Source organism: Gavia stellata, chromosome 8 (assembly GCF_030936135.1).
Source record: "Gavia stellata isolate bGavSte3 chromosome 8, bGavSte3.hap2, whole genome shotgun sequence".
In the NCBI taxonomy this organism is placed as follows: domain Eukaryota; kingdom Metazoa; phylum Chordata; class Aves; order Gaviiformes; family Gaviidae; genus Gavia; species Gavia stellata.
In genome coordinates this window covers 23,522,225-23,594,313 of record NC_082601.1, presented here as the reverse complement: position 1 = coordinate 23,594,313, position 72,089 = coordinate 23,522,225, and the positions used below count along the sequence as shown (strand labels likewise).

The following is a 72,089-nucleotide window of genomic DNA, read 5'->3' as shown; positions in this document are numbered from 1 at the left end:
CCAGGTTTGTCCTGGCAGCTAACTTCACTGACTTGTGGAAGCTTTAGAAATATCCCCTCAGAAGTTATCTTACCAGGAGTAATACTGACAAATGAGTTTAAGTAATTAGTGTTTGAATGGCACAAACAAACCAGAATGATCCTTTTACTCTTTTTGGCACCGAGTTCCATGTCTAAGCAGCAGAACCATTTGACCTTTGCTATTGAGGGCATCACTAATTTTTCTTTGCAAAAATTGCGACTATTGAATGGGACCCTTCCTAGAAATAATCTTTACTTACTTTCCACCCTGGAGAGAGCTTTCACTGATATAGGATAAGGCACATAATGCAGCTTTTGTCCAAAATTCTATACTGGTTATAGGCCAGTCATTATTACCTGTGCAATGAAACTCTTTATTGTGCTTCAATCCATAGACATTTTGCATCTGTGAGTTGTAAAATATTTTTCTAATAATTTAAAGTCTTCTGTAAAAAGTTTTGAAAATTGTGGAACCATGGGGCAGTAGTTGGAACTGCCAAAGGGAGGTTATAAAATTTTACTGCTTGCACTTTTTATTTGGCTCACACTTTCTCATTTTCTTCCCCACTGCTCAGCAGCCTTGTTGGTGAATATATGCTCAATGACAAGAGAAAGACAGGATGTGTGTTCTTTTTATGCTCAAAGCAAATCTTACCAAGAGAAGCCAGTCCTTCCTATCATTTCAGTCCCTTGGCACTGACTGGGAGATTTCTCCTACATTTCTCAAATACAAATAAAATTAGGGGTAGCACTTCTGGGATCCCATTTTTGCTTCTCTGTCCAGATAGCTGATCATTGAGACGTCGTGGTGAAGTGGAAAAAAAAAAGTGATTTTGTTGACGTAGATATGCTGGAAGTATGCTGCTTTGGTCCACAAAACAAACGTTTATAAGACAGTTATAAAATCAAGCCAGCTTCCAGGCAATAGAAAGAAGAGGTAGTGGCATTATAAAGAGCTAAAATAGGAAGAGTGTGGTGTCAACAGTCAGGAGTTTCCTAGATCTCTGCCCCAGAGCATGGAAATGTGCTGCAACCATGCTGCAAGTTGCAAGTAACACACGTACATACCCAAAGTTGAGGCTAATCACGGCTCCAGAAGATAATCAGGAAAACTGCCAGTGTATGAGTCTGAATGTGGAGCATCCAAGTAAACATGTTAACAGAATAATTTTCCCATCTGGCTTCTGGCAAGCAGCTGTTACTGGGGACTGACTGGTGAGCCTGCAATCCTATGGATTACTTGGAGAGCATTGCTTCTCCTGCAGCATCTCAGGTAAGCCAGAGCTCTTGAGCGACTCTGCAGAGTAATTCCAGTGAATTTTAGCTTCCGCTTCCATGCTTCCTTTGTCTCTTCCCAAGAAGAATGTGCACTTACTCTTCCCTCAAAATATTATATTCCTAAGAACACCACATTCCTTCCCCACTCAGGAAGGAATAAGGCATTTGCATTTCCAGTTTACTGAATGAGTTGTTAAGCTATACCAACCAAAGCAGTTCTTAACAATTGTATCATTGTAACTCTTCACTCTGCTAGGATACCTAGTTCCTTTTATTTTTTAAAAAAACCTATTTTTGCAGTTCATGTTAATCTTTTACTACGCAAAGCAAGCCGTTTGACTACTTTAAATTTATTTAATCTACAAACATTAGAATGCATTGACAGAAAATTCTTTTGGAGCTCCTAAAGGTTATTTGGGTCATCATTTTGTAATTTCAGTAAAGCAGAAATAAATACTAAAGCTATAGTTGTGTAAATGCCAAGTCTAGCAACCAGAAAGCTTCGAGTGGTCCTTTCTGAAAATCTAAGATTGTGAAATAGCTGCAAAACAAAGATATTCCCTTACATATCTCTAACACTGATTTTAAATAGTGGAATACTTGTTTCCTTCTTTTAGTACTCATAACCTATTCAGTCAGCCTGTCAGAAGAGACACCTGGAATTCAGGTTGATGCACAGAAACTTTCTTCAAGTATGAATAGGGCTAGTTGACAATTACTGTACTATTCATCCATTCTTCAAAAGTAACATTTTTGCAGGAAGTGTTTGAATTCTTTGTTTTAGCAGGGACTAATTAAATTTCTGCAGTTCATGGAGATAAAGAAAAGGTTCAGATACACTATGCAATTTTTATAAGTGAGGCATTGCTATATACATATCAGATCAATCCACACACCTTCCAGAAAAAAAGTTCTTTGAAGGTTTTGTACTGGTGACTGTAGCAGTACTTGGCAGTTATGAAAGAACTCAGTCGCTGTTCTATAAATTCTTTTGTGGTTCAGCCTTAGAAAACCACATTTTGACTACTTCCCGTTTTTAGCTCATATCATTTAGGTTTTGTACATTCTGGCAACAGCAGAAAGTGCTTATCAAACAACCTTAGGTGGAACCCAACATGGATTAGGTGAAACCCAACAGGAATTCACTAGTCCATGACCTTTTTACTTACTAGACCAACGTTTTCCCTTTTGCAGGCAGAGTGCCTAGAGACTTTGCTTGAAGCAGCTAACAGCAGTTCCTCACAACTGTTCTTTAAGAAAACACACAGTATACATGCCACCCTATACAGATGTCCTTTTTTAGCAGGTATTCCTAATAGCAATCTTTATCATAACTGAGAAGCAAATTAATTTGTTTATTAGCTCTTCCATCGTGTGGGATAGCTGTCACAGTTCCATAAGGAAAAAAAGTTTCTTGCTGGTGAGTTTTTGGCAGTCTTCAGTTACTGTTAAGTAATATAAATGGTATTTTTCTCAATAACAAGAGGAAAATAAAAGACAAAATGAGAATAAAATGAGCAAGAAACTGAGCTGTTAAAGTAATGGGACATATCCAGAAAAAAAGAAACATTTCTCCACACTGAAAATGCAGAAATTTTGGGTGAAATTACCTGATTGGGAATGTTGGCAAAAGTGGCTAAGATCCCTTCAATTCTATGTTTGAAATACACATTTGAGAATCTTTATTCATGTTAAGAGTTCATATATATATATTTACATTTATATACATATATTCTTTTTTCCTTGGGCATCTAGTGCTAGTGAAAATAATGGAAGCATGAGCTTTTCAGCTTCAATCTTCTAAAGAATGCAACTTGATCCAATTACTTGAGACTGCATTTGATCTAATTACTTGAGGCTTTATCTGCAGACTCTGGAAGCCATGGTGTGAGTGGTAAGCACCCCCGGAAATACACAGCAAGTAAGGGAACTCAGAATTCGACATTACTAGTTCCTTAGTCTGATTTTTGTAAAACAGAAAGCTATCAGTAAATGGGTTTCCTGATCATAAAGCAGTTAGCTAATACCTATGAAAAGTGAGGAATATTTTTGCTTGTGTATTTTATTCATCTTCATTTCTGAATTTATAAATGGGAAATAAACTACATTTGAAGAAGTTACTTCTGTTTTTTCAAAGCAATTTTGTTTCTCTTTTCTTGTACTAATGTCACACTTCGGTGCTTGCAGAGGTAATTATGCTGGGCATATGCACAAGAATATTTTTTCCTCTGTAATGGAAACCACATGAGTGTCCTCAGAATTTCTCCACTTTACAAATACTGTTATTCTTTAGTATACTGAATTATTCAGATTGTGTAAGAGATTTCCAGGTACCTAATTTACATTATGAAAGATAAGTGCTCTAGATTCATCATAAATGGACATCAAACTGTAGGTCTACAGGTCAACTCTAATGCATTTATTTAAATTTCCTATCAATTTGATACTGGACAATAGTACAGCCCTGCCAGCAACAGTTACCAAAAAATGCTTGCATGTAAAATCTCCTGGCAAAGTAAAGTACTACCTTTTTCTGGTGGATGGGTTTTGTTTCAAAATTTAACTTGAAATAAAAGCTGTTGATTCAGGTGGGCTGCCACCAAGCATGTGGGTATTTGTGTTTGGTTCAGATACAGGGTTATTTCTAACAATGTAAAAAACTACTGGTTTGTGGCCAGGGTTTTCCTCCCATTCAAATGGAAGTTTATTTTTAGAATTTTCTGGGACTCTGCATAGGTACAGAGGGCAACACTGCTGTTCACAGCTGGAAAAGCACAACCCATAAGCATTTAGTGATTTCTGCTTCTCTGGTGTGTCCCAGCCCGTTCATAAGCAGTGTTGTGAATATACTCATAGAAGCGTTCAGGGCTAGTCATTCTGGATTCTCTATTCTTAAATAGCTTTCAAGGTGTTTTAAATTAAACAGAAACATCTCACCTGTTTCTGAACGAAAATGTCTATGTGTGACCTTCCAGGATGGAACATTTGCCATTATCTGTAGTGCAGCAACACACTGTGTATTTAGTGATAGAATTTCTTACATGAAGCCCAGAATCTTCTTCATCAAAGTCTGGGCTGCCTTTTGGTCATTACAAATTGCTGCATTTTTCAAAAGATTGATACTGATGTACAATTGTTGATTTAGCAGAATGTAACTACAAAAGTCTGCAGTAACTTACAAATAACAGTCACTAGAAAGTATAGTAAACTCTTGATGAGCAGTACTCGCACTATTTAATAAACAACGAAGTTTAAATGTCTTGGTCTGGGAGCAACTGCTTTAATAATTCAATCAGAAATGAGCATAAAATATCAATACCTGCTTAAGAGTTGGATCTTCTGCCTAAAAGCATAGATTCATACTAGTTTTTACCCTCATATCTTACTTATATAGTAGCAGATAATGGACAGGGCGCTCTTTCCTGGATACTAAGTGAAAACTTACTGAAGATAGGGTGGAAGTAGAGTATTGCTGCTGTTCTTTATTTCTACTGTTGTTTCATTACCTTCTTAGATCTCCTTTTTATGTTGTTTTTTCTTTCCACAATTGTACTTCACTTTTTCTTTTGCATTACACACTCACAATAGATAATTTTTGTAATTCTTCTAGAGCTCTTCACTGTTGCATCAGCTAGAAGGATCCACACTTCATTAGCAAAGCTTGCAGTGAAAAGAAGTAGTTGGATTTAGAATTACCACAGTCATAATGATGATGGTAGTGAGAAATTAGATGTTGGTCATCCCTCCAAGAGCTACTCTCCTGAGCCCATCTTTGGCTTGCATTTGGAAACACTCTTTACCACCGTGAAGCCTATAGCCTGTGTTTTGTTGTTGTGGGTGTTTTTTAATTTAAAATGAAAGCTCGCATTCTACAGAATCCAGATGTACCACACGGAACTCCATGCATCAGGCAGGCTGCACACAGTGATCTGGCTGAGCATTTGGTAGCTTTGGCTCAGACTGAACAACTCCTGACCCTTGACACAGGGAGAACCAGAGAATTGCTTGGTTTTTTAATATATATACACTTACTAAAGATATATTAAATATATATATATAAAAGGCAGTAAATATACATAATTTATTAATACTTCTCTTCAAACCAAAACAAACACAACCAGAAAACCTGAGTGATTTTATTTCTCACACAAAACCAACAGAAGGATTTTGTCTAACTGGTTTAATGGTAACTCTGCCATTTTCATATTACATATAAAATTTATCCTATACGATTTTACATACTTTGTTTAATTAGCAGTCTGTATTATAAAGTTGCATAGGTTAAACTACATAAGACAGACCACAGCAGATGGCATATGATCAGTAAGTCCACATCTTTCTTCTTGATGTCCAGTATTTCAATCCAGCTGCTGAAGAGAGGCAATAAATGCTGCATCTAGCATTAATGATTAACTGGTGAATACATGAAAAGCCATTATGGACTACAGACAAGTGCACAATGTTTCAGAGAAAAAAGAAATAAACCCCTCATGTAGTAGTACAAAATGTTAAGATTAAATCCTGCCTGAAAAACAGTAGTTGACTAATTCATATGTGTGAAGTCCTTAAATAACATCCAAGTTGAAGTCTCTGTAGTTGTTGCTTATGTCTTAAATATATTCAAAAATTCTCCCTCCTTTTTTATGAAACACTCTTTCTGTTTTTTCATGGCTTGAACATTCATCATCTTTTGCAGTATCGCAGACCATTTGGTAAACATAACAACTGAACCTCCTGTTAGGCTTCTGTTCTATATGTAATACAAGGTCTTTGTCAAAGTAAACTTCATGACTGTAAGTCTGAAATGAGAAGAAAAAATTCTCATTGCAGTCTCCATTTCCACGATTTCCTAACACTTGTACCATTTTCCCTGGGGAACAAAAAATATTTAACATTGGTGACCTCCATGATCAGACAGGAATTTTGTGTGGATACACACAGACTGCTCTTCTAGATAAAGGACAGAATTTTAAAACTTTGAGAGGTTTCACACGTGCCTATTTTTGGAATCTAAGTGCAACTCAGAGCATCTGATTTAAGATCCTAAGTTGCCTATACAGTCAGTGATAAAAGAGGTGCCAAAGGTGCTGAATATTTCAGATCATCTAAGTTGGACATCCACCTAAACTTGGACTATGAACAGCCCATTCCGTCTCTCCAAATACACACACAGTGAGGTCCATGCTTAATTCTATGCATGTGTAGTCTCACTAGCTTAACTTGAACTATTTACAAGTTGTAAAGTTAAGCTGATGTAACTAGCCAGAGGGCGACTATTCAAGCTGATAAATACTTCAGAAATACCTAAGGACCACCCCACCCCCAGCCAAAAAACCCAAATGAATCAACCAACAAAAAAAAATCTTAATTTCAAATCATGGAGACTTTCAGATGGAGACTGATGGAGTACTTAAAATTTTTGAGTTACGATTATTATTTTGTACAAATCTCATCCATAGCACTTGGCAACACTATTTTTATCTCTGCTTCAAATCTGACCAAAAACGGTAGGTAAATAAGTATGGGGAAGTGTTAGTGTTAACAAAAGTCAGGAATTCTCCTCACCACATCCCAGGACTCCAGTAATGGAATACTCTTAAGTAGAATCCCACGTTCGTTACAATGAAAGTCAAGGTGAGCTCTTCCATCAGCTCCTATTTGAGTGACTGCCACAGTGGATAACAAATCCAATTCATCTTCATAGTCCACAATTTTGAATGTCTTAGGAAAAAACAAAACCTCAAGTTTACAAATCAAACATAAATTTACATTCCCCTCTACCTAAATTGCATAGCTCTTTTTCTTGCAGGTGAAAGCAGAATTGGAAAAATTGCAGTTCTTAAGTCTTCTGGTCTGATAAAGAAAACTTTGCCAGTCTGATACCCAACAGGCATCTTTCCCAACACAAGTTGTCCAATGTATTTCAACAAAATTCCTTAAGACAGGAGAGAAGAAAGTGACGTTCTGAACAATCCTAATGTGCAAGTAGATGTGTTTTATATGTATCATACAGGAAATAGAAAAAAGTACTTTGAAAGTGGCAGAAGAAACATACTTAAACTCCATGCCCTCTCTTGAAGCAGCCATGTTAGAGACAGTATAGCTTAAAACCATAACTGGCTTTGAAGGGATGGGTAGATTAGGGTAATTCCATTCACATGAACACCTGTATGTTCTGTTCAGAGCTCTCTCTTGCTCCACAGAGTATGTGACAGTGAAGAACTGAGACCAAAAGGCAAAGATTGTGAACTGCCTTAATTGCCTCTATCTCACTGTCATGAACATGGTAACATACTCTTTAAATTCAAGCCAGTCTTTTTCTTCCATAATGGAAAAGTATCTACTGGAATCACAAATAAAGTATAACAGCAGGAAAAAAAGAGCGTGCAGACTCTAATTTTTATTATGTTTTATAAAAAAAAGTGGATAGAAATGAACTGCAGACCTTAAGGGTTATACTAGACTGTCCTGTATTTTTAACATAGTAAAATTTATTTCCTCAGAAAAAAGAATAGAAATGACTGCCAGAAACTGATGAATACTAACTGTTGTGCTTACGTCAATTATAGCTCCAGCTCTAGATAGAGAGCTAAAAAATATTCTTCATAACCTCTTGAAGACTCAGTACCAAGGCACATGGTGTTTTCACTCTCAAGAAGCAGTTACTCAAAGGAAGAGTGTTAAATACCTTATCGTGCAATCTAATCAAAGTAATTGGGAGAGAAAAATATAGTTTAGACATACTGTATCAAAGACTAGAGGAACCTAAAGCAGAGAAAAAAAGAAATGTTTCTTTCATTTCATAAAATGCTTTAGAAGTAATGTTTAAAGGAGATGTTTGAATGGAGAGAAGACTAATGGTTCGTCACATTAACATCTCATTTCTGTGCCACTGAAGTCGCATAGTTATGACAGTATCATGGGGCATAAGATCAGTTTTTAAAAGAAAGAGACTATCCATCCAAAGCACAAACGTCAACCAAGGAGAAAAGATGACAGACAGAGAGGGGAAATGAAGTAATTAGAAGTTAAGACGACAAAAGACAGCCGCAGAAGAGGAATAAAGAACTCAAAGATTAACACAGCTAATGGTTACAGCCACTGCACCTGAAACAAGAATGACTGCTGGCTAGCTGCACATCTTAAATAATCCATGAACTGCTCTTACTCACTACATCAGTTACCTCTTGTTCTGGGTCATCATCCAGCAAGTTAAAACGCTTTTTCACCACTCGACCAGAAGCTGTTACAGTAACAGTGTTGTTCACCTTTGGAGAAAAAGAAAAAAGTGTCTCTAGACTTCGGAGCATTTTAGTTTCTTCGCATCTATTTGACAATGTCTCTATTTCATGTCTTTTGCCTTCTGACCTTGTTTTCATCTCTTGGATCTTTTTTATTCATTAGCTATGCACGGCCCTAGTGCTTCTATCTCCTCTTTATAAGGGCTCATGAACTCAGTGGGTTTAGTTGGTATATTACTGATGTTTACTCATATTCAGAGGTTCTCAGTCCTGTAGAGGTGGCAAAGGTTCTCAGCTACCATAATTTTTAGAACAGAAGTGACTGGAGCAAAGATGCTGGACTGAGAATTAAGACAGCTAAGTCACCACCAATTTGTTTCTTAAACTCTTACTTCCAGAAAATGGGGAAAGTAGCATCTTAAACCACCACAGCTGCTTCCACTGAGCATCATTAACAGCAGAAACATTCAAAACTGGGGTATCAGTGTCTTAATGGAAGTTAAAAGGAAAAGGTACAGCACAGACAGGATTAGAACTCATTTCTTTGCTCGTAGTACAACAGAAGTTATCTAAACAAACCCTAAAAAAAAATGTATGGCAGGTCATTAGATGACAAAGCTTATCCTTTCTGAATTCAATGGAAGTTTTACTCCTGAGTTAGTGTAGATTTTTAATACACAAACTTTTCTTCTGCAGAAGCTTCAAAATTAATATCACTGATTTCCACAGACTTTACAGTACTCATAAACTATAAAAACTTGCTTTTATGTAAGACATAACTTTATATGCTGAAGCAAAATGACAGTTCCAGGCACTACCGAAAAATTTTCTTCACAAGTGTGCTCTTTAACCTTTTTGACATTTAGATTGTCTTTGTGATTTTCTGTCACAAAAGACTTCATGAAACAACCAAGGTGATTTAACAGCTCATTTCTACCAGGAGGTTCAGATCATTCCCTTACCACTTGTTTCTAACCTTTCTGCACTCTTCTCACCCACTGATGATTCAGTTCTGTTCTATTCCAGCTCCCGTTCAGCTCACCAAGCAAGCAGAAAAGTATTCATCTTTTCTGCTGGGTTATTATTCTATTATTTTAGTGCACGGATTTGGCTCACCAAGGGTTAGATGAATGCCAAACCTGTCACAAGGGAGTGATAGATGTTCATGGCCAGGAAAAGAAACAGACTTTTGGAAGCAATGTATTGTCTTTGTTGTCTTACGAAGACTTGCCACTAAGTTACGAGAGGCTTGAAACATTTCTAGCATTTGTATGATCAACTTACCTGAGCACCAGAGATGCACACAATTATCACTTGGTGGCACCTTCTTTTGAAGGAAATCTGTCACCATATTTTACATGTGTTTTATACCAGTGATACATGGTTATACTGCACACCATAAAGAATGCTGAAAACTAGAGAAAAGACTGGAGGTTTCAGAAAGCCATCCTGAAAGTGCTACTGTTTTCAAAATTTTTTTCATACAGCTTAAAGTTCAATGAAGACACGGAATAAACTTTCAATAAACTTTGAATTAAGCCCATAAAACACAGTGATTACTCACATACGCAAAACCCCTGTGTATTGCTCAAAATCATACATCTCTGACACTAAACTCACACAGTTTTCTCTGTTGGCCACAATCGTGAAATCTTCTGCAATCTCCATTTGATCTGTATTACTTTTAACTTCCTTAAGCTTCAAGACTCTACAGAAGAAACCAAAATGACAAAATAAGTCATGTATTCTAATCCACCTACTACAACACTTCTATATTTATAATTTAAAAAAAATCAGGTGTACTAAAACATCAGAAATAACTGAAATTGAAATAAATTATTTTTGTAATTTATGTTCATCAGTGAAATTTTAACACAGTGGTCCTTGAACATTTTTCATATAAAAATCTAGTGCTGCCTGACAGTGCCTACATTCGTCACATAGAAATCTGCAGATGTTTCTACCAGAACTTCTGATTCTGACAAATTAATAAATTTTACAGTTTCTAGGGCTTGATGAGTGTTTTGGCCTGCAAATTGTCAAACTACCGAATTTATGCAGTTATGCAGCTTTTCCTCTAATGTAAGTAAGATTTGAGATAAAAAGGCTCATACTTTATCAAATTCGGTCCCACGTGGATTATTCTACCTGACATATCTGGATGGAAATATATCCAATCAGGTTCCAGTGAACAGCATTTCATATCCTGTATGCCATTTTTTGCCTGAAGAAGGAAGGGAAAGCTTAGAATATTGGTATTTTGAAAGTCTCACAGATATAATTAAAGAGGAAACACTGAGCTCCTCTCCATATACCTCTAAAGGTTTTTAAGCATTGCTCCTAATCATGACCATAAGGGATGGCAGTGGAACAAGAAGTTCCAATTCTCAAGATATTCCATGGATCAGTTTCAACTTTTTTAATACGCAGTAAGCCATGACCTTGTACCACAGCTGTACATGGTCCTACCTCTCCTGAAACTAAGCAAAATTATCATCTAGCCTACACTCTGCAAACACTTCAACAATTCCAGCAATTTGAGTGTCAAAGACATGAGAAAAGCATTACCACAAACTTTGACTTGGACTTCAAACCTCAGGCTCAGCCTCTTTCGTGCAAATATTTGTGGAGCGTGTAAGCCTGGGATAGCTTGTGATTTCAGCTGCAAGCTGGTCAAAATCTTGGGATTTTGGCAGTGGCTTTTTGTTGTTAAATTTAGCTGACCCTGATCATTAAAATTTTCAAATGTATGAACCCACATAGAAAAAACTAGGTGAGAAAGGATTGTACAAGTCCTTTTGAATCAAAATTGATCTTCAGCTATGGTTGTGAAAGATCTGTTTTGAAAATAAGAGGTAGGAGGGGGATCATTGATTTGATCAGGCTAGTAAAAGAGATGAAGACATTTATAGATGAGAAGTTTTTTAGTGAAGAACCCTCAACTAATAGGCCTAGAAGCTGTTTGTATTACAGAATTATCTGCAGGTCAAATCCAGATCCAAAATAAAAGCTGACATAGAGAGCTCACATGAAAGAATATATGATGAATAAATAGTACATAAACAAAAATAATTAGGAATGCTGGATTAATCTGAGTAATAGAATCTTTCTAGGGAGAGAGAGAGAGAGAAGGTACAAATCAGGAATAAACTACAAACATTAAGGAAACTTATTCTACAATTTCTTAAAACTTAGTGTTTCTTTAGTCATGTCATTTGGTAGGCTGACTAGTTAGAAGTGCATTAAGATGTTACCATGCGAGGCATCAGGTAATGAGATTCTGCTCGAGCCTTAACTTTCAAGCCAAGAATACAGTGCTCTGTAGCACTGACAGTGCTACAATTATATTGGAATGAAGGAAATATCAGAAGCGGTACTAATTCAGAAGAAAACATTTTACGCATGACTCCACTGGATAGCAGATGTAACACTGTGGGGTGATCCCTGTGAGAGCACCACACTGGAAAACAAGGGTATTGTTACCTCGAGCGCTACTCAGAAGAGATAAAAGACAAACGTGATACACATTCATTTCAGAGAAGCTGCTATCTAAATATATTACCAAAGCATTGTCTTTCAGAGAGCAAATATGGAAGACTCCTTTATGTTTTTTCTTGTTAGGTGTGATGATATAATGCCAAGGGTAACCTCCAATTTGAAATGCATTCTCCAGAGAAGATGCTTCAAATAGCAAAGGTGGGGTATCTGCAAATATTCGGTAATGTTAACACCATTAATAGCAGAACAATCATAAATCCATTGATCCTTAAAATTCTAAATTCCAATAAAGCTATTAATTCTTCAGAACTTTTGAAGACTGGTGGAAATAACACTGACTGTGATCTTTTTTCTAGCACCAGTTATGCTACCTCTCCTGGCAGACAGGCACACATCTGCAGTTCCCTGTGGAACGTTACTGCCTTCTTGGATCTTCATGCTGAACTGCTCTTCTGATACCTTTGACTTCATTCCAAATGAGCTGGATAAGCAAAGACATAGCAAACAATTAAAATTAATCCAGCTCATCTGAATGAGAGAGACCTACACCTGAACAGATCAAAAAGCATATCAAAAGGGTCACTATTCTCTCGGGAAAAATAGTGATAAATAGCTGGAAACTGGCTAACAGCAGCAATCTCAAATAACAAAATTACATGCAGAAAGATACCTGAATGTGAATATTCCTTCTCCTTTTGGTAATACAACAAAATAATGTGGACCACAATGACTGCAATCTGTAGCTGAGTTCATAAAAATCAGTAAAAATCTAGGAATTTTTGTAATTAATGGCAAAAGGTATCTAGTTTTCCCCTCAGTTCAGTTGGGATAAATTACACAGATGTAATATGCCATTCTTACAAGTCTTCTGTGTACTAAATGGGAGAAGCATCTTTGAATGAAAAGGACCAACTAGCTAAATAAAAGCAATTTCTGCAGCTGCTATAACTGAATCAGTCTTAGACTGAAGATCAGCTCTTTCTAACAGTACAGAGAAGTGCTGGAGAAAAAATAATTGACAAAATGGGGAGAAAATCTGCAATTACAAGGGGCATTTAAACAGGCAGAATATAAAAACCCAAGCTGAATTACTGTGAGGAGAACAAGGTTCTTACCTGCACTTCTGTGTCCCAAAGGTCTCATCCAAATTTTGACTTGTTCTTGTCCTGCTTAGTTTAGATAATTATCCAGATCCTAGCCAATGGTGCTAAGATGTCACATGACATCAGAACTTATCTTTACATAGTGCTTCTCTGTTTTTCCTTCATTCATGTTTGCAAGAACTTAGCCATTTAGATTGAAAGGAATTAGTTCACTGCCCATGGAAATGAAGGCTTTCCTAAGCTGGAAAGTGGCTGTCTTCTAGTTGTCTTTTGGACTAACACATAGGAAATGATATAATAAAGTATCAGTTATAAAAACTGAGGCACCTGCTGAAAATGTAGAGAATGTTGAAGATAGAGGCATAAGCAAGGGACCTACTGATATTAAAATCTGTCAGAAAATGAAAAACGAGTCAAGAAAATTTGTTAACATTTTACCCTATTGACTTTTTCTTTTTAAATAAAGTATATATAGCAAGGCCCCTCAAAAATTCTGGTAGATGGACTAAATGATAGATTTAAAATCATTTCAATAATATATCAATCCTAAGCAGTACAGGCTGCTGATAAAATATGCCTTTCTTTTTATGCTCATTTGGCAAAGATTTGCAAGATCATAGCCACCTAAACCACAGTGTGACTGCTGCCTCAACTCTTTCCTGCTATGTGTCACTTGCTCTTGTTGCTCAACACCTCCTGTTCTCATTGTTTGTAAGTCCTTTCCCTAGCATTGACAGTTTTCAATCTCCAGTTGAGCTTCTTTGTTCACTTCCTTAAAACTCTCCAGTCTCATCTAAACATAAAGCCATAAAGTTGTTCCTGGCAGCACTAACAAGTATTTGTTCTAAATGTAAAAAAATCTGAGCAAAATATCTTCCTCTCTGTTGTTTGGTGTTTTTTTTTTGTTTTGTTTTGGTTTTTTTTAATGAAATTACTGTATCCTCTAATAATAAATCAAACTACAGTTTTAAGTTCTGGACCTTTCAGAAAGTGACATGATGAAGATTTATAGGTACCTTTTCCATTCCTTCCACCACAACCAAAATCAAATTCCTTACCAGTCAACAGCTGTAAATGATGTGGTAGGTACATCGTAGCCTGTAAGTTTTGATCTCTATACACTTTCTCTTGCGTACCTAACACACTATAAAAACAGCACTGCCATCCCTTCAGGCAATTTCTGTAGGGATGCTAGGACTAAATAAGCAGGAAAATAACACATAGTTAAATGATAGTAAATACAAGCTTAAACTCTGAAACTGTTAAAAACTCGCTCACTGAAGCATTACATCACATTGAATAGTCAGTCGGCCATCTCATTCTTCAAAGAAAACAGCTCAAAAACCACAGGAATGCAACTATCTGCAAAGAGCAGCCATGGCAAATGTCTGCCATGAGTTCAAAACTTCCTAACCACAAATTCTTGAATACGATTCAAGATCAAAAATGTTTTCTCCGGTACATTGGTTTTAAATCTCAAAACTAAAAACTACAATGATCTATAAGACATGAGAACAAATCTGGTACAGGCTTCCTATTAAAGCTCCCACAGCATGTTTTTCACAAGGCCTCTAACATTAAATTGTGGTTTTGCAGACTGAGACAGAGAGGAAAATGAGGAGAAATTTCCCTTAGCAGAACCCGAGACATGAATTATAGCAGCCTATCACTTTGCTTTGATAAAACATTGTGTTATAACTGAAAGCCTTCACTATGTAAGTCTGTATTTTATTTTTGTCTGTTTCCTTAGGTTTATGTAAATCTGGTTTGGTTTGCCTATTATTATCTGATACTGTTTGTGAACATAAAGATCAAAAGCATTTTTTAGGTGGACAGTCACCTGTAAAAACCATTTAATACAGAAACATTAAATATTAGAGAAATAAAAGCATGCATTATTTGTTATTGGTGAAACCTACTATTTTTTTTTTTTAAGTGCCTCAAGTGTGAACTTGTAAGAATGTATTTTTAAACTAAAAAAAAAAGTTTCAAAGAAAGTCTCAGGCTTTGGTCATTCATTAAGGTTCTTAGCACCAAATTCTAATCTCAAATGCACCAACAAAAATGATTGTTTGGTTTCAGAGAAATTTAAGTCATTACATAAAGCAGAACATTCGTAAGTTAATGATTTGAGGCATAAGAATTGTTTTTGATAGATAATTTGTTCTCTCCTCAGGAATTAATTTTATTGAAACTGGCACATTTCTGACAACTTAAGAATTATAAAAATGTGACTTGGACAAATTTTATCCTGTCTCCTTGAATTCCCGCTGCAAGTTAGATTAAACATTCTCACATCTTTTGCTTACATACCATATACTGTTTCTGGGTGTTACTAACAGCTGTCCTAGCCCTTCCTCTTTCCCAAGAGCAGTTGTGTCTCAGAAATAAGGAAGGGGGTTCCACTTCATGCATTGCTTATGAAGTTTTCAAATAGCTTAGTTGCTGTACTAGTTTTCTAGCCAAGTCCTATGTAATTAATTCTTGTAATTAGAAGTAAAGCAAAGCACATTTTTACTGTAACATAAACCAAGAAATATAGTTACAGCACAATATGAGTACAGTAATCTTAGTCTTTTCTTGGTGTGAAATAAGTCATAATCCATAAAAGCCACCAGCCAAGATAATACAAAGATCATAAATACCTGTTATTTTAATGTTACATGGAAGACCAAATGGATACTTTCCTACAACTCCCACTTGACCATTCCAGTTGAATTCATGTCCCAAATCAAATGGCTGTTCCATGAACTAAAATAACACAGCACAATTTAGCTTTATTGATGCGTATTTACTTGCTGTTTAGTTTTACTGCTCTGTTACTCCTGCATTCTTTATCTTGTTAGGTACTGCTTGAAATTTTATTTTCAAATTAATATTTGATTTTTGATTGGAAAAATATAAACTCAAAAGTCTCACTGCAGTTCTGTTTCAGATCAAACAATCTTCCATGCCCATCAGTTTCTAGCCTTAACGCTCATCTGTAACTACAGACTACGTGTGTAAAGAGGAGCATGTCCTGGTCTAGCATTAACATAGCTCCTCTCTATATGCACTTAAGTGCCTGTCTGACCCTGTATCTCTTATGTTTTGCCAGCTGTAACTGGTGGGTAGAATTTTCTGATAATGTACCCATTTGCATCTTCCAACTGTAAATAGATTTAGGCAAGAACTCTATCTTTTGACACATTCCCCATGTACCTGTGTGGCATTACATGAATATTTATGATTTGTTGCCCCAAAATAGCATGGACTCTATGAAAAATTTTGTATTTCATTACCTGTTCAGAGATGGTCTGGAAGTTATAGAGCCTGACCAGACCCATGCTATACATTACAATCAGGATTCCATTAGAAACAGCAACATCTGTCACACTATTACCAAATACCTGGAAAAAAAAAGGAGAAGAAAAATGTTCTATTAGGGAATAAATAATTGAGAGACAACGCAAAATACTGACATTATGTCCTTAATTTTGCAATCGCTTTGATTTTTTTATTCTGACCAAACCCTATGATCAGTGTTTTAGTTCATGAAGTTTTCTGTAACTCATCTGTTCTGCTGAGTTTCTGTAATACTTTGCACTGCAGTAATACCTGAGGTTAGATTAGTCATATTCTGCAAGCAGATTCATTCTCCAATCAATTCTCAGTTATCTTCATACCATGTTACCCAGTTGTTATAACGCATGAATAGATTATATTACCCTGCATCCCACAGGAACGTTAGCAAAGCTAACAACTCGATCTAAAAGTACTGATTTCAGATCTTCTATTCTTTCTTCATCACCAGGGTAAAATACTAGTCTAATCATGGCTCTACAACTGCGTACAGCTGTACTAAAACGACATTATCCAGCTGTCACAGAGTACAGGATCCTCTCTGAATCCAAATTAGACACATACATGAGAAGCTGACTTACCCCTTTTAACAATTATGCAGTACTCATTTGTGCCATCGCTTAACAGATCTCCACTGAGAAAAACCCAACAAACTAATTCTTAGTATTTAATGAATAACAACACGTGAAGTTCGTAAATTTTTTTTAATAGAGATGCTTGGAAATGTAGTTTTCGTTTCTTTAATCTGAATCACTATGTGAAAAAGCAATTAAAACAGGGTTAAAACAGGCTTAAAAACAATTAAAAAAAATAAAAAAGAAACCCAAAAGCTGTAATACTCCTAAATCTTAACACTATCAATGATCTTGTGATCAGTGTGGTCCTGAAAGATAGATTCACTCCTGAGACCTTGCCTTTTATTTAGTCTTATGGCTCTTTCTCAATACATTTGTTAGTTTAGGTCCCAGTGTCTTCCAGACTAATAGTCTTCCAACCCTAAACTCTCCTTTCTATCCTTGAGACCTTAGGTAGTCTGAACTCAGACTTCATTGTGGTGTACCATCTCAGTAAAATGGATGCATTAGGTGCATTCTGCAGTCTTGAACAGTAACCCTAGTCCTAACTCTTAACAGTTACATTCCACTGATCTGTATCAGGTTTGGCATTGCATTTGCTGGTTGCTTCCTCTGCTAGGTGTATTCTGAAATCCCAAATTCTGCCCTGATGTTATTCCTAGCTGTAACAATTACTCTGACAAGTACTCAGTACAAGCCCAACTGAAGAAGTACTCTTTTAGACCTTTTGCCTACTATGACTGTGATGAATCTGGCATGCCATTCTTAACCAGATTGAGAATACCTTTGATACCAGTAACAACTGTTTTTTCCAGTCCTAAATACGAATTTTGAACAGAACAACACACAGGGCCTGTAAACTTTCATGGGCCCAAATGAAAAATGTTTAACCCCACTCCTTCACTTGCCAGCCCAATCTCAATTACAGCCTCAACCCAGCACCAGCTAAAACCCACTAATAGCTCCAGACCCCAAATGAGACTGTAGCTCACAAAGCTCGGAAGACAGAGTTCCATGTTTATATTGTTCCATTTACAGGTTGTATCCAGAGCTCTCTTGACTGAAAATAGACTTTTTTTTTTTTACCAGAACAGTGAAACTTGCCATCTGGCTTGAGGTTTCCCAATATATACATTCTTACTTACAGGTCACAAACCAACCTCAGAAAGGTTGTTTGCTCTTGACTGATAAAGCAAGACACATATTTACGTTCTGCCATTCAATATCAATGATAATACAAGTTTGAAACATTTCTAACTGCACATAGAATTCATAGACTATTACTAGGAGTGGGTCAGAAGCACATCTATCTTTCTTTAAAGAGGCGAAAAGAAGTCTACAAACACTTCAGGATTCCCTAATTCTTATGATTGCTATAAGTAAAGACTAACGTCCTGCGTGCCAGAGAGTAATTCAATAACAGAATGCATTTGTATTTTCTCTTCTGGTCATTCGAATTAAGAATCTTCCCCCCCAATGCCCCTATCAGACACAAGAACAACAGCGCTAATTAACGTTTCAGGGCACTATGCTTTTATAAGCTGTAAGTATGACTTCTGAAATTCTGGGGCAATTGCCTAAACAATGCCTCTCATGCAACTACAGTACAGATCACGATTAATAGAGGAATTAACTTACCTTTTTGTTTATTTCTAGCATTCCGATGAATGAAAGAGGCAAAACTTGGAATACAGCAAGATAGAATAATACAGACTGTTGGATACCTGCCTGGGAAGGAATAACAATACTGAATATAGTTGTTACACTTGAGGCATTTATTAACGGTAGGACATCTTCAGCTTCTACTATAATAAAAAAGTGTCATGCCTCCATCTGTGTCCTTGTAAATTTGTTTTGATCGATTTTGTGAAAATTTAAGAATAACAGATTTTTCAACAAACTCACCTGTCGTGCTGCTGCAGGGAGCTTATTCTGAGCTGACTTTACAACCATTACCTCTTGAGGAGTATCCCAGCTCAGATACCTATTTGTGACAAGAAAGGCCTTAGTCATTTAAAAATCTTTTAATAATAAACATATTATTTCACATAAAATATAATCTACTATAACTAGGCAGATCCCTGTGTCCAGGCAAACTATTCAGTATTTGATTTGGGCGAGGCACCTGAGACGTTTGCTGTTTGCAATAATGGCTTATTCCATACAGGACTGTAAGAAAAATTCTGAAAGTATGAACATTCACTGTCTTAATTTTTCTCCTTCCCTTCATGAATCACTGCTTTCTTATCCTTCAGCCTAAGGGATATCATTTCTTCTGAGAACTGAAAAAAAAAGATGCAGTTTACCAGAAGCAGTAACTGCTCTGCTTTTAAAGAGCAAAATGGCTACCCCATGGAGAAGAATGCTTGCAAGTTAAAAATGCTTAAACTTTAAACGTATTTTTCTTATGTTGTATAAAGTTTGTTTTACAGCTCTTAAAGGTCCTCTCCTGATATGTTGCCATTGCAATATTAAAGGCTGTAAAATTGTCAGAGAAAAGCCAATCGTAGCCTAGTTTTTGTGGCTTTTGTGGAACTTGATACCAAATTTGAGACCGTAATGCTTAAGCTGCTGAAATTCTTCTATACAAACAGCATGCAGGAACAGTATTCCAGTAATATGCTAGACTAACAAACCTGAAGTCAGCCACAGGACAGTACTAAAATAAACACGATTCCCTTGTTCCAGTATAGTACTAATGATTGTTAATTACATAAAGCCCAGTCAATGTTTAATACCTGAATTTGCAATAGGAACCAGCAAGGTATATTTTTTCCAGTATTTCTCCGCTATCAGCAGCGAGACGTAGAAGCCAGTTCTGCACTGTCAAGACTATCAGGGAAGATTTATAGTCTGACGGACTTGGTAGCATTTCCCCCTACATAACAAAAAGTTATTAGAAAAAAGTTTGTACCAGGAGGGTACATAACATTCTGACACAGTAACCAGAAAACAAAAGTTAATACACATTCCTCAAAAACTAAAGGTGGAAAGCTGCCTGCTAATCACATCAGGATCTCTAACCTCATGCCTGTGCCAAATAGTCAGCTGACTATACCATAAATAATCTGTTGTCACACTTTTTGCAAGGCAGTTACCTTTTCTAGAAAAGACACCTTTTAAAACTTCTTTGCCTTGCACAAACGAAGTATAACTGTTTACTGATCTAATCAATACCAGTCTTGAAGTGACAATTGTTTAAATATTGCAGAGTAAGACATTCAGTGGTGACTCAACAGTAACTGCTAAGAATGGTATTCACACTGCTTTATTTTTAGGCACCTCAAGGATGGGGCTAATATTCCTAAGCTTTGTGGACAGAGGATGAGAGAAAAACTCAAGGAGGAGGGAAATTATATAATCTATTAGCTAGAAACAGTAGAACAGCTTTTGGGTGAGTTACTTTAATGGGTCTTCAGTTTATCGGCCTTTTTTTATGTCAACAGATCAGGTATAAACTGAAACTCCCACCTACTACACTTGCTAATTAAAAAATAAAGAAAAAAATAAACAATTTATTTTGTAAGGAATTACAATTAGTTGCATAAACATAAAGGCACTGTTTTTAAAATCTTCCACGAATGCTCACAAAAAAGCATTTGAATGCGCTATTGAGAAATTCAGAGAAGTATACCTCAAAACATTCAGTCAAAATAAATAAGCACATGTTGCAAACCCTAGATGACCTAACTCCATAAAAACACTGAGAAAATAGTTCACAGGGAAAGAATACTCTATTCTAAATATGTTTCACTGAAAGATATTAATTTGTTTTTCTGCACAACAACACTCTATTAAAAAGTAATCTTACCAGTGGGCATTCCAATAATAAAGCATCTTCTATTTTTTCTGACTTAGAACACTTTGGCTTTTGATAAAGTATTCTTGGCTCTTGTGCAATGCTGGAGGAAAATGATTGCTAATCATTAGTCTACTTTATAAACTACTTTCTATCAACATGTCATTTAATGCAGTTTTATAAATCCTGTCTTCTCTTTAGGCAGGTCAGAAATCTAAACATCTTATTTTTACTTTGTAAATATAACCTGAAATTGCTCACAAAATAAGGCCTAATAAACAATAGTTAGTATAACGTAATATTGAAAAGCTAACCTTCTCTATATTTGGGGTTTGGTGTTCTGGTTTTTTGTTTTGTTTTTAAATAACAAACTTAATAGTAACATTCTTACTTTAGTGATATACATTAAAAAGAAAGCATATTCCAGAAACTAACGATCATCCTGGAACCCTTTCCTCAAGCTCTTCCAATGTTGCCTTTCATAATATAAAGGTGCAGCATCATGTACAGATCCTTTAAAAAACCCCACTACTAGAATAAAAACTTTGCAGTGTGCACAGTTTTCCCATCAGGGAGAGAATAAGATAAAGATAAACCTGAAAGATGCTAGGCAGGTTAACCCAGTACTGGAAAGCATTCAGACAATGTAGGCATAAAACACGGCTAAGTAGATTTAGATCTCTGCTGTAAGCGATAGATTAATTTAATTAACTCTCAGTGGTTTACACTGACAGAGTAATTTGTCTTTTATGTATCATATGACACTTTCTCAAAACTGTTCTGACCACAACTTACTCAGCAACACAGTTCTCCAAGTCCCTGCTACCTCCCTCACAAGAAGGATGGGCAAGGACAAGGACTGGTGTACACAGGACTTGCAGTCCTCTACCTGGCTCTGTGCTGCCTCCTAAGCTGTGCCTCTCTCTGCAGCTTATCATGGAACAAGAGAGTACATCAGATCAGAGAACTGATCCACAAAATACATTAACAAAACCAGCAAGTACTCTGCACGCTGTAGTTTTACGTGAACAATAATTTACCTCTTCAATGCAGAATTTATAGTACCAAGCTTGTTACACGGGCTGATTTTGTGACGCATTCTTTAGCACACTGCCAGTTACGAGATCACAAAGAACTACCATTCGTTTGGTTTTTTAGTGCAAAATTATAAAATGCTGATAATCTTCCACTCCGGTCAAAGTGCTCTGAAAACTGAAGTTATACAGCACCAGTAAGATCAGACTTTCCTTCACCAAAGCAGGTGTCACATTAAGACACAATGGCATCTGAGTATAAATTAACAAAGATTCACGCACCTGGTTATTTTTTGTTCATAAGTAAATTCCACTCAATTCACAGGGGCTATTTGGATGAGTAAAGTTAGCAACACGTCTAAAACAGAATCATAGTGTTGAAACTGTAAGCCAGGGTAACTTTTAATTGTAAATTTATTACCTGCTAATACAGCACTGATAATTGTCTAAGTAAATTCTTCCTCTCTCATATGCAATAGGAGATGCAGAATGAGTTGTCCAAACGTTCTTGAACTTAGTACTTTCCTGAAACAGACAGTGGTTGTAACAGTGATGGCTTTTGTAACAAACCTTGCTTTTGGAAAATATTTTATTTGGCTCCTGTGCTGCTTAATAACTTACTTTGATTGAACCGTTGCTGTTGAACACATAAAGAAAAATCTTACTTTTTTTTTGAACCAAGTTAAAAGACCTTTCTTAGGGAAACTTTGTCTTTTTTTAAATCAAATTAAAAGATCTTTTTATTAGCTATTATGAACAGAACAGGTAATGAATATTTTGTCATTAACTTGCCTGCATTAGAACTGGCAACTAAACTTTAATGGCAACTTTTAAAATCAAGGACAAAAATCCCCAGTGTTAATTGGACATAACTGGTTTAGATGTAATTAATTGAATTTACTGAACATCTGACTCCATTCTGCTGTTGGTGTTTCATGTGAAAGATAAAAGAATGTGTTTACAGTTATTTGCAAAAAGTGCCTGAAATGTTAACAGGATAAACTGCTCACATCAAGTTTCTTGCGTGCATTAGAGACATCAGGAGCTCTATACCATTAACAAAGGTTCCAAAGGTTCCAGTCTTAAAAAAAAAAAAAAAAAAAGTGTTTGTGTAAGTCAGATGTACTCATTTTTATCTCCAAAAACCTTGTGTGCCCATTGATCTAGTTGCATAAGTGGACAATTTAGCTGACTTCCAATAAATGTATTTTCACTAAAACACAATTGCCAATTCACTTCCATGTATTCACTTTCAATGCATTTCTATCAACTACTGCATGGGAACAGTGATTGTTTTGATAAAAAAATCAAGTTCACTTTAGTCTGTAATTGGCTTAATTCCTATTTTTTCTGCAATGTAAATTTCACTTACACACTAGGGGTATGTTTACCTGAAGACCTCTGCTGATTGTCTTACTTTGTTCTGAGAACTTAATTCAAATTTAACATTGATGCTCCCTAAACCACTATGAATTTAGTGTTGGTATTAAAACTTAAGCCATCTTAGGGGAGAAAATAAGTGATATAAAATCTCAGAAAAGGCTATTTCTAACACGATTATTAGATTTACAAGTGCTTCTGCAGTTTTTCCACAGCATAGTCCTCTGTACATGCCTAGGTCTGAGCCTCATGAAATAAACGTAACCATTTGTAACTCTCTTCGGCAAAATTGCAGCTTTTTTCTCCCCAAACTTGTTAGTCAGCGTGACCCAGGGACTTCCCGAACATCTGGGTTGAGGACTGACGCTCAGACCACCCCGGCTGAAAGCCAGTAGACGCAAGGGGTTCAGCCAGCGCTGGACAGCATCGCTATTACCTGACATATTATGTTTCTGAGGAATCCCAGGTTTTTTCTGTGGGCGACACCAGCATCTCTGGCATAAAAGCCGTGGGCCCTGCGGGTGAGGAGGCGGCAGACGTTGTGAGCCCCGGGCGCCCGGGAGGCGGCCCTCCTCCCGCCGGCGGCTGAGGCGGCTGCCTGGGGGCACATCCCTGGGCCTCGCGGCAGGCTCGGCTTTCTCCCCCGTTTCCGGCTCGCTCTTGGCGGGGCGAGCAGCCTTGCAGGGCCCGGACCCGCGCCGGGTTTCTCTCACCCCCCCGCCCTGCCCGGCGAGCGGTGAAGCGAAGCGGGAAGAGGCCCAAGCAACCCCGTGCTCTTTCTGACTCCGAGAGACGCAAACCGAGGCCTTCCGACGGGGCTCCGCCGCGGCCGCGCCGTTCCGGGGCGGGGCCAGGTCAAGCTGCCGCTGCGCGCAGGCACCCACCCGGCCAGGTGCGCACCGCGTGTCCCCCGCCACCACAGAGACGAGTTACCCCACACGCGAGGCGACAATAACCGCCACCGCCGTCCCCCCGCGTCCCGCCGGGTACTGTAGTTTTCGCGGGCGGAATTCGGCGGCGCGCGCGGACTACATCTCCCGCCATGCCCCGCGGCAGGCCGCCTGCTCCCTCAGGCGCTGCAAGCTGTCGCCCGTGCCGGCTCCCGGTACGGGAGGCGCTGCGGCGTTGCCGCTGGTGAAACGCTGAACGGAGGACCGCGGGGCAGGAGGAGGAGGAGGAGGGTCGCTGCGCAGAGGTCGGTGGGAGCCGCCGGCAGTGGTGGCCCGCCGGTACCCGCGGAGCCGCCCCCGCACCGGGACCTCTGCCCCAGGCCGGGCTCCGCTGCGGCTGCCTTACCCTGCGCTGCGGGGACTGAAGTAAATGCAGTGCGCGTCGGCACGCGCGGCGTGTAAATGGAGACTTTTTTACCCGTTGTTGTTTTTAAATGAAGGCAGGAAAGTTTTGTTAGCGGTAGTTCAGTTAAGATAAAGCGGGAACTTACCTCCTTCCTTTTAATGTCCTGCCGCTGGAGAGTAAAGCCCCCGGAGCCGGGCGGCGGGACGGGGCGCGGCAGGGCCGGCGCCCCCTGCCGGAGAGCGGGGGTCTCCCCGCGGGGCACGCCCGGGTGTGAGCCCCGGCTGACATCTGCAAGCGGCGGTTAGCGGTGCAGCGTGCTTATGGCATCGACCACGAGGGATTTTGGATACTGCTGTGTTGGATGGAGCGTACACGGACTTGTGGGGGGGATTTTAAAGGATTTGTTTAAAACTCCAGGGCCAACAGCAACTTCTTGAGATGTATGACACTTCATCTCTATATTTTTAGAGCGATGTCCCAAAAGTTGTCACCATCATCGACAGCTACTTGCCAGAAGAGCAACTGAAGTCTGTGGAAGAACTCGTTTCCCATCCTTGCCAGAGGCCAGGCACCCAAATGGGGTAATGTGGAAGTTGCTCATCTTTTATGTGTTTCCGGGTCTGTTCTTCAAGATCTCTGAATGGAACCTTTAATCTCTGCTGATACTGTAACAAAAGACAGATTCCTGTGATTTTCTGGTGCTTTGCAGTTATTTGGATGACATGAGCTAAACACACAAACACAGTAGTTGCTGTTGCTCCTCTGAAGAGCGGGTTAGCACAGTATGCTCCACATACTGTCTGGTAGATCTGCAACATTGCCAGTGACTTCAGAGCTGACAGGGCAGGTTGCACCCAAGCGAAGTCCATGTGGACATCCAGAGTCTTGCAGGGATGTAAATGAACGAGGTTCTTCAAAGTAAATTATAGATAGCAGTAAAATTCACGTTGCTCTATCTCTGTTCTCAGCATCTTTAGTAATAGAAAAAGGTGGTTTGTGTTGAGACAAATAATCTTTTGATTCTTAGGCAATGCAGTTACATGTTCAGTATTTTGTAGAAAATAGGGCTGAAAAACAATTTAAGTGATGGAAAGATACATTTGGGGACTTAGACGTATGTTCACTGTGCATGTATATGTATACATAAAGTCAACACAGCTTTTTGTTTTTCTTTTTCTTCTTCCTGTGTAAGCACCAGCCAGCAGAGGGGGCACAGGTTAACTAGGAGGCCTTATTTCTGAGCTATATTTACCATTGATGGTTTCCTCTGGATGTCAAACTTGTGAATAGATTCATTTAGTAAATCAGTTTCATGTTGTATTCTGCTGTATAAATAACAGGAAAGGAAGTGAATTACCTCATGGAAAAAGGGGGAAAATAGGGGAAAAAAGAAAAGGATTGCAGAGAGTACTTAGATATTTAAACCCCATATCCTACAAACACTCAGTGATATGTGGGAAGGTATTTACAGGATTGTAGTATAAAGAATTATTTGTGAATTTGCCTCTTTACATTATGTAATATTTAAGAAATTTGTACTAAGAGTGACTGGTATCTTCTCAGTTTCTATTATTCAAATTATTTTAGTCAATAATATTTATAATTACACTGTTTCTGAGTGTGCCTGTAACAGGTGTTACAAACAGGAACAGTAGAACAATTAACACTGAAAATGTTGTTATAAATAGATTCAGTACAAACACAGAAATTCCATTCCAAGAATGATTCTAGGATATCAAAATATAGTTTTGGCTTCAGTTGGAATGAAAGTATTCTTCAGAAGTTGAAGTATTTTGAATTCCGTTAAAAGACTTTATTGAAGCTTCATTTTAAAGGCAAAATAGTGTTTGATAGTGAAGTCAGAATTTCCTACACTTCACTTTGATAGTGAAGTCAGAACTATTATAAACTGAAATGATGCAGTTTCAACAAAACACTTGTCCTGATCAAAACAAAATCTTTCAACATTCCAAAAAATAATAAAAATGTTTGAATATATTAAAGTGTCAGCAGAATTGCTGCATTTCTTTAAAATACTGTGATTTTCTTGAGTTGGCATTTTTTGACGAGCTTCTGTCAGAATGTTTTATCACCTGTCTACCTGTGAAAAAAGAAATAGTAGCTCAGGTTTAGTTTAGGATAGCACAAATTACATTAGTCACCTGTAGCAACTGAACTCCATGTTTTACCCATAAAATTAAATCAGATAAAATGCTTTTTTTAGTTATTTCTTGTTCACATTAATTCAGTAAATAAAATACATCTGTATTTCTAAGGTAACTGTTTCTTTCTTCCTTGTTGGCCATTCATGTCTCTTTGATCTTGCAGTTGCACTATTTTATCTTTAGTTGCATTTTTTCAAACTGTCTTCATTAGCCTAAAGACATATTAACTAGGGTAGTTGATTCCCTCAGTACTGAGGAGAAAGCTTTCTTTGCTTCCACTGTCTTCCGAGATCAATAGATGCATATGTCAACAAGAATTAATGTTGCAGTTCGTAGTCTCCATTGAAGAACATCTTCCCTTTTTTATAGGAATGGTATGATTGGTTATTAAAAATAAAAGAATAAAAATACAATTCTAAAACCTGTAGTTTTATAAGATATTGCAAAAATGGTGTATATAGCAGAATAATTTCAACAGGAGTATCAAAGTGGAGAATAGTGGCTGAGAAACAATGCTCAATGAATACAAAATTGGGAAATTAAGTAATAATATTTTTTTAACTCTCAAGAACTTTTATCTCTCTGCTTGTCCCTAATAGCTGTTTGTCTGCTTTCTTACTTTTAGAAGTGATTATATAGTACCTACATACATTATTTTATCCCAAATAACATACCTTCAGGTTCTGTTGCTGATCTCCTGGATGTATGGTGGTTCAAGTAATTGTTTTCCGTAAATGAGCAGATTTATCTCCCTCCCTCCCTCTCCTCCTCCCTCTACCATCGCATAAACTATTTCCTCTTTGCTCAACTGTTCTTAACAGGCTACCTGGCAGGTGGTGTAAGAACATTTCTGTACATGTGGTTAAAATAATATCTGGTGGGGCTTGTTTGTTTTTATCTGCTGTTTCTTTTTAACCAATGTTAACTGTGTTGTCTTTACAGGAGTCAGAATAAATCAAAATAATTTTTTGTTTTGTTTTTCTTTTCCCCTTGGTAGTCAGTACTCTTCTGTAGTTTTACTGAAGTTTCTGTGTGCCCACAGGGAGGTCTGCATCATTCCTGGAGATGGTGCATGAGAAGGAAAAACAGTTGAGTGTTTTAGATCTGCTGAGTTTGAAAAGTTGTGAAATATCCTATTGTTTCAAATTTGCACATTTTTTTGAAGTATATCATTGAAAGACTAATCATGAAGCCCCAAGAGGGCATGTTTAGTCACTTGGTAGAATAGAATAGCATTAGGCATTCACTTAATGAATGAGTCTGGTTGACAGTAAAGTCCCCTCCTCCCCCACCCCCCTGCTCCGGTTTGAAATATTAAGAAATATTAATATGTATGTATTTTAAAAATAACCACTGGTAATTCATAGTTATACCTTCTGTGTTACCATTATCTTGAAGAATTTTTCACTTTGTGTCCATGACTACCACTTGGATCTGTTTTGTGTATGGTGTTCTGAGTTTCGGTAGTGTTTAACAGTGATAAAACAGATCAGCTATGTTTTACAGGACAGCATTGGGGATCAATTGTCAAATGTTGTGTAGATAAGCTTCTAGGTGCCAAGCAGAAGTAATTGTATGAAGTTAATTTTTTGTTTATAGCAGAGACTCTACAAGTAGGCTTAGTGGTTGGAGATGGAAGAAGTTGTTAGCTTCCTAGTTGGAGATCAGTCACATGTCAATGTTTTCATCCAGTAAGTTCATTGAACTAGGTTCTTGGACAAAAATGACAGGTTATTTCTGTTCTGGGGTTTTGTTTTGTTTTGGTTTGGTTTCTTTTTCCCCCGACATCTCTTTCAGAACTGATACTTCTCAAGGATTTTACTCATCAGTGAAGTGATTGACGTATGTTTTGGTGTGTAACTCACAGGAGAAAAGAACCATTCTAATCTTGCTTTTTAAACAGTATCTTTAATTTTTCCTGTGTGGATGTGACTGCTCAGAGGTTTTAATGCCAACATCAATTAGAAATTTATTATTTCAGGTCTAGCTGGCAGTTGATGTGTATACCTTCTTCTGCATGTCCACCTTCAAAAAGCTGTACTAAAGGTGCAGTGTTAGATTGTTTGGGGAAGGGAGGAGTTTTAAGACTGTTTTCCTAAAGTTTCTCAACTAAACTGAGGATCTGATCTGTATTTGTAACAATGACAAAATTCTAAAGACTAAAAGGCAGTACTCCACAGGGAAAAAAGTCTTCCATGTTGCTTTTCAGTGTGATTAACAAGTGCGTTGTTTCTTTAAGTTTTTTTTCTGAAAAATAGTTATGTTGCCACAAAATATAGGCATTTTTAATGTAATTCAGTTTCATGATAATATCCTTAAAGATGAAGGTCGAATTGCTTTGATTAGTAATCAAACTTAAAGCCTTCCTGTCTGTGGCTCTGAACAAGGAAATAACTCCTAATTCTTTCAGACAACATTTCTTGCTGTCATGGCTTCAGGGTATGATCGTCTTATCTGACAAAGAGAAAGGGTGTTTGCCTGTTTCATTAACAAAATCAATTAGAGAAACAATCGAGGAATGACTTGCTTCTGAAAATGTAATTTATGCTTCCAAGTCATTTAGATGCTTTTTGAACGTTTAGTAGCCAGATTGCCCATTAATCTCATGATCTATGGATCACTCTAACTCTCAGGGATATACATGCATGTCTCCAAGGAGTTCCTTCACATTTAACACTAGATGTAACAGTAAATTTAACTCCCCCACCTACCCCACTCTCCTTGCATTTTCTTGATGTTTCAGAATTTATCAGCTAAAATTGTGCAATTATCACTCAAAGGATCACATTCTCATAAATAGAGTTGCATCTCTGGATGCAAGATCATCTTAGTCATCTGACTATAATTCCCATCTGTGCATCTTTTCATGTTCTCACTGAGATATTTAGAAAGCTGAGAAAAATTATATGACTAGCCTAGCAGCTGAATCATTGTATTTTAGGTTGAATATCAATGCTGGCACAGGAAATGCAAGATACTAACTCAGGGCTTTTTTAATGATTGAAGGAAGAAGAGGATTTGTAAACAGTTTGCAATGTAATCATGGAATCTTTATCTAGGCGTTTCTATAATTTAATAATAATAATTTTAGATCAGATTGTGGTTTGGAGTTTGGGGGGGATTTTCTATTTGTTTTTGCTTTCAAGAACATTGCCTTTATGTAAATTAAACATCTTGCAGAAATTGTCGTGGTGTCTTAATTTTCATGTCTTATAATTATTATTTCTTAATATCCCCTATATGCTAATAATTATGCATTATGTTCTGAAAAATGCATACATGTTTTCAAAACCAAAGCATGAACAGTTTGTCGTAATTAAAGTATAAACTGGAATTGTTTTGGTTGCTGAGCCACATTAAAAAAAAAAGAGCCATGATAAACTTGTTAACATTAGAAGAGGTTTTAATTTTTTAATAAGACTAAATGTTACATTTTCACTGTGTGGTGATGCCCCATATCCTGGTAACATTGCAGTCCCAGCAGCCCAAATTTATCAGTGTTTTTATTTGGCATTGACAGCCAAAAGGCAAACCCCATTTTATTTAATCTTTGACAGCTAAAAAGAAATTTTAATCTTTTTTCCTCTTTTTTTTTTTCCTGTAGGTTTAAAATGAATAAACAATGCCCTTTTCAAAGCATGACTCATTCAAAAGTACACCTTAAAAGATGAATTGTTCATTTAATTGAAGTGATTCCTTTGCCAGGCTTTGTATTGATGTGTACAAATTAATCTTCTTTCATTCACAGTACAAGACTTATGATCAAATGTACTACTTTTCTCAAAATAAAAATCTTCATTTTGTAGCCAATTGGCACAGAATGTTTTCTAATAATGTCTTGTGCCTGTTGTTTTGTAACTACATTTTGTATTTCCAGTGCATTAAATTTGTATGTGTGGTTTATGCAGAAGAAGCACTCAAAAAAAAAAAAAAAAAGAAAAAAAGAAAAAGGCAGGAAAAAAATAGGACTAAGAATAATTTTTAAAGTCATATGCAGAGTACTTAAAGGAAAAAAGAACAAAGGCACATCAGGGTAAAAGTAGTAGGAGGGGTATTTCGTTGTACTCATCTCCTAGAAAGCCTACATTAACAAGAATATGGCGGGGGAGAAAGCAACCCACCAAAAAAAACCCAACAAAGCAAATGCTGGTAGTAGCTACACACACTTGTTACCTTTCATTATTAATACTGTATGAAGAGATTGCAAGTGAAGTAAAATACATCAATATAAGACAGAATTATACATGGAATAGAAAAATCTCAAGCACTTTATAATTTGCATGAATAGAAATTTAACATTTAAAACTATTCATTTCAAAGTGGGCATTAAACAGAGATCAGGAGAATACAAGGCAGGAATTTTGGAAGGCTTTCCGGTGCATAATGTTTACACTTTAATAAAAAATAAAATCTTTCATTTCCTATCTAAAAGCGTAAAACCACAGTCACAGTTCTAGAATGAAATCTTTTAAAGACCATTACCTAGTAAGCGGGGTGAAAAATGTCAATCGCAGTGACAGTATGTACCCACTAGAACAAGTAGTTTCTTTACTGATCACTTCTTCCTTGTCTTCTTAGAGGTGCAATGTCAAACTTGGTTTATTGTTTTACTGTGTAATTCTTTTTTTTTCCCCCTGCCTGATAGGGCTTTGAAATGATACCAAATAATTTATCTTTCAACTGGTTTCATTCCTGTAGCCTACTTTGGGATTATTTGGGCTTTCAGCACACTGAAGGGATGTTGCTATTTTCTCAAAAGCATTTAAATTGATATTATACTAAAAGATTATTACTAAAGCTGATATTGGTGCTTGATTATTTGGCCAGTTTCTTATGTAAGTGACATAAACAATTAAGTTATAGCAAAACTGTAATTTGAGTTAATTGTGTTTTCAGGTCTATGAACAAAATGAATTTCATTAAAAGGCTTTCTGCTTTATGTCTGAGGAAAAGCAAGATGCAACAGAGGCACCAAAGTAGTAGACGACCAGCTGTTCCACTTGGATCACGGATTTTAACTGATCCTTCTAAGGTTTTTGAGCATAACATGTGGTGAGAAGTTTCTTCAAGGCTGATTTTCATATATTTTTGTATATTGTTTACTTTGATTAATAATGGTACATGTGTAATATCTATAACAATGGACTGCCAGAATAGACATGTAAAGGTAGTGCTAGAGAAAACTTGAGATTGTCGCAAGTAACCCGACAGTTATGAGTTCTCAGTGACTTGCATAAAAAGCTGCTGAGCAAGTAGTTAGTCATGGAATGAAAGGCAAAATATTGTTATAGGTCAGTAATGAATTAGGAGACAGAAAGCGTAGAGATAAGATAGTGTTATTTATAATGGCAGAAAGTTACTATTAGGTACAATAATGTTGCATACTGCATTAGCGCTGTATTCTAAAATTGACACCATTTTGAAAGGAACATGTAAATTACTTGTATTCTTCTAAAGGTGTACTGAAGATGTTACAGATAGTTCAGCAGAGATTTCCATACAGTCCACAATTGTAAAAAAAATTGAATCTTAACATAAATAAGCGATATAATAGCAGAGGAAACATTAACGTGTAAATGGTAACAAGAATAAGAATTGCCCTGATTTGCAGCAGTACATCTACATCTCTAAAAGGTATTTTTTATGATTAATGTGGGCTCAGAAAAGAGTGAGAACACTAGTCAATACAGTGGGAAAACTGAGATTAAAAAGGCTAGGATTTTTGACCATGGAATGGAGATGAATACAAAACAGTAAGTGATACAGGAAGTATTAGAAGGATAGAAGAATATCTAAATTTATCTGGAAAGTAGAAGAATATCTACCTAAGATATTTGGAAGACCAGGAATTGTTATTCCTATAGTATAAGTTAAGAACAAGGAATATTTGATGAAAAGAGAAGTGGGGAATTTGGAAGCTATACAAGAAATAATTTCTACATAAATTTAAAATATATTTTTGAATTGTGCCACGCACCTTTTTTGAGAGCAAGAATTTAGCAAAATTAAAAAAGGGACTGTATGTGGCTAATGATAACCAATGGGTAACATAACGTAGGACTAGCAGATGACAAGTTTCAGGGCTTAAGCTTACTTCGTAAAAGTAATGTGCAGTTCTTACACCTTCCTCAGAGGTGTCCCCTGCTGGCTGCTGTCAGAGAAGTTATTGGACGAGCTTCTGTTCTGAAATATTTGTTAATTGGTCCACTTTACTTTTTAATCTAAGTTATTTCAAAAGTCTCTCTAATAAAATTCTGATTAATAAAAAAGTCTTAAGAGAAGAATATGACAGAGAAGATTGTCTTCTGGTTAATAAACTAGTATCTTCATTACTCTTTTTAGTCTCTAAATTTGGGCTTAACTCATGAGGTAAGATATGCAACTAGATCTGTCACCTATTACTGTTTTCTAAACTAGATGTCGCTAAGCCATGGTCCCCAACACATAACACCTTAGATCTGGAGTTTTCTATACTTCTGTAAGTTCTGTGGTCAAGTAAACTGGAAGTTGGCTGGTTATTGTGTTAAAAGAGTGTAAAGTTTATCTCTGTGTTTCATACATCTATATGCAGTGTAGTTCTTAAGCATCTTCCAGACTCAGTACCTCCTGCTAGGTGGAAAAATCCTTTACTTGTGTGAATGCTGATTCAAATGTAGGCTATATAGTCAAGGAAAAGATTTTAAGAAAAAGGCCACCCTTTTTCTGTAACATTGTACCTCGACAAAACTCAGTTTTGTTTCATTTTTTAAATTTCCTTCCAAATAACTGATCACGTGTGGTTATTGTTGCTAGCATTCAGTGACAGTCTAATACAGAGTTATCAATCTGTGATGCAGATGGTTGGGATGGATTGTGAAGATGGGATTGAAAGGACCAGGGTTGTTCAGAAAGTGGAACTGCAGATGAATCCACATAGCTCAGAAGGGAAAACAGGTGAAACTGAGTTGGAGCAGAGGTTGCATGGAAGTTGCGAAGGTCTTGATTTATCAAGAACCTACCTGGCTATGAAGTGACGGGAGGTCCTTGGATTTGAAGCTTGCTGAATCAGCAGGGTTCTCACTAGGGAGATAAGGGGGATCAGGATGAGTGGTGGTTGAGCTAAATAGATCATGCAGAGTGAGCATAAGAGATTCATCTTCCCTAGCACTGATGTATGAGGATTTATGTCCTTTTGTTTTCCACTCATCATCTTCGGTACTTCATAAAATGGCATCCTTCTTTTTGCCTGTGTGTGAATTGGCAGGGAGCCAAGAGCTGCTACCATTGCTGCTAGGAATACTAAGCAAATTAAATTTGGGAACTAATGCTTTAGATATTTGCTGTGGTGCTTTTCTGTCATTTTGAGAGAGAAGTAATGAATGATGCTAAACATTGGAGCAAAAAAATATCTGCTTCTATTCAGGTTAGTAATTGGCATAGTTTTCACATGTTAGTTTTCAGAGATAATTAAACCCTATGTTAGCAAACAAGTTAATGGAAAAGGGCTAAGTTGAATTAGCAGAACTGAAAGCATTGCTTGATCTCCTGTCAGGCCTACTCATGTTAAACAGTTCCTGGTGTGGTTAAAATGGATAGCTTGCTTTGCTGCTGTCAATGTTCAGCTTAAAACACTTCTGTGTTTAAACACTTCTGTGCTTAGAATTCTTCTGTATTCTGTGTTCCTGCCAGCTTGTATTGCTGAAGGAGCTGCCTCGTTTGAAGCATCCAAACTATGTAAATAATTTGCATTAGAACTAAGCTATGTCCCCTCTTTTGCAGATTTTGATTCAGAAGTGTTGCTGCAGTCCTGTTGTTTGGGGTCTTCCATATAGAAATTTCTAGGGAACAGCCAAAAGATCTTTCTTCAGCTTTGTTAATTTCCAAGGAGGGACAAAAGGAAAGAAAGTTGTTGATGAAGACAGAGGTCTTCAGGCATCTGTAGTATTGTGTGTAGAACCCTTAAGGGCTCCAACAGATGCACAATAATGGATTAAAATTGATCAGCTTAGGCTTATACCACAGCAAATCATCTGTCAGAAGGGCTGACTGTATATTACTGCAATCTGAATAGTCTTTGGTTTTAGCTTGCTAGAATAGGCAAGGTCAGAAACGGTGATAGCAGTGAGGGAAGCAAGTCTTTCCAAGAGGAGGGCTGCCTAGTAATGCTTCGGTCATTCAGTTTTATTCTACTACAGCATGTCTGTCAGAGTCTTGACGGCGCACAGGAACATTTGTTAGACGAACAAATACAGGAAGGGGAGAGGCAACCTACTGGGCACAATAATGAGAAATATTTCAGTAAAGATGCGGAAATCAAGTCTGAGGCAAGCAAATACATACCAATTAGTCTCCCACAATTAACAAAAGAGGAACAGTGAAGGTCTAAGGATTAAATTACCTGTATGTCCCCAAGCGTGGAACAGGAAGATGCTCATTAGCTTTTAGAGACAATCAGCTCTCTTCAAGTTGGTACCTTGTTCCTTTTCCCATAGTAACCAATGGAATTTTAGTCATAGGTTTTCAGTTAATTGATTTCAGTAGGATTATCATCTAATAGGTTATTTGAGTTATCTGATTTAATCTGATTTCTAAAACTGTTCAGACTGGACGATTTGGAGGGACAGCTGATTTGCTTTTAAAAGCTGCCAGCAGCACGTTTTTGGGCAATCCCCATTGTGGCCCGATCCAAACACAGAATCTGCAGGGAAGGCAGTTTAGTCATCAGGGTGAGATCTTGGCTTGGTTGTGTAACCATTTAGTGGCTTAATATAACATTTAGTGAACCATTTCAAACTATAGATAGCATAGACTCTGGAACCATTGCAGCAGTGCTTGTCTTTTCTTAGGAATGTCTCATTCTTCTTTTTTCTAAATGTTTTCTATCTCTGTTCCCCAAAGAAGTAAAATCCTGTTCATCAATTCCACCTGTTCCACTTGAATAGGTGGATTATGGTCCCTGTTTCAGTAACATCTGATTTCTTTGCTAAATGATCTTTGTTCCTCATCATAAACATTAGTAATATGAGAAGTTTCTTGCATCAGGGTGTTTGTTGATAGGTCTATTATTATAACCAGCTAAACACAATTCTAATGGGACACTCAAAATACATATCTATAAACGCACTCAATTTACCAGATGTATGTTAATCCTTTTATTAAGAAAAAAAATGCATACTACTTCAGCCTCTTTGCAGTTGGAAGGTTTTTCTTAATCACTTCAGTTTTGCTTAACTAGTAGTTAATTTTTATCTATCATACACTGAAACTTAGTTTTTAACTGTCAGTCTCCTTGTGGCCTTTTGCTTGCATTCAAAGAGATAATGTCTTTGAAACAGCGTAGCTAATTTGTGTCTGTTTTCCCTGGGAAAACATATTATGGAAAATCCTATTTAAAGGCTGGTTCTTCAACTGCCTTTTGCAGGGACCACATGCAGTGGTCACAAGAAGAGGAGGAGAATGCCAAGGAAAAAGCAGCAGAGAACTCACTTGTGAAAGTCCAATGGGAAGACCAAGGTAACAAATTCATAATGGCTTAAAAATTCCTATTTCACTGCTATTTATGAAAGCATTTAAAGATGCCTTAAAATCCAGGAACACTCTCTATTTCTACATTCTCTTGTCTAAATTTGTTGGTTGATTATTTTTTTTTTCCTTTGTTGCCTCAAAAGGTTGTCTCAAAGTGTGTTTTTCTAGCAATTCAGTTACTTATTTGAGCAATTCTGCATTTGGGGGGGCAATAGGCTTTCTGTAAAACAAGTACATCAGTATGGTGCAGCTGCAAGTTCTGACTCCTTTTGCAGTTCTTCAGAATGAAACTCCTACTACATAGGACTGTTACTTCATCAAAGGGAATTAATTTGCAGCCAGCTAGGGTGTTGGGGATGAAAGTTCCCATGTACAATATTCACATGCTTTTTAATGATTTGTGGACTGGTTAGAGAGCTAGTGTTTGTACATTGCGCCATATTTCAGCTAAGTGCCATGGAAGTTGCACTGGTCCCAGCTGGTCCCAGCTTGCTGCCTTGACCAGGCTGAGCTGGGAGTGCTTCAGGAAGCAGTGTGTTCACTTTGTGTGGAAGGTGTTCCAATACATCATGCAGAGTCTGCTCTGTAAATGATTAAGGAATTTCATGCATGCCTTCAGAAGGGAAACTTAAAGTAATCTGCATTTCTGAAGAATGACAGCTCTAGATTCAAACTGGCAAACTAAACTGTAGACTAAACTCTAGGATAATTATGTATGATAAAGCTGGAGTATCAACTTGATAGTAACATAGAAGACTGGATTCTTAATTTCTTTCGTTATTAGAAAGATACTCTGAAAATAATCACTTGTATGTCCTTGGCCTCAGTTTACTTAGTGTGTCTTGTACCTGTCAAATTAGATAGTGTCCTTATGATCCTGTGCTCAGTTTCGTTGATGTAACTAGGGCACATGTTGGAGTTTATTTGAATTACCTGTGAATGTGTCTTGAATTGTGTGCCCTTCATCACTTTGAATGCTCTGGGATTGTCATCTTGCCCTTTTCTGTTACCTCTCACATTCTTTATCTAAATACAGCAGTACAATGTTTGTTTTTCAAAAATTACATCTAATATTTTCATTTGGTTTGTATAAAAGGTTGAAAAAGCTCATAATTGGAAAGTAAGCTGTGTAACCATGTGGCTCATGGAACCTTTCATTCTTCAGCTACAATCAATTAGAACTTAGTTTGTGCTGTTGAGAAATGGAATAATCAGGCATTTGTCTGTTGCCAAAAAATACAAGAACCCAAGGGCGTTTCCTATGAAAGCTCCTCTGTTTAGAACTTGAATAGGTGAGCACTGCTGATAGTGTTCCTTCAGAGAGCTTCAGCTTCATTCGGCCAGTGGAAGTACATTTTGGCCTATTTGTGTAAACAATGAACTAGACTGAAGCTAATGAGCAGGTTATTTTGGGGCCTTGGAAGCTACAGTATGGAGAAGACGACAAGACAGATTCCAACAATACTATTACAGCACTAAAACAGAATAGTTCTGGTGAGCCTCGTTAAAACAAGAGAAGTTAAACTGAATGAACTCATGATACTAACTTTAGGAATTTGATTTACTTATTAGCATGTCCAGTTTCTTTTCAGGCATGCCTGCTAGTGCTGAAAGATTCTGTTAAAGAGAAAAATCAATTGACTAAGGGATTTTTTTTGTCTCAGAAGGTTATACGTTTATTAGTTTTGTCATTTTTACATGCTTTGGCAAATTTAGTAGGCAGGCTACTTAAATATATAAAATGAAACAAAAAAAATTATGATAATACTGCATGCGTGGTTATTACACCGTGGTGCAGGAGTGACCAGTGAAAGAATGGAAAGTGAAGTGTTCATTCACTTGAACCTATGTAATAGGTACATACAATACAATTTGAAAGGCTGACTTTAGCCATTGCTTTCCTTCAATTCTGAAATCTGGAAAACTTGATGGGAATTTAAGTACAAGGGTTCTGAGCAGACTTGTAGAAAAGTAGTGACTCTAACAAGAGGCGATAATGATTTAAGAACCTTTTGAGTAGAAGGTTTGGTTTTTTTATACTGAAGCTGAGCAATCTATGAATGTGCAACTTACACTATTGAAATCTGGTATATATGACCTCAATCAACTCTGCACTTGTAATATAAAACAAGTCTGTACAATTCCTCTGCATGGCTGGGTCTTGCCCTTTAATAATACAATTCGATGTATTAAATGTTAAATTTAAAAAAAAATTATGCAGATTTCTAGGACAAGGCATTCTGCCACCTCCTTGCCACTTCCCACTGCCTGTCTGTGCCTCTAATGATAATTCTCAGCCTTGTTTATCTCTGAAAAGCTGTAGCAATTTAGGAAATACTATGTTAAGATTTAAATGAGAATAGTAGGAGAAATGCACCATATACTTACTCTGTGCATTTATATTACAAGAATTAATGGGTCAGTGTGAGTAGGCACAAAATTAAAAAGGCAGCACATTATACGATGTATGCTTAGCAAGAGATGTCAAGCGTAACAAGAAATCATTCTGTAAATGCTTTGGGAATGAGGGGAAAATACAAGAAAAAGATTTGGTTTGGTATTTAGGAGGGATGAGGGAGGGGAAAAACATCAACAAAAGAGATTGAAAAAGCTGTAATTCTTATCTTTTTATCAGCCTTCCTTTGAAAGGCTTAGCTGCAGTCCAGTGGCTAGCACAATTGGTACTAGTGAGAAGGAGGAAAGATCTTGTTCTCCTACTGAGAAAGAACAAGTTACAAAGTACATCCGTAGAGTACATGGATGAGTGGGAAAGCAGAAAAGAGAATATTTGCTTTTTTAAAAAGGGAGGTGGGCAAAGAGAAGAGTCAAAGAATTAGTTTCAGTTCTTGGAAAAATACTGGAAGAGATAATCCAGAGCTTGCAGACACTGTGTTTGAAAGAACAAAGGAGATGAACACTGGCCAACAAATTTTTTTCAAGAATAAATCATGTAAAATCAAGCTAGTTTCCTTCTTGGAGAAGGTTGCAAGCCCTGGGGATAAGGAAAAAACAGCAGACGTCCTGAAATTTATCCTTAGTCAGGCTTCTGACTTGCTTTACTTGACATTTTCATAAGCAAGTTAGGCAAGCGAGGGCTAATGAAACTGCTTTTGGGTGAATGAATGCCTAGAGAGATCCTTTCAGAATGGAAGGCTGTGCTGGGCAGAGAAGTGTTTTATTCCATGTCCAGTTCTGCTTGGTATTTTCATTAGTGACCTCAGGAAATGTGAGACTTGAAGATGATATTAAGTGAAGAGGTGTTTCGGGTATGGTGAAGGACGGGATCAAGATTCAGAAAGATCTGGACAAAGGGTGGAAAAAAAGGATCTCAAAGATACAAATTTGCTAAAAATAAATGCAGAATACTACGCTTAGGAATACTTCCTTGAAAAAAAAAAATACTAATACTAGGTTCTGGAACAATTGGCTAGGTAGTCATTTTGCAGAAGAAGATCTGAGGATTGTGGTGAATCACTCGCTGAATCAGCAGTGTCATGCTGTTGCAAAATGGCAAGCTGGGAGTTCTAAATAGGATTACAGCCTGTAAGCCTTGTAAAATATTCCTTTTGCTCTGCGTTGATAATGCCTTTACCAGAATACAGCACCAAAAAGTAGTAAATCAATTGGAGAGAATTTAGAGAAGAAAAATTAAAATTATCAGAAGTCTAAAAATCATGACTTCTGTGGAAAAAAGGAGAGAGTTAGGTTTAGACAATCTAGAAAAGAGATTGTTTATTGGAGACACAGTAAAAGACTTCAAATAAGTAAAAAGGTGTTGCAAAGAGAAGTGAGTAATCTTTGCTTTATCTGCTTGGTTAATGGAACAAGAATTACTGGACTTCAATTGCAATAAGGAACTTTCAGGTTAGGTAGTGGAAGAGGTTTCTAACTGTACAGATGGCAAAGGACTGTAATATATTACTGAAGAAAGTTGTCAAACCTATATGAAAGGTGGTATTTTAAGAACAAGTTGGACAAATTTCTGTGGAGAAGGGGTATGAATTCCTTGACTGGGTGAAATTCCTTCCAGTCCTATTCTTTGGCATTCTAACATTCAGTTAGAATGGTTTGTGAATTAAAAGTTAACACAAAGGTCTATTGTAAGACTCTCTGAATTGTTTTGAAAGTAAGAAAGCCAGTATGTTGCTTCTGACTGTATTGTTGTTCTGTCAAAACTGCATTGTTGAATGATTAAGAGTGAATTACTGTGTATTGGCTATACAGTAGTGTTTATCACTCCAGTACACAGAACTGCATTTCTAATTGATGGTTTTTTTGAGAGATGATGACTAGCTTACCACCAAATTTGCAATTGTTCATAGAGTTTTATAAATAATGAGATTAATTTCAATTTAGTAGGAAAAACATGGAGAACACTTAATTGAAAAGATACATTGCTTTTTTAATTTGAGACATGAAAGCTTGTCTAAGAAACTTACAATTGCTTATTTTGGTGATGCTGTTCTATTATGTCACTACATTTGGAAAAAAAAAAAGAAAGATTATGCAGAAAGCCTGTCTGCCCCATCCTAAGTGACATAAAATCTAATGAAACCCTCATGGGAGTTATTTTGAGCACAGAGGAAGGTAAGACCCAAAATCCGTATATTTTTATTTAATTGTGCATACTGTGGGAAACTACAAATGTGGGGTCCAAATTCCATGTTGCTTTACAGTATTTTGTAGCTAAGCTCGTATTCACCAAGTTTTTGTTTTGTTTTAATTTCAGATAAATATGAGAGGGAAGCCAGTAAATATTGGAATGAATTTTACAAGACTCATAAAAATAACTTTTTCAAGGATCGCAATTGGCTGTTTCTGGAGTTTCCAGAAATTCTTCCAGAAAAAAGGAGAGAAGAGTTGAAAACAGAAGAAAAATCTTCAGAACACGCAAAAATAAATAGTACCAACAGTTTTTCACACAGAAATGAAATGTTTGAGGAAGGAGAAGAATATTGGAAGAAAAATTATGGTGGTGGTTCTACTTCTGTACACGGATATGTATATAATAAAAAGCAAGCAAAATCTCTTACTGACAATCCTCAGGGTAAAAATTGTGGAGAAGAACTTGGCAGGCTAGAATCCTTCCCTGGTAGTGATGCCACTTACAGAATACTAGAGGTAATCCACTGCAAATGTTCTACCCATCATTTAGAACTCCACTTAATTGCTCAAAAGCCTGATAAAGACACTTAGTAAGTATCAAGAAAGTAAACATTTAGAATTTTACATACTACTTTCATTTATGGCAGAAACTTTCAGAGAAACCTAGGATCTCGTCTTTGTTTTCCCTTTAAAGTTTCTCCCAAATCAGAATTTAGGGCTAGATTGTCAGATCCCATTTTCACTGGAAGTTGGGTTTCTAATTTCCTAGGGAAAGTTATGTCTTAAAGTGCTTTGTTCTTAAAGTGCTTTGTTCTTAAAGTGCTCTGTCTTAAAGTGCAAGTACTTGACGCATTCTTGCCAGATGGTGAAATTGGACAAGAATATTGCATTTTCCTATGCAGTTTGAGAGATGGATTCTCTCTTAACTTTAGAAAGACATTGAGGAGAAACATGATCATAGAAGTGATATGAGAATTGTGGTATGAGTTGTTTATACCTTTTCTGTCCAGCATACCTTCCTACCTACCAACTAATTTAAGACAAAAATTAAAAAATATTAGGTTTTATTTGCTCATTTATTTTAACTTTTTGTTTCCTTTCTGATTTTAGGTTGGTTGTGGTGCTGGAAATAGTGTCTTTCCTATTTTGAAAGTTCTATGGTATGTAGTGCTGAATTTTCAAATATGAAAGTTTTATTCTCATCTTCTTTTTCTTCAGATACTGGTTCTAGACCAGTGCTGCAGGAAGTGTTGAGTGGACTGTTTTACAACCCTGAAATTCTGATTGCTTGCAGACCACAGATAATGTTGGTAGCATCAGTACAAGATACTCCTTATACTGGTCAACCCTAGTCTTGGGGGGTCCATATTTGCTGACAAGGTTTGTCTTCAGGTGCATTCAAACTGATTTCTTGTAGTTAATCTCAGGCAGGTGAAATATTCTCTTGTCTTATATGTCACCATAAAGCTGCCAAATATCCCTTCAAAAGGCCAAAATCAGACAGTAGATAACGGCATGTGATCTACTGGTAAGAAGTTGTATTATTTCTGAATTTGTCTGGTACACTTTGTCATATTGCTTCAGGTTTTACTGTCAAGGAAGGCACAAGTCCTGTATTGCATTACTTAATTCCTTGAAACATCTTAATCCACTTAGCTTCCGGTTTTAGAAAAAGCTGTTATGACAGCATGTCCTCCCTTCCATGTAGGCAGGAAGGTTTTATTGGAAAGGCTGTGTATGTATCAAGGGTTGAAAGAGATTTCTTTTTATTCATGCCTCCAAGAGCTTGAGTATGGCACAGCTTGTTATTCTATAAATGAATTCTGATTGCTGCCATCACCACTACACAAAAATACTCCATTTTGCAGATACGGAAACAGAGCAGGAGGAATCCACCAGGGTCATACATGAAACCTATTAGTGTTAGCAACGCATCTTCATCCCACAACAAATGCTTTGCTTTAGACAGCATGTAATGAAAGGGGAGCCCTGTTTCATATGAAAAGTTTGGAAAAGTAACACTATATAGGGGGAAAAAAAATCATGTGGCTGTATTAAAAAAGATGAGACAAACTTTTGTGTTTTCCTCACAGGAGGCATTAGTCATAGGTTGGCATTTCTGATAATTAAGAATCCACTCCTTAGGTATTTTTCCTGGAGATCTCTATTCTTATGCAAATCCTTCAGTCAATCACATTGGTGGGTACATTGAACAACTCACACATTTGTCTTGTATATGGCCTGATGGAAACATCTCTTTTGTCTTAGCAGGCCTGGCTTTATAGCACAGTTGGTTTTATTCTGAATTTAATAATATAAAAATTGCCTTTGGTGTGCATATAAAAAGAAGCCAGTGTCAAGCATGAGTATACCCTGGCTACAAAAAAATTTTCCACTTACGTTTGCAACGTAACTTTTAAACTGCTTTCCCCTGCTGCCCTTAAATTTTAAGTTTCTGCTTTTTAATACAATGCATTGTGAAATCACCATCCAGATCAAGCTGTGTCTTTGTTTTAAGTTGACTTTCTACATAGCTCCTATTCTGCTCTAAAAAAATTGAAATAGCATCCTAACAAGTCAGTTAGGTAATCAGCTTAACCTTTCCCAAGGGACTGGCTGGGTCCAAAGCCTGGCAGGGTCCAAAGCCTGGCTGCTTGTCCTCATCCATGATAAATGCCTAAACTCATCAACTCTCATGGTAGGCACAGGGCTGATAAAAGTTTTGCTCAGCAACAAGGATGGAATATATTTTGGTCCAGAAGGGGTTCTCCTGTTGAGACCTCGGAGAGATGTCATTAACTCAGCTGTGTATACTGTGAGATTTTATAGGCACTGCCAGTGTTTATTGATTCCCTTTCTAAAGAAACTGTCTGTCCCAAATCTCAAATATTTTTTGAGAGAGATTAATTGATCATGAGTTGACCATGAAGTCATCCCTCAGTAGGTTTTGAGGGGCTTGCTCATATTCTCTTAAATTAATTTTTTGGAGGTGAAAAAAATTTCTGCCTAGAGTTACTAGTATCTGATGAATGGTACGAGGAAATTTGCAGCTGGCTTAGTCTTGGATGGGAAAGGAAGGGAAAACAGTGTTACAGGAAATTCTTATTCATCTTGGCTTACAAAACAGAGGGGATAATGGAGGGAAACAAGCAATACTGCTGAATCTAACAAAAGCACAGCAAGGTGGCACATGGGAACCCAAACCTCTACAGAAACTGTGGATGACTTTTGCGACACCCCACCCCTGCCCAAATCATATTGCTAATTAAACTGCATACATGGGCTAATGATAGAGACTTAATGCAGTGCTTCTGTAAGAAAATGTGATCTATTAATGTGCCTTTATGTAATACAACACCAGGACATTGTCATCAATCCTGACAGCCTTCTGTGACCTTCTTTCTTTTCCTTTTCACTTCCTCCTTGACAAGGCTATAATTCTCCTTTTTATACTAACTGCCTGTTGGTATTCTTATGAATTTGTCTGCCCTATTGGTTCATTACAACCTATGTGGCTTTCCATGTGCTAGACATCATAAGGCATGCTTGATCAAACCTGTGGAGATCCCCAAAGGGCCCTCTGTAGTTCTGTGAACACTGATGTAGACTTTCATCTTCATAATAATTTTTTAACTGATTTTGGTTTTGTTTTCCTAGCAATACACCTGGAACCTTTCTATACTGTTGTGATTTTGCTTCAAGAGCAGTGGAGCTGGTAAAGGTAATTCATATGCTCACTTCAGAGTACCTTGTAAGCCTGTAATTCAGGAGGCTGCCAGGAAGCCGTCTTCATGAAAAAGAATGTGATGGCTTTGGCAACTTTTAACTGAAGTTTTCAATATTCCAAAGAACAAAGTCATACTCTATGCAGAGAGGAATGAATACCATCAGTAAGCTTGCTTCTCAGCTTGAGTAAGATACCAGACAGAATAGGCTTCTATATGAGATGTTTTACAATGCTGAATAATTGAGGAAAAAAGGTTTCTTGAGTCACAGTAAACGTATTAACTACTACTGTTCTCTCTGTGCCTTTTTTCATCTTTTTTCTGACAGTCACATTCATCCTACAGTTCAGCCTGGTGTTCTGCCTTTGTTCATGATGTGTGTGATGATGCTTTACCCTACCCTTTTCCAGATGAGATCCTGGATGTCATTCTCCTTGTCTTTGTGCTCTCTACTATTCATCCTGACAGGTAAATGAAGACTAAAGGGCAAAGCAAATGGGTTAAATCTTTTTTATCACTGGAGGTTTTCAAGAATAGCAAAAGAAGATGATAAATCTTTAATTTATTGTTTAGTAAGCTACAATATGTATAAAATAAGGTATTTTAAATGCTGTTTTCCCATTTTCAGGCTTCAAGAGAAAAGCTGGTCAGACTAATTCATTAGTGAGCCTCCTGTCTCCATCAGAATACAAGGAGTATATTGTAACTGAATACATCCCTGTTAAAAGTGACAGTGATTCAAGAAAATTACAAATTAAACAGACAGCTAGTCTTCTAGAAGGAAATTATTTTTAGTGATCAAAACCAAACATTCATGATTTAACACCTTACAATATGTTGATAAAGACTTAGGTTGCTGATTAGACACATGCAAATGCTTACATGCAGGCCTTTTAAACAAAAATGCATTCAGAATTTGTAACTTTGTTTGGATTAAGAAAACTTGATCTCATTTTCATGCATAATGTTATGTTGAGTGCTGTTAGCCTTGTTACTAATGCCTCTCAGTGTCTAATGAACCAAACTTTATGACAGTTAAGGCTGACTGATTGTGAAAATGCCCTTTTTCAAATGGGAAAAATGCAAAAGAGGGCATGTAAGTTAAACTCCTTGACTCTTCCCTGAACTAGATCATATGAAGGGAAATACATGCGGTATGTGTGGTAAAACATTATTACTTTAAGAATGTCATTAAAATGGGCTTGGCAAACAGAACAGTATTTTCCCAAGTCTGAGAACTGTTTCCCTGCCTCAGTTATTAATGATCAGCTTTACAGAAAAATCTTTTCCATATAGGATATGGCTCCTTCCTGTTTGTTCAGAGATGAGCACATGAGTCATGCAAAGCCTGGGTCCAGATTTCAAAAACAATTCAAGCAGTAGATTTCAGATCTCTGTAACCACAGTGATGCTGCCAGGAAGAAATTGGACAATAGAGACGCATTCATTCAATTGCTTTGCCTGTAGAAGCAGTAATCAGATGTTCTGTCAGAATTTCTGTGTATCTTTTCCTTGTAGTCATTTGAGAATGTGTTTGTCTTTTTTTTTTTTTTTTTTTTTTGTCTCCCCATGTCAGCATCTAAAGGCTGACATGGATGCTTTTGTGTGTGTGTGTATACACATAAAGATTTCCATGTAATTATCTGTGTTGTAAGACCCACTTTCCAAAGATTTGTTAGTCATGACTGTCATCTTGTAGAATTAAAATGACTGCATAAAGTCAAATGTAATCCAGATTCATCTTGCTCAGTATATATTTTTTTCTGGAAAATTTGAAAGTGGGAAATGAAAAAGAAAACCAAGAGAATGATGACGCAGAACTTACGTACTTTGGAGACCTGGAAAATATACATGAGAGGAACACATTTGCATTCAGCACAGTTGTTACTTAGTGATTTCTCTTCAGGCTGTTGTGTTTAGGTTTTGGTAATTGCTACTCTTGTACCCCATTTTTAACACGCTTCAATTCTGCTAGAAGGCCCCTCTAAAAGTTGGATGCAGAATTTGAAAGTTATTAAACTTTCTTCAAGCTATATAATTAATGTGCTCTAGTCCTACGAGATGAGATTTCTCAAAGCACTTTCACTTTTTGTGCATGTACGTTTTATTTCTGTGTGCACACAACTTACGTTTATTTAGGCAAAGTCGGTAATTCTGTGCATAACTACGTGTCTTGAACAGTCTCATATTCTTAGGTGGTGCCACCTTTTCTGTCTGTGGCAGCACACTTGGTTGCTTGTGTTGGGCATGAGCAAAGAGGTCAACTTTTAAAGCACTTGGCTTCCTCTAAGGAAATTCCATGCTTAAAAAGTTTATGCTACTTTTTGTTCTTGTTTGTTTGTTTTCTGCAGAACTACCTCCTAATTCTGTCCCTTAAAAATCATGGTAAGATGCCTGCACTGCTGTTGCATAAGGACCAAATTGCATTAGTGCTTGAGTTCTGACATTCTTGGTGCAAGGGTGTAAGGCCACCTGAGGGACAGGGATGGTGTAATGACATTCTCTTGGTACACAGTAATGATATGCTGATTTTGTATAGTTAAGTAGGTCTTACTCTTCTTTAGCTCTTTTCAGATACAGCATCCTGCCTTTCCATTCATTTTGCATTCACTCTGGCTCCACATCTTCTATGTGGTCTATCCGCTTCCCTGTGGGAGGAAGGGTTGAATTAGGCAAGTGGACTTTTCTACCTTGCAACCTGCCAGGTGCATACTGACTTTTGTGGTCTTTTATGAATGTGGAAAACCTGAAAGAGCGAGGCAAACCCAAGCTATTTTTCATTAGTAACCTATTTTGCAGAGTAATGTAAATGTATTTATAAGAAGCTCCAAGGTAAGGTTAAAAAGTGAGAATGAAGATGCTCTGGTCTAGTGAAGGGGAAAGAGTACTGTGTATGATATTTATTCCTATCATATATACAGCAGGCTGGTGTAATCTTGATAAGGAAGAGATGATTTTTAGATACCACCAAGATTCACAAACTTGTCAGCATTTTGGAGGATGCAGACTTTCCTCCTCTAACTAGCAATACCTCCAGATGAAGTTCTGCCAGACTCCTCTCCTGAAGTACTACTCAAATTCTTCTTTCCATCCTCAACCATTAGGTGTGGAGATACTGATTTTGTGTGTATCATCAGTACCTCCATAAAGAAATCAGATAAGTTTTTGTCTGCCTTCCAGGTCCTTAATTTTGCTATGTACAGCAAGAAGGCTCAGTCTAGCTCACCAAGGCACATAGCATTCACTGTCATATGTCTGCCTGACCCATATGCTCAAAAACTGTGTTTTAATCCAACCTTGAGATTCTGTTGAAGTGAAGGAAAAGGGCTCCTTTTCTCTTTCCAGTTTGTATTCTCTTACCGTTCCTTTTAAATTTTTGGTTTAGAGGCTTTTTTGTAAAGAGTTCTTCCTGTTCACTAGTGCCTGGCCTTTTTCTAAGCATCTAGGAAAAAAACAGTTATGTTTGCAAATTTTACTGGTATCCTGTCTATTTTCTAAGGATGCAAGGGGTTGTAAATAGGTTGGCTAAACTACTGAAACCTGGAGGAATGTTGTTATTTCGAGACTATGGAAGATACGATACAGCTCAACTTCGTTTTAAAAAAGGTAATTCCTGAATGCTTTTGTAGTTCACTGTTCATTTTAACTCTTTTTGAAAAAAAGTGACATGTCCTTTTTCATTACTGCTCTAATTTCTTAGGTCATTGCTTGTCAGAAAATTTTTATGTACGAGGAGATGGAACCAGAGTATATTTCTTTACCAAAGGTATGAAATGATATAGTTTTATAGAAATGGTTGAGTGTCTGTCAAAGTGATTTGGGTTATAAAAGCTCAACTTAAAACAGAAATTTAAAGGTTTTATTGACTTTTTTTTAATTCTCTGCTTTTACAAAGCCCAAAGCTAACTGTTGTAAGAAAATAATTCCCTTTATGTATACACTTGTTGCATCTGGGGTCCTACAAGATTGCTTGCAGACATCACTGGAAATTTCTCTTTGTCTAAACATCTTGTGTCTAATGGTATGCTCAAATTCTGTTATTTAAAGCTGTACTTGATTTCTTTCTTAGAATTAAGATAAACATGTTTGGAAGAACAGTTGGTAGCAGTGCGCTGATATTTTGTTCTGCTATGTTGGTGAATCTGAGCTGTGAGGCTGCTCTTTCTGCAGGAGCTAAACTTAAATTCCTGATTATGGATACTTACTATTGCTCTTTGCCTGTCCACTCACGTGGTTCTGTTGGCAGTCGTCTTAGACTGGTATATTTTAGCCCAGCTACTGGAAATTGTGACAGTGAGCATCGCAATACTTTTTTTTTTTTTTTTCTTCTTACCCTCCACAACCTGTAAGTGATAGAGATGGATCAGGATTTATCCCAGCCTGAGTAATTTTAAAAGGGAGAAGGAGGATCTGGGACATGTATGGGAAATCACTTGAATTCAAAGAGCCTTCTCAGTTTTTAAATGTCTTGTTTTGTGCTTACTCATGACAAAGAAGCTTAAAGTTTTCCAGTGGTGACTGACAAGAAGGAGATAATGACATTGGCATAAATGTGTGGACTGTCATTTGGCAGGTGAAATAGTTTTATCTCCGTAATATGAGAACAGTGACCAAATGGCATGCATTTGTTTTTCTCAACTCTGGCATACTGAACTGTCTGAAGAAAGGGGATCTATGAATGCCATGAGTAATAACCAATGTGGTTTGGGCCTCAACATAATGTTTTTACTGTAATATAAATCAAGAGCTGTGAAAATGAATTTCTAACAAAAGACTTCTTACAGGCAGTTTCCTTGATCTTTCAAATCACAAAACAGATTTAGTTCCATCTTTGGTTGAATTGCAGGTTGTTAATTACTACATTCAACAAATGTTCTTTTTTTTTTTAATTTTAATTACAATAATTCTTCATATGAGAAAATAGATGAGGTATGGAACATGTTCAACTTGGCTGGATTAACCGAAGTACAGAATTTAGTTGATCGGCGATTACAAGTAAACAGGAAGAAAAAAGTGAAAATGCAGCGAGTTTGGATACAAAGCAAGTTCCAAAAACCATTGCTGCTATCTCTGAATAATCCTGAAGAAACCACCAAAAGGCACCCTTATAGATAATTGTACCATGAACTCCAGAAACTGAAGCAAATCTGAGTACGTGTATTTCCTATAAACCTTCTGTAAGCCATTGAAAAGGAGAAATATATTGAACTGAAAACCTTTCCCTGATTTTTTTTTTTTTTTTTTTTTTTGTAAATCTATGTGTGTGAAAATTATCTGGGGGAAAAAAAAAGCATTTCTGACTTCTGCTTTATATGCAATAAAGGGATATGCATTAATCTATTCATAACTGTGACCAGGCCCAATTTTACTTCCTTGAATATGAGTAGTCAATAAGTATAAGCGTGTATCTTGTTCCTGTTGAAATTCACAGTGTGTAAAAAGTTTTAGGCTGAAGCATCATTGTTTCAGAGATGTAGAGAAACAGAGTATCTGTTCTCACTATCACTACAAGCTGTGCTGTGTTAATTTCTGAGTCATGTCTCTTTTAACCACTGTGTGTCTTGCAGCTGTATTTGCTCTTTGGGGGGAAATTTCTTGGTGCATAAATAATGAAGACAAAATGTCTTTCTGATTTGCATGTCAGTTATCATTTCATTCTAACTGCATGTGATATGCATAGGTATCAGATTAGTCAGTGATTGGCATCCTCCACTGTGACTGACTTATTCCTCTGAAGTCTCCACTTTCCATCTACATGTTCATCAGAAACATGCCAAACTGAAGTTTCTGTAACAGCTTAGTGACACATATGTTGTATTGAAATTGCCGTAGGTTGTAAACTGAGCATCACATAGAAAAGAATTATCAAATGCCAAAACAGTGCTGAAAACAAATAGTTAACATTTGCCTGGATAAAAACAAGCATTATTTTTATGGTATGTCAGATATGCTAGAGGGAGGAGCAAAAAGAGTAGTCCAGAGTACATTTTATTAATATTGTTGTGGGGTAATGTAATCACACTAAAATGGTGATCTACATGGCAGCGGAGATACTTTTGTTGTTTACAGCAAGAGGTTGCTTTCTTAGGGCTTGAGTCTTAGAAAAAAGACACAATGTTTTTGTATTGACTCTGTAGAGAGACAGTAAAAGGACAGGACTACACTAGTACGTCAAGTGCTTTTAAGAAGAAAACCAAAATGCAAACATGGTTTTCAGATGCAGACCATGATACTGAGGCTGCTGAGCTAGTACTTAAAGATGCCACTTCTGCTATTTAAATATAAGTTTACAATCACTTAGGCACAAGGAGGAGAGGACAAGAAACAGATGAATGAATAAAATAATTCTTACTTCAACAAGGATATAGAATGCATGTAATCTATAACATGCATGCAGTTTTGAGTGCCATTGATATAGTGATGTTCTCAAAGTCTCTTCTCTTGCTTTTGTTTTAGTCTGAAGGGTAAGCATGTCACAGCTGACAAACCATTTTTTTGCAAGTTGTTAGCTGCTAAGCTAAGTAGAACTGATTGTCTTCTAGAAAAAAAAAAATATCTAAATTTAGATGCTAAGTATCTTCATTGCCTTTGACAAGATGAGGGGCCTGCTTAATTTCCATAAACCCAGATCTGTTTCAAGAATGAGGTGCAATAAGGGGTCTTTGAAGGTAGGCTCTGATACTGCATTTCTGGTGTATTCTAAACTCCATTAGAGTAAGATACTGTTTTATGAATTAGGTGGCTTAGGAAACTTTGGTTAGCAATGACATTATTCTAACCTGCAATAAAACTCTTGTGGTATAAATCAAAGGTTAAAACATAGCTGTGTTTCTTCAAGCCCTAAGTCTTAAGAGACTGTAGCATCTGCATGGGAAATGTAAATAAATACCTGCTTATATTTTAATTAGGTTGCTACCCTGTGCTATTAATCGTGACTTCTGAGTATGCATAGCTCTTAGTCTAGTACAAAGCATTTTCAGTTGTAGAATTTTCCAGGGGGGTGATGGTGATGATAAGCTCTTGAGCATCATGCAGTTTTATTCATGTGTGTGGTGTAGATTTTCCACGTGTAGAGGCTAATGAAATGTTTGCTTTGGCTCTTACACTGATATGTTGGTTCTGGAAAGATTTTAATAAGCTGTGTTGTTAGTTTAACAAAAATGTGACATCAGAAGAAACCAAACAGTGAATTCTCGTGTGGCTTTGAGCAAAACTGGCTGTTTCTCTTCCACACCTTGCAGTGTAAGTATTTGCTGCCTCTTTTAGAATAATGGTACCTGTTTTAGAAGTAGTAAGATCAGCTAGTATTTGTAAGTGTAGAATATCCACTGTAAAGTGAACTTTAACTAGTCTGAACAGTTTTAAGATTGATAGAAAGGGAAATGGACAAAGACATCGTTCCTGAGAAGAACTTTTGAATCTGAGTAGGACTTTCTGTATTTTGGCTCCGTGGCATTTCAGTTTTCAAAAAGCTTAATCAAGGACATGTTTTTAAAATACTTTCAAATCATCTGTATTAGTTGGGAAAACTAATATTACAATATTGGCAAAAGAAAGGCAAGTAGAACTACTGAAATAAAAGAAAGGAGAGAGACATAGACAACTATACAGGAAATGCAGTTTAAAATGGCTTATTGTTAATTAATTTCTGGGGAAAAGAAAAATTAGGATATTGCAAACAAAGTGTGCCCAGTATAGAAGTTTCATTTCTGAAATCTGAAGTTACTTCTTTGGTCAGATACATACCTGAAATCTCTAATTATATAAATGTATAGAAGTATACATTATATAAATACTAAACATTTTCATTGTTAATTGCAAATTTTAAATTTTTTAAATTTTTTTTTGGTTCAGCATGACTTCCTATGCTGGTAAAGCAGACTTGTGAATGTATACAAATGTCAGTTAGAGAAAGATAATCTTGTTAGAAATGAGCTTTGGCTTCATTGGCTTTGGCTTGCTTTATCAATAGTGTGTACTTTTTGCCCATCTCCACTGGTATCACATTACATTTATGTACAGGGATACATGAGAATGGTACTTACTGGTTTAGACCTTGCTTAGTTTTTAAGCAAGTACAAGACAGCTATAAAGTAAAGAAAGTGACCAGCCTTTTTCCTACACTAATTCTGAAGTATCTAGTCAATAACAATTAACTCATATAAAAAATGTTGGGGTTTTTTTCCAGCAAAACCAAGGCAGGTGCTTGTGCCATATCTACAAATCCACTGAATCTGAAGAGGACAACCAAAATGCAAGGCAGATGGGGAGACAACAGGAAGTCCAGTGACACTACGGAAAAGTTTCTTGTATTGGAAACTGCTGTTTCTGTTTTGTTTTTTGCTTGCGACTCGGCTAATTTGCAGATTCTGCTGTTTAAAAATGATTAAAAATTTGTAACAAACCATCCTGAAATTTGTGTTAAACACCAGTGGAAATCACTTAACATAGATTTTGCTACTTCATTTTGATTTGTGGTGTGATCTTTATTCAGTGCTCCGGTGTGCTCTTTGATCTGTTGACATATGCCTCATTTCCCCTTTTTCCTGTGCATAGTAGACAATTAAGCAGTTTCCACAGGAGCTACATATGCAAACATTTGCAGTAAAGTTTGCTGGCTGGGTTATTTCTAGGATCAAAACAAGAGAGTTTTATTTCCTTCTGTACAGAACAGATTGCTTTTTTCTTTTTGTGTGAATGCAATGAATTGTATAGATGCTAAATTAATATCGTGGTATTGGCTGTATTTTTTAATTCTTTTAAGCCAAATATACCTTAGGGTATGCAGTTTGTAATAGCAGTGATAACAGACAGTTTATACATAAACCATTTCTTCTTCATAGAGAGTCTTCATAAGGGGTGGTTGAACAACCTTCCAAATAAACCATATATACATATTATAAAAATCTTAAACATTGCTATTGTTAATAATACAGGTCACTTTGCCTTTCAGTATCTGTAAACTTCTCTCTGTGTTTGGAACAGAGATTGGACATGAGTGGATTTTTTACATCAGTTATGTGCCAGTTGCCCTCCTCTTGAGAATCGGCCAGGAACTGGACAAGTCTAAGTCTGCTAAATGCAATTACAGTTAGTATATAGTCAGTAAGAATTACATGGGTTGCTATGGGCATCTTAGCAGGTTCTTTCTTGTACCTGCTGGTCCAGGCATATAGGTCATGCATGGACTGGGCTTTGAGCTGAGAAGGGAACTTCTCTGTCCAGTGACTATGCTTCACCCTTTGCTAGTACCAAGCAACTAAAAGAAGAACTTGCCTGATTTGAAAGCAAGAGCCATACAAGCAGGAGGGGAGGAAGATGATGCAGCTCAAAGGCAGACAAGAGAAGGAGCAAGTGTTTCCTCTGGGAACTGGGGTAAGAAGGAAACTTGGATGGACTGACAAAGTAAGAAGAATGAGATGCAGAACTGAACAGGGAACTGAGGAACAGAACACCATGGGCTCCATATAGGGAGAAGATGTGTAACAGGAGACAACGTGGCAGGGTGAAGACATTGGACCTAGAAATGAGTGAAATGAAATGGAGGAGGCAAGAAGAAAAAGGGGACTGATCTGTCACAGAAATAGGGTGAAACCTGGGTAAACAAAGAAATTGGGGTAAGCACTGGAGGTGGAAAAACCTATCTTCAAAGTCTTTTTCTCCCAAATGGAATTGTATTTTCACATCTTAGTGGAATATTACAGGCTTTGTCTTTCATCCGTATGTGCACAATGTATTTCAATTTATTACAAAGGTGGAATGTTTCATTTGTTGTAGTCTTTATGTGCTATGCACATGATTGCAACAGTACAGGCAGGTTTATGATACACCTGCTTTTGCTTTTTCCTTAGGGAACAATGTTTTTACCTTCCTTCAAGTAGAACTCTATAGTGACAGAAGCTACATTCCTAACCTCCTGGGAAGCAAATACAAAAGAATAACAGAAGTGTCTGCATCCTGATTGTGTTCAATCAAGGTAGGACAATTAAATTTACTCCATATGTTCTGATGTTGTCCCATTTAAATCAAGACCATATCTGCAGATTATCACCTTGAAGTGCCTCCCAATCTCAGTTTCTGTTATACTTGCATCTGTTCAACAGAACTTAAATGAATTTGTATAAACTAGAAATACAACTTAAAAGGAAAATAGAATAATCTTTAGGCTTTATCTGGGATTACAACAGAGAAGGAATATATTTATTATTTTAAAACACGCTCACGGTTGCAGAGGAGCACTCATCCAAAGGCTTGAAAATTTAGGTTATCTGAAATACAATGTACATCATCAAGAATATTAAACCTAATATCCGTTATATGAATCTTCGTATACTTAATGTTAGCCAAAGGTATCTTGTCAATTGTTACTGTGAAAAAGGTGTTAGCAACAAGACAGTCCCATTTTCAGAGCATGTTTTATTGGTCAGGTTGCTACAATTTTGAAGGGAACATGAAAGATTAAGAAAGCAATTGAATTAGTTTAACGATGTGTAAAACCCACTCATGACATAAACAATTTAATAAATGCTCAAAGAATAATCTGAGCATTCCTGTGTATTGATACTAAATGAACTTTAAAGTTCATTAAAAACACAGACTTGGTGTATGCTGCTAGTTATAAAAACAACCAAAATGTTAAAATTTATAAATATGATGTAAAAATAGAATGCTATATAGTTATAAATGTGATGTAAAAATAGAATGCTCTATAGCATAAATCCAATAGTCTTCTCTGTAATGTGTCCTGTTCAGCTAGAAAAAAGATGTGGTAGAAATAGATGGTGAAAATTCCTAGAGACATGAAAAAATGTCATATGAAGGCAGGTTAGGGAAATGAATGATAGACAATGTGAGGATGGCATATAACGTTATGTTTAAGTATTTGGAAGGTCTAGTTTATCCCTTTATACAATACAAAAAGCAAGGTAAATTAGTTAAGTTGGCAGGCAATAAACCTACATTGATAAATATGTACAGCATGCCCTATAAAAACACAAGGAATCACAATGTTTACAAGGCTAAAAGATTGTTGAGTTACCAAAAATGGGTTATATTAGATTTTTCCATTTTTGTTTTTTTATGTGTGAATAGGAAAATCTGCATATTTACTGTTTAAGACTTTAAAATGCCACCAGTAAAAAACCCCAACAATCCTACAATGTTTCTCATTACTTTTTGTGAGATCCTAACATTGCTCAGCAGTAGAGATGGAGAATAAACCTGAATACAAAATGGGTCTAGTAGGCACAGTTTACTGAATTAAAAAAAATAGAGCGGGGAAAAAAAGTAGGAAAAAAGAGAACATACTCATTGGCATGACAACATGGAGTCCTGTAACAATCATACAGCAGTTACTATTTTATATAGAATGACAAATTCAGTACAGTGCCTGAGAGAGAGGGAGAGAGACATCAGTCTTATCACACTTTCCTGTCATTTACGACAATATCACTGTAAACTGGCATTTGGACAAGCCAAAAGCCAAAGAATAAAAGTAATTAGTTTGCTAAACGAACATACAATTGATTAATTATGCTTGGGTCGGACTGGCTGTATTGGAGGCTTTCAGTGCAGAGCCAACATTCATTTTTTTTCTTTCTTTAGTGTCAGGCACACTCCAGCCTCCATTTCCTCCCAAATAACAAGTGCTCTTTAAATGGAGGAGCTGCATCTTTGAACTTGAATAAAAGGGTTGTTGTGCAGCATAGGATTTAGCAGATGGGCTTAGAGAATCCGAACCTACCACTAGTCTTTTATTCTACACTAGGAAAAGCTTTGCCATTTTTAACGGCTCTGTTTGCTACATACCCTATTAAGCACAGTAGTCAGATGTCATTCTGAGGAATCCGGCAGCTTAGTTTCCAATGACATTGATTACACTCAACAGTGAGAGGATGAGAAAGAGTGGTGGGTGGAGAAGTGAACAGGCAGTGTGAGGCATTTCAAGGAGGAGGTTTGCACTCCAGCACTTGATGTGGGTGATAATCCCTCTGAGAAACATTTTTTACTCTGAAGTGGAGCAGAGTTGAATCTTCTGCGCTCACTTCAGGTTTAATCTCCATCCCCGCAAACTACCAGTGCAGCCTGTAGTTAAATGTGCATTTATTTAAAATGAAGAGAAAATAACAGTAACAAGAAGCTGCATCTTTAGAATGGAGCTGTGATTTCACAGAGAGAGACCCTGGCATGTTAATCCCTGGCTTAAATGGGTGTAATTCTCAGTGACAACGCTAAGCCTGTTTACACAGGGGCTGAGCTAAACCCAGAGATGATACACAATGCTGTTCAAAATCAATCATTTAATCCTTTTTAAATTTTTGTGATCTAACAACCAAAGATGTTTGTGTTAATAAAAGATGATGTGACAAAGCTGTGATTGTCACTGAGCATGACTTGCTTTGAGATAAAAATTATGACAAACACACTCATAATCTTATTTTAGATAAATATTTCATCTTGTTATTCAAGATCGAATATTCGTGAGTTAAATAAATACTCAGTGATAGTTACCAAACTGTGAAATAAAGTCTATTTTTTGAATTGGAAACAGTTTGAGGTAGCTTATACAAAGAGAGAAGAACAAAATCACATTGCCAATCAGTCTGTGTTTTATTTTACTGAAGTTTACAAGGAATCAATATAATCAACAAGAACCTTGGTTTTAGTTTCTTTTTATTTTGCATGTACTTATTTTAATAACAAATGAAAGCAGATGAAAAAGGAAACTGCGTGGCATACAGTCTGCAAAGCATGTAAGTATTATTATGTCACTTAAGATATTTAACAAACTACTAAACCACACTCTTTTCTTCTTGCATCAATTGGCTCGAGGCACAGTATCAGAAAAAGTAAATACTTATTTTACTTTGAAACAATTAATGTTAATAAAAGGCCTCAGGGTTAAATCTGAAAGAAAAAAGTCTTTGAATCTTTGACCCAGGTTCCCAATGTCATTTATGTCGATGTATGTCCAAAAGACTCTTGAAGTCTATGGAGTCACTTAAAGATATGGACTAGTTGCTTGCAATTAGAATCCAGATTAACTGGTGCCTAATATTCCTTGTAAAAATAAAAATGCAAACATAGAAGCACAAAAATACTCTGTCAGTAAGAACATCTACATTAATCGTTAAAAAATTGAATTCAAAATCAATTGCACAGAGACAATAGCTTTGTTCACTACTTTTACTTTGTTTAAGGGCTGAAATTTGTTTTGGGTTTAAGATGCTTACATCTCTGTGTTTATATTTTAGCATATGATATTCAGAATTTTTTATCCTACAACATTCTCTAACAGGTAGTAAGTATTATGAAACTTGACAACCAACCAGATAAGCATGGTTGATTAAGATAAGTGATTTACAATAAAATGCTTAAGATATGTTCATTTTCGCTATGTTTCTCACTCAAATACTTGAGAAAGTACCTGTGAGAAAGCACGCCTATTATTAAACTTAACAGTCCTTTGAATTCCAAAATAAAATTTGTGAAGATAAGATTGAATAAAACAATAAGGGGAAAAATGGCTTTTTTAACGCATTGTCAGGAAGTGAAAGTGCATATTTATGTTTCCCTATCTTTTTAGATTTCATAGAAATTGTGTTATTCCATTACCAAAAGACTTTGCATATTGGTATGTGTTTCTAAGGAAATACCAGTAAAGCAGTATAATTTAAACTTACATTATGCTTTGGGCTTCCATTTTTTTCACAATTGTTTATTCTCCTTTTCCTAAATCAGTCCATCAGATTAAAAAAGAAAACAAGTATAATAACACTCTTTGAAAGCCACAAATTGTTGATGATAATGCAGGCAAATATTAACTGAGTATGGATTTTCCTGCCATCTGTGAGATCAAGAATGGGACAGTTTTATCTGCTATGTTACCAGCATTTTTTTTAGTGGACGTATACCATATGTATGTTTGTGATACTTCACGTCATTTTCACATTCTTGTTTCCAGCTATCCTACTTTCTGATTTACGTTAAAACTGCTTTTGGAGATTCCCAAGGGGAATATAAGTAAGTATTACATATATATTACTTACATTATCTAAGTATTACTATTTGTATTCATAAAGTGAATAAATACAAAGTTTAACATAAATCTCCACATGTAACTACATGAATGGTGACAACTTCAGGCCTCTTGGTTTTCATCCCCAGTTTACTAAGCGAGATCAGCAATGAACGTGCAAACTTTCCCCAGGGGAGCCTAGAGCGACCTTTTTTATCTCTCTGAGAGTGCTGCCAAGTGTTTCTGTGCTCCTTGATTTAAAAAAAACCCCAAAACAGTTATTGCCAAAGAGAAGCCTAAAGGGCTTGGATTATATGCATACATACATATATGTGTGTGTGTATAAAAATAAAATGAGAGCATAGAGAACATTAGCAGGCTGGGAGGTAGAGAAATGGAAATTGGCCGGCATCCAATTAAAGAAAAGTCCAGGCATAAGAAAAAAGAAATTCTTTAAAGAGGCATTTAACATAAGGCAAAAGAGAAAGGTTGTATGCTTAGAAGTTCTTCCTAAAACCAATGGTAGTATGGGATGAGAAGTAAAAGAGAAGTTATTAATGGACTTTCAGTTTTTGGTCTGGAAAAGTGTATAAGCCGTAACTTTCACGTTTGGACTTTCTGAGCACTTTTATACAAGGGGCCTGCTGGGGATCCACATTCTTCTGCAGTCAGTATGGATGCTGAATCATCAGGAAAGTTGGCCATTCGGTTTCGGGTTTCTAAATATAAAGGTGAACATTTAAAGGCCTAATCTGGGAACAGTGGACACTCGTGTGCAGCTTTGGTGACCTGAACGATTTTATTCTTAACAGTGCTCGTATCAGAACCAAAGCTGTGCTGGTGTTACGTGTACTCCTGAAAATCGTAGCTCCTATGACAAACAAAAAATAATTAATTAAAATTTTAAAATTACGAAAAGAAATACAGAAGAGTGGCAAGTTTCGGTCAAAATTCTCTCAGGATAGCTCATGTGCTCTTGCTCTATGTAGAGGAGGTGGAACAAGTAGACCTTGGGGGAGGGAACAGAAGAGCAACCTAACTTAAAGAATGAAGCTTAGGTTAAGCCTTAGAAAGGGAGAATTTTAACTGTTCAATTGGGTTTTAGCTATTGTGTTCAGGGGGTAAGGAATGTGAGTTTGTGGGAAACTGCCTGGAAATTGTCAGTTCTCTGAATAAATATTATCAGAGAAGATTTGTACTAACTTTACCTTTGCAGTTGGTATATTGTACCAACATTCAGTACATGAGCTGGTGGGGGGTTTTATTTCTGATGAACTTTGCACACTTCGGTCTGTTTGTTTGGGAACTTGCTAAAATAGAACCTTGTTTGACGTTCAAAATGCTGTGACAGAGAATTAGAATTACAAAAAGGCGTTTTTACTTTCACTGTAGATAAATATGTATAATCCAGTATTATATAGTAGGAGCTCCTTCTTAAAAAAGCAAGGTTTTACACTGCTGATTCGGTGTTTTATTTTGGCAACATCCTGTGCCTTCTGCATAGATCCTAGCTGAAGAGAAGCTTGCTGAGTGCTTCCCCACCTGAAAACGTGGGGCGGGAAGGGAAAAATTCTGTCTTGTCAACAGTAATGTCAGTTTGGCTGAATGCGTACATTGCTGTCAGTGGCGGTGCACCTCTCTGCAGAGCGGGCATCAGCCATTGCGCCTGCTGGGTGCCACTGAGGTGCCATGACTCGCTCCTGGTTCCCTCGGCACAGATCTGCTGCTGCAGAGCACGTGCAGCATAGGTGCCATCTCCCCACCCAGCTACCAAGGTCTTCCAGGAAAGGGAGTCCTTGAACAAGCTGTGAGGTCTGATGGGTGTTGTTCTGGCAGGCCAGGTATGGCCCAGGGGCGTGCCAGTGCATGGCTCTGCTTTAAGTGAAGCAAATACTTCGTTATTCAGATTGATTACAGTCCAGGTATGCAAAACTCTTGGTGATTTTTTTAATTAAGGGCAGGACATCTAGCAAGTGGATAGCAGCAGAGGAAAGACTGTTTTGAGGGAAAATAGTTTTTTCTGTAAACTTTGTATCAAATTTTCATCCTGAGTACCTATAGTGCGTTTCAAGAGCTATTTTTTGTAGGTGAAATAGCCGGGGACAGAGCTTCTTAACAGGGTGCAAAAAACCTGTATCTTTGTTAAGAAACAAAGTACTAGCCATTGCATCCAACATGCAGTGCTTTTGTACAGTGGCAGTTCACATGTAGCTGATTGATTAGTCAAAAAAACCCGTCATTACCTTACTATAAGATGTGACCTTCAAAATGCGACACTGCCCTCATTTTCTATGAGAACTTAAAACATGCAAAATTTGAGGTTTTAAAAGTTAGTCAGCCATGAGTGAGTTACAAAACCACCACAAGTTAGCAACTTACGTTAAAATTTGAAATGAGTATTTTTTTATTTGCTTCTAGCTCAAAACCAGTGTTAGCAGTTTCCTTCCGACTGCTGTAAGACTAAGACAGCCAATTTTACAACAAAAGGGGATTTCTTGACAATATTACAGCAGATGATGAGAAGAGACTGCTTCTGATTAAACTAGGGTGGAGGATTGCCCTGACACTTGTCTTAAAAGGTACCATTACTAGCCTCACCCTAGCCCTAGACTTCTTGTCTGTTGCTTTGAAACACCTGGTAAACTCGTGGAGTTTCTCAGCAGCATGTAGATGGAGTCAAGATCTCTGAGCTCCAGAGGATAAATGCCTAATACATGACCTGCAAGTGTATTTCTGCTGCCTGTGATAGATAAAAAGAAAGCAAGGAAGTCCTGTTTTATTCCTCTAGGAGGAAAATCGTTATATAATCCAGCCCTTTATGTGAGACTTTCTAACGTGTTCTTTGGAGAGGACTGAATCCTGCTTTCAATTATGCACGGTATGCTGAAGGTATTGATTTGCGACTTTATTACCAGTCTTTATTATAATTCTCTTTATTTCGTGTGCTGTCTTTGCACAGGATCAAAACCAGAATATGCCTGGTTTTCTCAATTGAACTTCTTACTGTTATTTTTCTATTTTATACCTACAACATTCAAGACACAGTCTATTATCCGTGTGCTACCTTTAGTATATAATGGATGAGACCTTGCTACAATTAGAAAATACAGAATGCAGCTGAGATGGGACAGAGATACGAAATCCAACTTAGTGATTGTCTAAAATATAGTCATGATTCCAGCTTAAAATCTAACATTGTGTGACCAGTTGCTATGTTTCATTTGAATCTTGCATGAAAAGCAACATGCAAAATATTTCCTATATCCACAAAACTGCTAGTGCATCTTTTCTCCAGTGGAAGTGACTCCCCTGTGTCTTTAGCAGTGAGATATACCCAGTTTAGGTAGCAGTAATTCCCAGTAGTTTCATTTGGGTTTTGTTTTCTTGTGGAATTTAATGCCATTTTCATTCAGTCGTCTTCTTCATCTGAAGGCCCTCAAGTTTCAGTCATCCCTGTTAATTCTGAAGACGCTGCTATATGAGTTGTGGCGAAATTAAATTTCCATACAAAATGCAAATTTTGTATAGAAAATATACTTGCGGATTTCTCTAATGAATGTGCCAATGCCATGAAGGGCCCACAACAGCTTTCCAGTCAGTGGCTACTATTATGCAGTGTTTAATTTATGCACAATTATAGTCCCTCTTGTAGAGACCATCTCTAATATGACATTTTTAATATAGTATAATAGTTTTCTTTCCCACGATTTCTAAGAGCCTAGTTCAAAATTGATACAACAAATACTGTTCTGACCCACAGAAACCAAGTAAAAGTTTTGCCACCAACTTCACTCAAGACAAGATCCCATCATAAAGAAATTTCATAGTCAGATCTACAGCTATTGTGCATACCTGTTCAGGTAGATCTGTTGACACTTTGATCAGTTTAATATCAAGTATTGTTGGGCTGCTTTTTCTAGGACCTTCTTGATATTTGTGGTTTTACTCTTCCAGATAGGAAAATGTGGAATATTTTTGCAAAATGAGAAGGAAAGAGAAATTCCTGCAGCTTGAGTATGTTGGTGCATTGCTGCATTGTCAGACTCGCTTTTTAAAATTAGTTTTTCAGTTCTTCTCAGAAGTGCTTTAGTAAAAGATTCATGTTGGTGTTCAGCAATCACAGGACAGAAGCAGTCCAGAGTCTGTATCTGCTCTTTATAGAAAAGGCCTGTAATAGAAGCAGCAGGATGACTTAATACAAAGAATTTTGAAAAAGGAAACTAAGCTGTTCTGTGTTCTCATTTATTAGACAGAAAGAGGGAACTGAAGAGTAACCTTTAAGGAACTCACATCGCACCTGAATAATTTGCATTTAGAAAGGATGTTCCTTTCGTGTTCAATTGGTTTATTGAATCCGTGTTAGATTCCTGTAAATGCTGCACAGCTTTTGCATCTCCAGTACTTTGCTTAAATGAAAGACTAACATTTGGAATCTGGCTTGGCTGTATTACATTTATGTTTAGTCTAATAGAGGTGATGAAAGTCATTGAACTAAATGGCACAAATTCCCTTGGTCCTTTAGAAGCAGCTTTCACAACAATCTCGCTTGGATGTTCAGAGTGACAGGAATTAACATCATTCCTATACATTGGAACGTGCTTCTGCTTGAAACAGCCTTCACAAATTCATGTTTCGGTAATCTTCTATGAAGGCAGTGTGGTGCCAAATAAGGAAAAGCTGCATATACTTTTCATTCCTGGGAGAAATTAAAAAGAAGACAAGTGCTTTCAGTGGTTAGCAAGCCTGCCTTCACCTTGATTCTACTGACCTGCCATAAAGAAACTTGAAACGAAGCTCATGTTACTGAACAGAAATATTTTGAAAATGAGTGTCTTAAGGAGCTGTGGTGTTGGTGTGAATGTGGTCTGAGCTAATTTTTTTTCCCTCTAGTGTACAGTACATGTCGACAGTAAATTCTTCCTGCAGACAGTGGTCATGAGAAGTTTTGCCCTGGGAGTCAGACAGAAAGCTGTATCAGAAGTGTAAGAGAAATCTCACTGTGTATGTGGGACCTCTATATAATACACCTGTTTCAGCATTTTTGTGTCGATCTCTTGGGTATCTTTTGTACAAAGTCTCTATGGACAAGGTAGTATTTAACAAGGTTTTTAGACTTATAATGTTTTGGGATTTGTTTGTGATTTTTATGCAAAAGCAAAATCATATTGAAATCAGACATGAATCTAGTTTGTGAATTACATTTGGGAAGTGCTGTGTTGAAAAATACCCATAATCACTAACAGGGATTAGGGATCTAATATTCTACTTAATATACCCAGCATTATACACATAAGATTGTAAGTAGCATTTATGAATTTATTCATAGCGATAACTACTTACTTGTATTAAGGCAGGGCAACAGTTTAGTTCCGATCCTGAAAAGCAGGAAAAAGCTAATGTCTTTGTGAACTCTGCACGCTCTTTATGGGAACTTTGCAATAACAGTGCAATTGCTCTTTTGAGCCAGAGTCTGGGGTCTCCTGAGTTATTCTAAATGTGTGCTAGCCTCAGTTATAACATCCTGGTCCCCGGATGGACTTTTTAATCCACTGCACTGCAGCGTTCCTTGCCAAAAGGATTACTCTTACCCTTTACCATGTGAAGTTAGAAGGGCTAGAGTTTGGAATGACAGTATGGAAAAGTGAAAGCTTCTATGAAAGAGAAATAATAACTTTTTTCTCCAAAAAACCTATGTAGGCTTTGCTTTCAGATTGTTGAATCCCACTCCAAGAAGCTATCCAGTAAACAGTTTGTCATTGCTGGGCATCAGGACCAAATAAGAAGAGCCATGGATAACCATCATCATAAAGGACCACTAAAGCCGTATATAAACAAAGGATTCTCAAACCACCTCGATATTTTGTACCTGTTACATCAGAAAAAAGGGCCTGACTACAATCCTGGAGTTCAGTACAGCTGCAATTGGTTGTCAGGGTGTCTAAGACATTGTCCCGTACTGGTGAATAATAATCTCATCTCAGTCACTGTCAGCTCATGGCTGGGTTAGAGTGAGGGTGATATGATAACATGTGTAGCAGTAACTTTGGTACTTAAGACTTGCAGCTAGCGTAGAACAACACTACATATTCTCGGAGATGGAGGATACTGCCCATTTGTCTTCTATTCCTTGCTCTGCCTGTTCAAAGAATAATAAATCAGCATCAGTATCCTGCTCTATTTTCTCAAGGCAGTCCAAGAATGAGCTTTGGGGTATTTAAGGGATCTACTAAAGCTCAGAAATAAAACATGGGTCATCTAGAACAATGGAACTTTCTGCAGTACTTGCAAAGCTTGACTGTGTGAGAACAGAGTTTTCTTTGGAAATGGTTCAGCTCTGTCTCAGAAGCTACAGAAAAGGAACATTTCTTTAATGTTGTGTACTCCAACATAAGTACCCATATTTGTGTGTAAAACAAAATAAAAATTCCAAACCAAAGCAAGTTGACTTGCTCCTTCCCAGCTCCACAAAGACAAAATCTTAGAACCGCATAGATAGCAGCTGTGTTGCTTTACACATGCCTGACATGTGGTCAGGAAATATTACAGAAATATGTAAAAATAGAATAAAAAATAGAAACTAATGTGCAGAAATGTCTTGCTGCTATTTTGTTGGCCTCTAAATAATGTTATAACTAAATTAGTATGTGCAATTGACCATGGGTTATCCTTTACCCCTGAGGATCTAAAAACTTGATTTGGAACGAGTTTTACAGGGTATTTTATAACTTCTTTGGATTTTTTTTTTACTTTTTAATAACTTGGCATATGAATTTATGAGTGTATTGTGGTACTATCATCAAAAAGAAGATCAAAATAGTGACTAGAATAAGTGTAAAGGAGATATAACTGGCCCAAAATCTGTATGGAACAAAGAAGTTACATTTATTATCCAAAGTACAACTCCCTTTGGGAGCTTGGGTAGGTGTCACAGAAATCATGATGGAATATGTCCTCTAATGAAGGACCATTATGATGGGAAGCAGGTAGTCTCCGTTTAAAATAAAAAGCTAGGCACAATTATATTAGTTGTTAGCATGGAAGCAGCTAAAGGAGCCCTGTGTGTTATTAGGCGCTTTCCCTCACTACCTGAAGTGGAATTGTCTGACAGGAAAATTGGGTAGGGCTTTCTGTGGAAAAAAATGCAAATTGTATACAAAGTTGTCTGTATGAGTCTTATGACTGATTTTAGTGCTTTAAGGTTAAGTTTTGTTGGCAATGAAACAAATATATTGGCTGTTCCTGAGGTCTGTGAGCTTTAAGTACACGAATAACAAATACCCTTGATATATCTGATAGCAAACTATGTTCCCTTTGCTTCTCTAGGATCCTTAAACCTTGACTGAATCCCATCATCTGAGACAGGCATTGCTTTCACTGTTGTTTCTATGACAGTTGAATATGAATGGTGAATCTATCTTTGGAAGGCAGAAAATGAGATGCATTGTCTTTTAGTGGTCAGGTCTGATAGATGCGCTCTTTTATCTGTCGGCATTGAGTCTTATATAAGATTTTGCTAAAGTGAGAATAAGTTTTCCCTAGAGATACAGATGAGGAATAAAGGATTAGTACACCTCTTCATACAATAACTCCTAATGTGAAATTCTAGCCCTATTTATAACAATGAGAGGTTTGCCACTGACTTCAGTAGGATCACAATTTTACCCCTAAGGTGCAGTTGTGCTTTCCTAGGAAAGCTAATGTATAAAATACAGCCTGTGCCAGCACATCATCAGTGCGATGGCATAGAAAAAGGATAACATTGAATAACATCCATAGCCAATAATAGCTGCTGCGAGCATCCTGTTGAGCGGCGTATTAATGTTAGTCACCAGCCTTCCAGGTTTGTATAAGATTATTTTCTTTGTAGACTCAGGATGAGTTGGGATTCTTTGTGGAACTGTGGTTAGCATTGTTTTTTGTAATTTTTTTTGAAACTCATTGAAGAATGTCAGATGTGGTAAAGCTTCTTTGATTTTTATTAATAAAGCATACCATTTATAACTAAGTAAGTTTTTAAAGCCCTTCAAGGCACTGTTTAATTTTTCAGCTCTCTTTTTGTTCTATCTAGTTCTGTATTAGCTTCCTCTCCTCGGGTCTTGCCTTTTGTAAAGCAGATATTGTCATGCACACATTTCTGGGAGGTATGTTGCACCTCATGAAAGAAGGAAAAAGACTTTTGATTTGGATCCCAGTCTTCACTGACCCACTGCTCAGTAGGTAGTGTGCTGTGGACATCAGCAACATTACAGAGGGTCTTTGGCCAGTATGTTGCCTACAAGTCATGGATTGAAGACTGTTGCTCTGTATCTTCCAGGTAAGACTAGCATACTCTTTTTGATAGGGCTGTTTAGATGTCAGCTAAGAAAATAACTCCTTGATGTATTTGCATGAGAATGAATCCTGTAAATAAAATTATATTGTGTAACAGTTTCCTGCAGCTCCCCAGATACTTGTTAGAGTAGTCCGAAATTTAATTCAGCCTCTCCCTATGAAATTAGATCTCTACTTTGTACTTCTGATTGCTTCTCTCAGCTCGATTAATGATTTGGAAGCACTTTTTCTCTGAATCGTGTCTGGGTGCCTCCTGCCAGAGCAATGGAGATCACCTTCTGCTGAGCTTATACATATATGCAGCAGTAACAGCCGTAATGGGTGCTTCAGTGCACTGTGTAATATTTTCTTCCAAACTAAGGAGGCTCTGACACGTCAGTCAGTTTTTCCTTGCCTGTCATTGACTGCACACTTAAAATCAGCTGACTCTCAGATCAAGTGGTGCCTTGTAGCTTTAAGCTCAGCAGTGGCTGTTGTCTATGTTAGGGAATTCTTCTGTCACTGTAAATAGTAAAAGAAGACTCATGCTAAAGCTGGCCCCGGAATTTCTTTCCAATGATCCTCCCTGAGAAAGCTGAGCTTTCTTGACTGCAAATAGGAAAACTCTTGAAGGAGTGTGTGCACATGGTAGAGAGAACTTAAGGAGGGAAGAAAAGGATTTAATTGAATAATTTCAAAAAATGAAGTGCAAAAAATTGATGTGTATCAAACCAGAAGGAAGTAGAACAATAGTGAGGTGACAGAGTCCTTTTAGAGTCTGAAAGTACTGGAAGTTTTACTCAAGACTGGGCAAAGTTCTGCATTGTGGTATTAGATGTCACCATCCTGAGATATTCAGCTTGGCACAGTGTAACCACTTCATTGCCTCATTTCATGCTAGTGTGTTTCAGGCTACATGCTGATTATCTCCAGTATTTGGCTTTTTATACTATGTGCAATAGAATCAATTTTCCTGTTCTTACAGGCAATATCTTTAGCAGTATGCCCTGAAATGCCTTATGGATTCAAGCTGTCCCTTAATCAATGTTGCAGAGGATGCCGTTTTGATCTTTTTCTCTAATATATGAACTGTGATACTAGATTCATCCCGTCATACATCTGTCAGACCAGACTGAAAACATTCAGTTAGAGACACTTCAGTACCAGAATGGGGCCAACAAATTGGAGACAATCTAAAATAGGGAGATTGAAATGTAACATAGATGGGGATAGAGCATATCTCAAAATAAAGTCATCATGGAGGACTTAAATTCCACATCTACCCAGGCAGCAACAGGACATCCTCAAAATATGCTATAGTATCTGCATACTGATAATGACTTTTACAAATATGCAACACATATGAATTGTTTGTGAAAAGAACAGCTATGGGTCAAGATGTAACACAACAGAGAAAACAACTCTGCAAATATAAATATTTATTATTAGTGGACAGTAACTGCTTCCTACTAAAATTGGCAAGAATGATGACTCCAACCCTCTTAATATTTATTGGAGATTAGGAAGATAATGAGGCAGGGCAGCAAAAAACTCTCTTCTGCCTTCTAGAAAAATCAGCAAAGCTAACATTGGCAGACCATAATGAAGAATACTTCACTGTACTGAGAGCTACTGGGCTGCAGATCCACCACTAAAAACCACTTGATACTGAACCAAGGAATGGAAAACACAAAATGAAAAATCCTGCATTGACTGAAGGACATGCAGAATTCTTTTCCATCTGCAGTTTTTGATTGTTAATACCTCTGTGAAACACTGCTGGACTGCCATAGAGCAGAGAGAAGATGTGTCTTCTCTCAAGCAAGAGATTAATGTGTCTGGTTTGATCTTCGAGCCTTTTTGATTAGGTGCAGGTAAGAGTCAATGTAATCTCTGCATACTGTGGCATGTTTTAATATCTGCTGTTACTTTCTGGGTTGGTTTGCAGTTTGGACCCTTAACTTATGACTTTTTTTTTTTTATTTAGACATTGATTACACCCCAGAAGATGTGATTCACTTGAACTACAAAATCCCTGTTTGTTGTGGTACTAATAAGCATTGTGCCTACTGAAAGCTGCAGCAGAAGACAAAGGGAGGAGGCCTAACAGGCTTGACACCATCTTTTGTCTGTGTTGCAGCAAGGGCAGAGGGAAAGATGTCTAGGAATTGTCTTATCATCATGCACGCATATACACATACATAAGCATTTTTATTTGTTTATCTAATCTCTTGGATGCTTTTTCAATGCCTGTCTTAACTCTTTGTTCTTGAAGTAAGCAAGGAAAAACTATATGACAGGCATTTAATTTTTTTCTTTCTCAAGAGCAGCTAGTGTCCCTTGTGTTGAGAAGAAAATGGGACCATGTGGAAAGCTAGATTTCAATTAACACATCAAAGGGCAGTTTGTGGGATTTTGCCTATAACTAAGGTCTAACTGAGTTGCAGGACTGTGGGAATTGTGTGTTTTCCTATACACTCATGTATTGCATTCTTACTTCTCCTACTTCTCTACTTTTCCTCTGCTTCTCCAAAGGGGCCAAATGAAAGCAGTATAATCTTGTTGAATATATTCTGTAGTTCTTGCTGATGAATTAGATGAACAGCTGCTGGGAACAGTCTGGGAATAAAATTTGGTGGGAAAAAAGAGATGAGATACGAACAAATTCCCTTACGATGCCATTCATTCTATATGCAGTATTATACCAGAGGGGTGGAAAGATGGGAAGGCCTAAAATTCGATGTCAATTTGAGCTGGTTTAAAAAGAAGCAATTCTACATACATTGCACCCACAAAAACATGTATATATAGGCACAAACTTTCACTTTGTAGGTAGAAACTGCACAGTTGGTTATATACATTTGGGTTTTTAAATGCATAAGAACTTACTTTTACAGGCACGGCCTTTGTACTTTCTTTTCAATATTTCCCAAACTGTTACACTAATTCTTACATTATACAGTTCATATCTCTTCTGTGTGCTTTAAACAAGGTTGAGAAGGGGGAGAAAGGCCTACATTTTGGCATGCAGGGCAATAAAAAATCCAATCCAGAAAATGAAAAGGGGCTCATTGGTATGTGTCAATGTTCCCGCAATGTCCTCCCGCTCACATTTCTGCATTGTAAAAATCCAGCATGCAATTGTGGGTTAAGACTGGAAATTAAAGCTAATCTCCTCAGTTGCCTTACGAATGTCATGCACCAACTGAAGCAATGGGCATTTTGCTTTCTTGTCTTGCTATTTCAATGAATTCCTTCTCAGGTCCTTTTCACCTAGCAGCATCTGGGAAACACACAGAATTAAACATGCCTGTCTACAGAAACAGGAGAGCCAAACATAAGAATTACATTGATCTTGGATAAATTACCATTTAATGTAGTTCTGATAATTCACACTATTTTGGAAAGGTTGATCAGATTTTTTGATGGGGATCTTGGTAATATAGAACATGTTATGGCCTTTGGCCACACATCCTGTATTTTCAACCACATGTCTGTGGCTTACCAACTTGTTTCCTTTTATCCCACTGCAGGCCAGCAGTAGGAATTGGATTATTTTCTTGATTGGTTGGTTGGAACACATGAAAACCCTGGTATACTATGTATGTTTTGTAAACTACAAGCTTGTTCTGAAAACATAACCATTTTAGAGTTCTAGAAAAGTAATTTTAAATATTTTTAAATGTTATTCTGGAACAGAATTTTTTTCATGCTTAGATAATTGGAAGAGGCCTTCTTGGTAGTTATGAAAAGTGGAAAAAGAAATACGTATTTTTTAAAAATTAAGTCTTAGACATTAATCAAAAAGTTTAATAGTAGTCATGAAGACTTCAACACAAATGATGTTTTTGTTTTTTTAAAAGGGATTGCATTAGTTCTCAGGATGAAAGTGTCATCAAATCAACTGTAACTATAGCTTGACACTTTGTGCCTCTGTGCATGTGCATAGCTTGATATTACCTAAGTACCAGTAACAGTGATACCTAAGGCTACCATGGGTAAAAACAGAAGGTTTCTGATGACAGCATCTTAAGCACAGGAGAAAAGCTCTCATGTGGTTTATGATACTGTCATAACCCTGAGGTGCTGACAGAGCTTCATTCACAGTTTTTCTGTGAGTTGTTTTTCTGTATTTCATGTGTCACTTTTCTCTTGTTGAAAACCATAGATATTTTTCCTCTTTATATAAACCTAGATTAAAATTAAGAATTATAATCAAAATACCTTTTAGTACCCTGGTTATTTTAAAAGAATTCAAAATCGCAATTTGACATCTTAATGGTTATAAAATGGATGTTTTGGACAATAGAACTCTAGTTTAAGAAATAATGTAATTAATCAAGAATATTTTTTTTTTTGTTAAATTTAGCACAGTACTATGATTTTTTCCACGTGGTTTTTGCCATTGCTCAATATAACACTCAACTCTATCATCATTATAGTAAGTATTGAATGAAGCTTTTTCAAAGATATATATGTGCAAGCTGGCTAAAAAAATGTTAATAACATTTGCCATTATAAAAATCTGGGGTTTATTTATCGGTTTCTTTTTTTTTAATATGTTTTATGTTTTAAATTTGCTGAAGTTAGTGTTCTTTATTTTTTCATTCTCTGAATTATTTCTTATTTTACATAGAGGTTTGTTTTATTTTACTAAGGCCTTGGCTGCCTACAACAGTTGTACTGCCTAACCTATAGCAGCCAAATTAAAGGAAACAGGTTCTCTAGTACTGAAATCATTACAGGGAAAAAAAGGAGAGGGGCAGAAAAAGACCTTAAAAGGTCATCCAGTCCATCCCTGTTCTGAGGCAGGAAATGGGTAACTAGGTCATCCCTGACAGATGTTTGTGTAGGCTGCTGTTAAAAACCACAAATGAAGGGGATTCCACAACCTCCATAAACCTATTCCGTCTAATCTAGAATTAAAGTTGAAAGTATTTTTTGTTGTTGTTTCTTTTTTTTTTTATCTAGTCTACTCTTCTTTGCTGCAAATTAAGCAATTAATTGTTATAATTCAGGTGGGTACAAAGAACTGTTGATCATGGCTTTCTGTATGCTGCCTTTTAAAATACGCATTTTTGCCCCAGTCTTCTTTTTCTGAGGAAGCCAAGCCCCGTTCCTCCAACCTTTCCTTGTAAGTCATGTTTTCAAAATAACTTATCATTCTTGTTGATTTCATTTCAACTCCATCCAAATT

General features: G+C 36.9%; 2 protein-coding genes across 2 annotated transcripts; one reads left to right on the top strand and one right to left on the bottom strand.

Moving 5' to 3' along the window:
- Positions 1-5,469: 5,469 nt before the first annotated feature.
- Positions 5,470-23,880, bottom strand: DCAF17 (DDB1 and CUL4 associated factor 17). The gene is made up of 14 exons (XM_009814758.2): positions 23,707-23,880; positions 22,312-22,415; positions 20,869-20,959; positions 19,796-19,935; positions 18,963-19,041; positions 18,696-18,785; positions 16,422-16,529; positions 15,786-15,891; positions 12,102-12,244; positions 10,654-10,763; positions 10,160-10,247; positions 8,483-8,566; positions 6,864-7,019; positions 5,470-6,097 (listed from the first exon to the last, which is right to left on the bottom strand). Exons 1-14 carry the CDS (start codon positions 23,878-23,880, stop codon positions 5,909-5,911), a joined length of 1,662 nt encoding a protein of 553 aa, XP_009813060.2. The 3' UTR covers positions 5,470-5,908.
- Positions 23,881-31,627: 7,747 nt separating this feature from the next.
- METTL8 (methyltransferase 8, tRNA N3-cytidine) lies at positions 31,628-49,768 on the top strand. The gene is made up of 9 exons (XM_009813810.2): positions 31,628-31,783; positions 36,132-36,223; positions 40,965-41,356; positions 41,951-42,000; positions 44,498-44,561; positions 44,894-45,033; positions 48,065-48,171; positions 48,266-48,331; positions 49,490-49,768. The coding sequence occupies exons 1-9, from the start codon at positions 31,632-31,634 to the stop codon at positions 49,678-49,680; spliced, it is 1,254 nt and encodes a 417-aa protein (XP_009812112.1). The 5' UTR covers positions 31,628-31,631; the 3' UTR covers positions 49,681-49,768.
- The last annotated feature ends 22,321 nt before the right edge of the window (positions 49,769-72,089 follow it).

What these genes read in the sequence shown, in the direction of transcription:
- DCAF17 (XM_009814758.2), bottom strand. Translation starts at nt 23,880, where the DNA reads ATGTGCCCCCAGGCAGCCGCCTCAGCCGCCGGCGGGAGGAGGGCCGCC. An exon ending in TCCCTGCAGCAGCACGACAG is followed by an intron (nt 18,786 to 18,962) that starts GTGAGTTTGTTG and finishes ATTCCTTCCCAG; the next exon opens with GCAGGTATCCAACAGTCTGT. An exon ending in ATGTAACATTAAAATAACAG is followed by an intron (nt 12,245 to 15,785) that starts GTATTTATGATC and finishes GAATATTTGCAG; the next exon opens with ATACCCCACCTTTGCTATTT.
- METTL8 (XM_009813810.2), top strand. Translation starts at nt 31,632, where the DNA reads ATGAACAAAATGAATTTCATTAAAAGGCTTTCTGCTTTATGTCTGAGG. An exon ending in GTTTTTGAGCATAACATGTG is followed by an intron (nt 31,784 to 36,131) that starts GTGAGAAGTTTC and finishes TGCCTTTTGCAG; the next exon opens with GGACCACATGCAGTGGTCAC. An exon ending in CCTATTTTGAAAGTTCTATG is followed by an intron (nt 42,001 to 44,497) that starts GTATGTAGTGCT and finishes TTGTTTTCCTAG; the next exon opens with CAATACACCTGGAACCTTTC.